Source organism: Hordeum vulgare, chromosome 4H (genome assembly GCF_904849725.1).
Source record: "Hordeum vulgare subsp. vulgare chromosome 4H, MorexV3_pseudomolecules_assembly, whole genome shotgun sequence".
Taxonomy (NCBI): domain Eukaryota; kingdom Viridiplantae; phylum Streptophyta; class Magnoliopsida; order Poales; family Poaceae; genus Hordeum; species Hordeum vulgare.
In genome coordinates, this window is record NC_058521.1 from 21,912,693 (window position 1) to 21,984,781 (window position 72,089).

The window sequence follows — 72,089 nt, forward strand, 5'->3', positions numbered from 1 at the left end:
TGTTAGAGCGTATTGAGCAGAATACGACTCGTCAACCTAGGAATGCTGCAGTGTCCCTCAACGACTTTGTGAAGCTGAATCCTCCAAAGTTTCATCACTCTGTCGATCCCCTCGACGCTGATGACTGGCTATGCAGCATCTCACGCAAGATTCGCTCTGCGAATGTTTCTGAGGCCGACAAGGTGACCTTTGCGGCGTATTTCCTAGAAGGACCCGCCAATCTGTGGTGGGAGAACTTTGAAGCTATGCGTCCTGCTGAACCAGCAGCCACATGGGCAGACTTCAGTGCAGCCTTTCGTCTGCACCATATTCCAGAGGGCCTGATGGACAGAAAGAGAGAGGAGTTTTGTGCCTTCACTCAGGGCAAGTTGACCGTGGATGCCTATAGCCGCGAGTTCGGTAACCTCGCCCGCTATGCAACAGAGGAGGTGTCTACTGACGCCAAGAAGCAAGCAAGATTCCGTAAGGGTCTGAGCCTTGAGCTTCGTCGTGATCTGCGCCTCCACGAGTGTGCAAGTTTTCAAGCCCTGGTCAACAAGGCGATCAGTGCCGAGACTGGTCATACTGACTTTGAAGCCACAAGGAAGCACTCCCGTGACTTTGGCTCGTCTTCTGGTTCCGCATTTCCAAAACGCAGGCTGTGGGTTCCGAACAGTTCTCTGCCGCCAAGATACACTCCGAGGCCATCCTACGTGGCGCCTCAGACGAATCAGACCAACCCTCCAGCAAAAACTTATGGTGGTCCAGCTAACAATGTTGCACTACATGCCAACCAAGTTATATGCTACAAGTGTGGAGAACCAGGGCACTATTCCCGTGAGTGTCCTCAAAATGTGGGTGCCAAGCAACCCGGAAAGTCCGTCGGGCAAGGCAAGTCAGGCAAAGCTTACTATGTGAAGCCAACTCCTGCACGTGGCCGTGTGAACTATGTCTCAGCAGAAGAAGCTGCAGAGGATCCCGACGTCATACTCGGTACGCTTCTTGTCAATCATCACCCAGCGTCTGTTCTCTTTGACACTGGGTCTTCTCATTCCTTCATTTCAGAAAGTTATGCACAGTTGCATAACATGTCTTTTTGTGATATGCCAATTCCATTGGTTGTCCAAACTCCTGGTAGTAAATGGCAAAACTCTAGGATAACCTATGACAATGAAATTCTAGTAGACAGGCTAGTTTTTCTAGCCTCACTGATAGCATTGAAATCTTCGGATATTAATATCATCTTGGGCATGGACTGGATGTCAGCTCACTATGCCAAGATTGATACTCATTCTAGAAATGTCCAGCTTACCCATCCCTCGGGTGAGATAGTAAATGTCTCTACTCGAGTTGCCAAATGCCAACTCTATTCCTTAAATGCCAACCCTCTTCCGGAACTTGAAGACATTCGGGTAGTCCGTGACTTCCCGAATGTTTTTCCAGAGGAACTGCCGGGAATTCCACCTGACAGAGATGTAGAGTTTGTGATAGATCTTGTTCCGGGAACTGTTCCAATAGCCAGAAGACCATATAAGATGGCACCCCTGGAGCTAGCCGAACTTTAGAAGCAACTAGATGAGGCCTTGAATAAAGGTTTCATTCGTCCTAGATCTTCTCCTTGGGCTTGCCCCGTCCTCTTCGTCAAGAAGAAAGACGGAACGGATCAAATGGTTGTAGATTACCGACCAGTTAATCTGTTGTAGATTACCGACCAGTTAATCTGGTCACCATAAAGAACTCCCCAGGATCAACGATCTGTACGATCAGCTCGCTGGGTCCTCAGTCTTCTCCAAAATGGATTTGAGGTTGGGATACCATCAAATCAAGATCAAGAACGGGGACATTCCAAAAACGGCTTTTGTTACTCGTTATGGCCAATACGAGTACATTGTCATGTCCTTCGGTTTAACCAATGCCCCAGCCACCTTCTCTCGTCTGATGAATTCAATCTTCATGGAGTATTTGGATAAATTCGTCGTGGTATACCTCGATGATATTCTCATCTACTCGAAGAACGAACAAGAACATGCCGAGCATCTAAGGCTGGTATTGATGAAACTTCGAGAGCATCGCCTTTATGCCAAGTTTTCAAAATGTGAATTTTGGTTACCAGAAGTGACCTATCTAGGTCACGTACTCTCTGGTAAGGGTATTGTTGTCAATCCCGAGAGGGTTCAAGCTGTCCTTGATTGGACTCAACCTGAATCGGTTAAGCAAGTTAGGAGTTTTCTTGGTCTAGCGAGCTATTGTCGCCACTTTGTCGAGAATTTCTCCAAGGTTGCAAAGCCTCTAACTGAACTCCTCAAGAAGGATAAAAAGTTCGAGTGGACACCACAGTGTGAGCATAGTTTTTAGGAACTGAAAAGACGCCTGACTTCCGCACCTGTGTTGCTACCACCAGATTTTTCTAAGGACTTTGTTATCTATTGCGACGCCTCGCGACAAGGATTAGGTTGCATTCTCATGCAAGATCGTCATGCGATTGCATACGCATCTCGACAGTTGCGTCCACATGGGGATAATTATCCCACACATGACCTTGAGCTTGTAGCTGTGGTCCATGCACTAAAAACCTGGTGACATTACCTTCTGGGTAATCGTTGTGAAATATTCACTGATCACCAAAGTCTGAAATATATCTTCACCCAGCCGGATTTGAATCTCAGGCAAAGACGGTGGGTTGAGTTGATCTCGGATTACGACTTAGGGATAACTTACACCCCGGGGAAGGCCAATGTTATGACCGATGCACTAAGTCGTAAATCTTATTGTAACAATTTGATGCTACAACAAGGTCAACCACATCTCTATGAGGACTTTCGGAAGTTGAATCTTCATATTGTTCCTCAAGGATTCCTTTCTACCCTGGTGGCGAAGCCTACCCTTAAGGATCAAATTATAGCTGGCCAAAAGCGTGACAAGGGTATATCACGGATCAAGGAGAATATTTTTAGCGGAAACGCTAAAGAGTTTTCCATGAACGATCAAGGTGTTGTGTTCTTCCAGAATCGTCTAGTGGTTCCTAAGAACCCACATCTAAGGCAGTTAATCCTTAAGGAGGCCCATGATTCTCCTCTCACCATTCATCCCAGTAGTACTAAGATGTATCAGGACCTACGCCAGAGGTTCTGGTGGACTAGGATGAAGAGAGAAATTGCTGAGTTCGTTGCTAACTGCGACGTTTGTCGTCGAGTTAAGGCAGAACATCAAAGGCCTGCTGGCACACTCCAACCTCTAGCTATTCCTGAATGGAAATGGGATAAAGTTAGCATGGATTTCATTACCGGATTTCCCAAGACCAAGAAAGGAAATAGTGCTACCTTTGTGGTCATTGACCGTCTTTCCAAAGTGGCTCATTTTCTTCCCGTTCGTGAGAGTATAACACCTAGCCAGCTAGCAGAGTTATATATCTCTCGAATAGTGTCTCTTCATGGTGTTCCCCTGGAGATTAACTCGGACCGTGGGAGTATCTTTACTTCTCGCTTTTGGGAAAGTTTTCAGAATGCCATGGGGACTCACTTATCTTTTAGCACTGCTTTCCATCCCCAATCAAGTGGTCAAGTAGAAAGAGTGAATCAAATCCTAGAAGATATGCTCTTAGCTTGTGTTATATCGTTCGGTATGAATTGGGAGAAGTGCCTTCCATTCGCCGAATTCGCTTATAACAATAGTTATCAATCAAGCTTGAGCAAAGCTCCTTTTGAAGTTCTCTATGGACGAAGATGTCGAACACCTCTTAATTGGTCAGAAACCGGAGAGAGGAAACTCTTTGGCCCGGATATGATCCAGGATGCACAAGAGCAGGTTCGCATTATTCGTGAAAAGTTGAAAACAGCCCAGTCTCGTCAAAAGAGCCAATATGATCGTCATCATAAGGCTGTGACCTTTGAAGTTGATGAGAAGGCTTACCTTCGGGTTACCCCTTTGAAGGGTACCCATCGATTCGGTATCAAGGGCAAGTTGGCTCCTCGTTACATTGGTCCTTTTCGCATTCTTGCCAAACGAGGAGAAGTTGCCTACCAGTTGGAACTTCCTCCGCATCTTTCCAAGGTTCATGATGTCTTTCACGTCTCGCAACTCAGGCGTTGCTTTTCGGATCCTATCCGTGAAGTGGACCACGAAACGCTTGATCTCCAAGATAACCTTTCATACCGAGAATACCCCGTGCGTATTCTTGATCAAGCTGAACGTACCACTCGACGTCGAAACCTCAAGTTTCTTAAAGTTCAATGGTCAAATCATTCTGAAAAGGAGGCAACTTGGGAAAGAGAGGATCGTCTCCGACTTGAGTATCCTGCGTTATTTCCGACGACTTCTAAATCTCGGGACGAGATTCTTTTGAGTGGGACATCACTGTCACATCCCTGACACCTTAATCAAGTTAGCCTTGTGCTCATGTTTTCTTTGCATTGCATCTAGGAAATTTTCAACAAGAATAAAGTAAGTGGTGAAGGAAAACTCAAAACCCTAGCCACTTCTCAAATTAAAGGAAATTTCAAACTAGTTAAAATCAATGAACCCAAAATGGCCTCAAGAAAAGTTCAACTTTTGTGATAAGTCATGGAAGTAAATAAGCAATGAAGAAAACCATTTTCTTGATACTTTAAGCATTTTAAATAAATACCAAAAGCTACTGGTTTCAAGTTTAAAATTTGAAATCAGAAACTTTAAGTTTTCAAAAATGTTGAAAACTTTAGGAAGGGTTGGATACATTCCAACTAATATTTTGGTGTGTTCAAAATAAGTTTTTACAAACTATTTTGGGAGCTGAAATAAATAGCAAATAAATAGTTATCAAAACAAAAACAAAACAGAAAAGAAATAAGAGAAAGAAGAGCATACCTCTATCTGTCGCCTGGCCCAGCCCACCACGGGCTTAGGCGTCTTCTTCCTCCTGCCAGAAGGCAGAGGAGAAGCTCGCCACGGCACATGGCCAGGGGCGCCACGCCTCCTGCCTGGCCTCCCCGCCGACCTGATGGCTAGGATAAGCTCGGGAGAGCCGTCCCAATCCCCTCCTCCTCACTCCTTCCCCCGGATCTCTCTCTCTCGTCTGTCTCCCCACGCCAACACCACCGAAGGCCGCCAGAAGTCGACGTCGATCCGCCGGCCACAAGTCGTCCTCGAGCCAACCGCCTATCTCCCTGGATCCGCCGTGAGCTCTTCTTCCTTTCCCCCCTCTTTCCGTCGAGCCCACCCTTCCTCTAGCCTCCTCCCGCCATGGAGCCCGAGCTCCTGCCGCCGGCCATGGCGCCCCCGTGGCTAGCTCCCCCCCGAGCGTCGTTGCTGAGCACATCAGCATGCCCAGGGAGCTCCCAGGAACCCGTAGCCACCCCCAATTCTTCCCCCTCGCATCCCTGGCCTCGACCCCATCTTGCCGAGCACGGGCCGCCGCTCCGTCGCTGCTCCTGTCGTCTCCGACGACCCCCTCGCCCTCAAACCTGCGGGAATGGATGCGGCCCAACGCGAGCTACCTCCTGGTGGTCTCCGCGCGCCCAACCGTCGCCGTTTGCCGATTCCGGCGAGGTGCTGCCGTCGGATGTGGTCGTCGCCGGCAGCTCTCCGGCAGGATGACGTGGCCGTCATTAGCGCTAACCTCCCTGTCTAGCTAACCTAATGAGGCACTGACATGAGGCCCCACGCGTTTAATTAGGAAATTTTAAATCAGAAACAAAGTCAGTAACCCAGAGTCACTTACATGTGGGGCCCAGCCGCCAGGTTTGACCTGGGCTGGCGCCTTTGACCTGCTGAGGTCATGCTGACGTATGGCTGATGCAGTAAATGCATTTCTGGATTTAAAAGAATTCCAGAAAAATGCCAAAACTTCTAAAATTCATAGAAATTAATCTGTAACTCCAATGAAAATAATTTATATATGAAAAAGTATCAGAAAAATTCAAGGAATCTGAATATGTCATTTTCAAACATGTTTGAAAATGCTACAGAACCCAAACATGTAGATTAATGAATAAGTTAATTCTTATAAATACTTTGTAGATGGAATTTGGAAAATAATTAAATTTCACTATAAATGACATGATCAAACACTGTCCTAATTACAAACCAGCAACCTAACATGTCATCCCATGCATGTTAAAAGCAAGTTGATCTGAGCATCACGTCGAATCAATTAAAATGGTATCCGAGAATACCTCGTTTGAAGTGATATTTGAATGTGATTCAAATCAACTTCAAACCTAATACATGTTAGATATAATAGTATACCACCTTGCACCCTCATGCCATGCTCATGCATCATCTTGATTGCATATGTTTGTTATTGATTGTTGTCATTCCTTTCGGTAGGCTCCGCTCCCCTGGATTCCACCGAATATCCGTCTGACGGATATTGTCACTCCTCTGAGCAACAAGGCAAGCAACCATTTTGATCATCCCGATAAATCCCATGTTCTTGCTCCTGCACTTACTTATTGCATTAGGATCAAATGCTTCAAATGCTTTTGCCACGTTAGTTGAACCCACTTCCTTTGCATGACCTATCCTTGTCACAGTAAATAGCTGAACCTTGCAACCTAGCATACCTGGTAGTTGCTTGAGCCATGATGTGCCTTATCCTGCTATGCATGCTATGCTTAGAGTTGTGTATGGTCTATCATCTGGGAGATGAACAGAATTGTGAGAATGTGTTCGGTAAGCAAAGGTTGTGTGTTGAACCTGATTTGGTAAAGGTACCGGTGAAAGGCTGTGTAGGAGTACATGGCGGGTTGTTTCATTGGAACCGTCCTTAGGAACTGAGTTCCGTGTATGTAATCCAAGACGAGATACTACCACATGTTGGGCCCTGAAATATGACCCTGCTCGACCTATTAATTGCTTAGTACTCGGTCCAGGAGTTGCAAGTAGTTTCTGGTGTTTATAGTCATGCTGGAGGCCGTGCATAGCGCTGACCTGAGACGTGGGCTGTGATGCGGTAGGCAGTGGCACGGTGTACCAAGTGGCACCCGGATGGTAGGCTTGGGAACCCTGCGCACATCGTTTGAGGCCGTGGCGGAAACCTCGGCCCGACTTCCGTACGGGTTACTCTCAGATAGGCGATAAACCTGGACTAGGTACTAATGTGGTTAACGGTCGTGGCCGACTCCCTCGCTGGGCTTCCGCTTGAAGGTTGCCGAGGTGCATGACGTGCACATGGCGATAAGTGGCAAGAGCGTGTGTGACGAAGTACACCCCTGCAGGGTTATGATCTATTCGAATAGCCGCGTCCGCGGATATGGACTACTTGGAGACATATGTTGTTCATAGATAACTTAAATGGCTACTCATAAAATTGTCAATATAAGCGTGAGTGTCGTGGACGACATTTCCGTATGGAGACAGAATGATTCCACGATGGTGTATTGTTGTGGTGTCAGTGGACTCGTGTGCGAGAAATCAAGTTGTCAAAATTATTTAAAAATGCAAGTTGTCTAGCCACGAGTCAAATGATGGCTTTCCGCATGAAACCCCACCATACCTTATTGATACATTGCATGAGTAGTTAGTTATCCTAAAGTCTTGTTGAGTACCTCCGTACTCATGTTTGCTTAATAAATGTTGCAGAGGTTGCTAATGACCCTAATGGTGGGTTCTTCATAGACATCGACAACGATGAGTAGCTGGTGTCCCAGCTACGATCTGGCCCTAGGTTGGGTCTGTAGTATAGTCAGGCCATGTGCCTTCTAGTTGCACCTCTCTATACTCAGACAGTTTTAAACACTTCCGCTGGCTTGTAACTGAATGACTGCTATGATGGGTCATGAGACCCTTATTGTGTAATATTATATGTGTGGCTCTTCCGAGCCTCTTAAATAAAGCTTGTATGTTTATGGTTATGTTGTGATGCCATCGATGTATCTATACATATCGATATGCCATGCGTACGTGTGTCGTACTTGATATGTATGGGGTTCGATTACCTAGCCGTGAACTTTAGTAGCACTCCTTACAGGTGAAAAGACCTCGATGACGCCTAGAGGGGGGTGAATAGGATATTTAAAAACTTCTTCGGATTTGGCTTGAACCTAATGCGGAAATAAACTAAGAGGGTACTTGTCAAGCACAAATTCTAAATGTACTAGGCACTGCAACGTGTATCAACAACACGATCTACCAAGATGGACACAATATAGTTACTAACAAGCACAAGTAAGTTACACAAACTTACTTGAGCTATATCACACGACAAGTAGGTGAACAACACAAGATACTAGATCACACTATATCAACACGATATATCAAGGGCTGTAAGTATGAACGTGTGGATATAGAGGGTATGCTTGAATGATTAATCTTGTACAAAAAATAGCCAACACAATATAATGAGCACAACCAATATGCAATGTATGTATGCTCAAATAACACAAGTAAACTACAAGTAAGGAGTTAGGGTTAAGGATAACCAAGGTCACTGAGACGAAGATGTATCCCGATGTTCACTTCCTTGGAGGGAAGTTAGTCACCGTTAGAGAGGTGGATGTTACCACGAAGGCACACCAACGCCACGAAGGCTCACCCTATTCTCCCTTTGAGATAACACCACGAAGGCGTTTCTCAACCACTAGTGGTAAGCCTTTGAGGTGGCTTCCAAACCCTCACAAACTTTTCCGGGGGAAATCACACGGATTGATTCCTCTCCGAAGAACTCCTACCGCCTAGGAGTCTCCAACCTCCAAGAGTAACAAGATCACGGGGAATGCTCAAAACTTGCTCAAATCACAAATAGCTTGGGTTGAGAGAAGGAGAGGGAGACGATCTATCTTTTGATTGGAACAACTCTCAAAGGGGCTCACAAATGCTCTTGGGATCTAAGATTTGGAGTGAGCAAATGTGTGTGAGGTGGAAATGTGTTCTTATGAGGATAAGGCTGTGTTGGGCAACCCTCTCACGAAGTGCGAGGGGGTTATTTATAGTGGGGATAGAAAAAGAGCCGTTGGGGACACTTTAAGTCACACAGGGTCCGGACGTCCGAGAGTTGTCGGAAGTCCGGGCGTCCGCGAGGGGTCGGACGTCCGACAGGGGTCGGTCGTCCGAGGCCTGTAGATACGACTGAAACTATATTGAACTAAACAGTGACCGGACGTCCGACAGGGGTCGGTCGTCCGAGGCCTGTAGATACGACTGAACCTATGTTGAATTTATCAGCCACCGGACGTCCGGAGACGACCGGAAATCCGAGTTATACAGCTCAACTTCTACTGGTGGTAGGTTCCGGATTTCCGACGGGCGTCGGACGTCCGGCGCTCGGACGTCCGGAGGGAGCCGGATTTCCGAGATATAGAACTCAACTTCTACTGGTGCAGGCTTCCGGATTTCCGGGTCTTGGCCGGACATCTGGGCCTCGGACGTCCGGAGGGAGCCGGAAGTCCGAGTTATATGGCACTGATTTCTCTGGTATAGGATTCCGGATTTCCGAACTAGTCGGTCGTCCGGTCCTCGGACGTCCGGAGAAAGCCGGATGCCCGAGGCACTGGTTCTGTTTTCGGATAACAACAAAGCAGTGGAGATGTGGTCTGAGCAGAAAGTGATGATGTAGTTTGAGCAAGTTCATCGCAAAACCTGTGATCCCCTCTTAATAGCGCGGGACCCCTAAGGACTCAAGAATCATAAAAGAGTACTGATGATCCATACTTGAGTGTATACTTTTGTTCGCTGATCATCACTCCGCACAACTAACGTCAAAGGAACTGATACCTTTGAGTTAGCCCTTTCACCTGAGCTTGATGTTGTTTTTCCTTCTTGGCTCAAGTTGAAAGCAAGACATGATGAAGTCTTCAAGTAGCTTTCCCATACACAATGCGGAAAGCCTAGCTTATGTATTCATCTTCATTTGTCCACCATGTGAACATCCACAAGAAACAAGCATGTAGTGCTCAGGAATGCTTATCTTGGTATTGTCCTTGTTAGCACATGAGGTTGTCCTTATCAACACATGATCATTGACAATAGTTTCAATGATATATTCGTGCTGATCCACTTGAACTTGCACACCACAATCTTGATGACGATCACCACTTGACGTCATCCTTCATGGGTTGTATGAGATCTTCCTTTTGACGCAAGCCCAATGGAAACACACCTAACCCCCACACAGGAGTCTCACAAAGACCATGGGTTAGTACACAAACACGTAATGGACAATGCTTACCATACCATGGGATCACTTGATCCCTCTCGGTACATCTTATACGCTTTGTGTGTTGATCATCTTGATTTACTCTTTGTCTGAGATCTTGATCAACCTAGTGTTTCTATGACCATTCTTTGGATAATACCTTGAATAACATCTTGGTCAACATATAAACTCCTTGAACCCAAAAGATGGACTTCAAGAAGTGCCTATGGACAAATTCTATAAATATAACTTAAGGCAACCATTAGTCCATAGGAATTGTCATCAATTACCAAAACCACATATGGAGATATATGCTCTAACAACAGGGAAATGCCCCTTTGTGATCCAACGAGCCATGGTAGCTCGCTACTGCTCTGGACACATTGGTTGACCGGCATGTGTCCTTCTTAGCTGTTGTGTTTGTCCCCTTTGGGGTAATGTCACGCGATGTAATGGAGTCCTTGTAGCTTGCTACGACTCGTCTACACTCGCTGGTGACCGACACCTGCTTTGTTGGGTCATGTATGCCTGTCCTTGTGCGGTACTGCCACTTTGGTTTATGACTAGACTTGTCGATCCGGGGTTCTTTGACATTGGAATGCTAGCGACACAATTGCATACGTGAGTCAGAAGGCGCAAACGGTCCCGGCTAAGGTAAGGCAACCATTAGTCCATAGGAATTGTCATCAATTACCAAAACCACATATGGAGATATATGCTCTAACAATCTCCTCCATTTTGGTAATTGAAGACAACCACTTCAAGAGAGTTTATATAAGGAAATAAGCATAACCAAGCGCACACATACAAGGTAATAATGCATGTGTGCAAGATGTAAATGCTTACGCGATAAATGCAAAACCCTCTAAACATATCCAAAGTAAACTCTCTAAACTTCTCCCCCATTGGCATCGATTGCCAAAATGGACGAAAAGTTTAGAGATCCAAAATAGTAGGTGGTCCTTCAAAAAGTGTGTACTTCTTGTCAAATGAGTGCAGAAAACTACACAAATAAAATGATAGGTAGTTGGAGGAAAACAAACTATATTGAGGACCCAAAGATTGCAAATAAAAGGATCGTATGCCACAAAGACATACAATGATAGAGGCAAGCAATCAAAGAATTCCAGATGGAACAAACAATCATATGGTCCTTCGAACCACATGAATAAAAGATATTATGATAGAGGCAACATAGTGCTTTATCAAAAACTAGAGAAGCTCCCCATGATTTGTGTACTAATATGAGATTTTTGTATTTGACACAGGTGCACAAAATAGGATCGTTGCTCCCCCAGAATTAATAGAAACACACAACGAGTGCAAGAAGATAGATTAGATAATAAGCATATCAATTGCACAAAACTAATGGTTGAGCAACATGTAAAGGAAGCAACTTAAGAATATGCTCAACCAAAGTAATGTGTGTGAGTCATGGCAAAGCACTTGAGAAGACTTAAGATAAGGATGAGCATTACTCATCAACATAGTCTTGATGAAATGAGATACAAAGTGCAAGACATATCATTCCCACACACACATACTAGAAAATGGGTTCACAAGCTTACTAATAAACAAAATAAGAACCAACGCTTGTGACAACCCATTGTGAAGATAGGAAGTAAGAACCTTGTCAAGAGGAGGGATACTAATTGAAAATGGCAAAACCCTCATCAAGACAAGCATGAGGAAAAATAATCTTCACGGCCAAAGAGTGCATCAAGATGTAGGAAAATAAGATACGCACTCAAAACAAATCCTTTCACGTTGCCACCAAAAACTGAAAAAGGAAAGATTCTAAGTAGAAGACACGTGCAACGATGGACGTGAAAGAAAAGAGGATATCAATTAGAGATGTAACTTCTCTCATGTGTGAAAGATTCTAAGTAGAAGACAATCATGATGATATATATATATCCACAAAGAAGGATGTACACACGAAATGGTTACAATAAGGAAGAAAACTAGATATCCAAAAGGGGAGTCATAAATATATCAATGAGATCTTTTGCTTGGAAGCATAGCACATGGCCTAATGTTTTCTTATTGTATAATATGAACTTCCAACATACGAACATCAAAGACATCCCAACTAGTAGTAAGACATCTCGTTCGGATGCTTTGAGAAAGCAAACAAGTACTACAAGAACGAATCAAGAGATTCATGCCATGATGCAACCTGGAAAAGAAAAGACAGGTTGGGTCCTTTGCAAGAAAAGAATGCATGAAGTGGATACTTGTTACCGAGACAACATTGGATTGATGTAGTAGATAGTTGTTCTTTGATCATCCCAACTTGGCTCCAATAATCACATGATCTCAACATCTTCCTTATAGGTGAGCCGAGCATCCAATGCATCTCCAGTTGTTCCTGGAACAACAAAAACAAACAAAATGGTGCCCAAACTCATTGGGACCAAAGAGTTAGAAAACCAGCAATACATAGGACAAACTCCACATACATATGTGCATATAGATATGAATTTGAATTTCATGCACACTTTTAGCCAATTCATGACAAGGTGGAGTTTCCCCTATATATTGGGTCAAAGAAGGAAAGCAAGCAAAAGAAGTTGTATATAGTAGCTAGATACGCATGCTCAAGACTCTTAAGAATCAACTCAACACAAAGTTGATAAGTCACCAAAAGACAAGATATCAAGTGATAATAAGATCCTAAAACAAAAGAGCTATCACTTGAAGGATATCAATTAAAAGATACGTCAAGGAATGAGATATCCATTGACACATGCCAAATAGAAGGCAACAAGAAACCAATTTAAGGAAAACAAACACGAGGTTTCTAGTTTCCAAAAGAGAGCTAGGTTCCAACAAACCAAGCCCTCGACAAATTTTCATGATGGCACAAAGCATCATAAAGAGAAAAACTTGCCTCCCATCAACACACACTTGATGGGGATCAAAAGATTTTATGATGGGTGAATAAAGAGAGTGTTCTAAAGAAAATAGGATAGCTCCCCCAAGGGACGTGCATTATATAGAATTTGCATTTAAATACCAAACGCACACGATGGGATCATCACTTTCTCTATATCTATAAAAGCACTAGACAAGTTAGAATAGATCCATAAGAGGCAAGGAAGACAAACGAAACACAAAATCCAATGTAAAGATGATTAGCAATTCCAATCACATGATGGGAATACCAATTGTCAAGGACAAGAAGTATTTTCGAAATGATACTCATTGATAGATCACAAATATATCCAAGATCATCTTTACCCATAAAACGCAAGCAAATTACACTTGTAGAGATAACATGCCACCTAGGAACAGGATAATTTACAATATCAACACTAAGTGGCAACACCTCAAATGTACACATTTTCTAGGTTTGTAATATGCACATAGCATATTACTCCCCCATAATGTGATAAACCAACAATATTAACAAGTGGCAAATTGAAACCAACAAGAGATAATTAATGGACCATATAGAATTTGAATTTCTCATGAGTAAGACATACCACATAGAAACTAGATAATCTTGAAATATCAAAACTAAGTGGTATTCCCCATGTATACACATTTATAGGATTGAGAGGTGTGCAAAGCACATCACTCCCCCACAATGGGATAATCCATTAATCTCTCACAAGAGCCAACAAAAATACAAACAAGACACAAAAGGCTCAATACAAGACTCACATGTACATGATATGCAAACCAACATACCCCTACTCGATTACTCAAGATAAGCAAGTTGGAAGCACCACATATACAAACACATGCAAGGTACAAAACCACAACATGCAAAGGGGCAAGCACCTAACAATGTAAATAGTTTAAGTATAAGTTACCGTAAGGAGGCACATTGGATATAAGATAGAAACTCGATAATCCAAATGACTTGGCTTGAGATAATATGAATGATGAAGACCCCTTAATTCTTCATTATGTATCCAAGTCTCTAATGTCCTCCATAGTCACCTATTGATCAAGTTTGAGCTTGTTGGTCCCCAACTACGTTGGGTCCTAAGAGGTTAATCACAATAGGCTTGGCAACCCAAATGGTTCTTTTCTTTACACCATTTTGAGTACCAACAAACTTGGCAAACACATTGCCAACCTTATCCTTCCCAAGGGAATAGGTATCATCAATAGTGATTGGGTTGGATAAGTTACCTCCCGTGCAAGACTAAGCGACGTGACCCTTCTCACGACATAAGTAGCAACATCTACCCTTTGTTTTCTTCCCAGTTGATTTCTCACCTTGGGGAGTGTTGGTTTGGGTCTTATTGGGAAGAGGCCTTCCTTCAACTTGTAGTTGAATATGTGATTGAGTTTGTGGCCGCTTCCCTTGTTGCTTGTGACTTTGAGACTTCGTCTTTAGAGGGCAAGATCTAACATGGTGCCCTTTAACTTTGCACTTGAAGCAAATGATTTTGGCCGAATTCTTGACTTGTTCTAGACCCCTCTTGTTCTTGTTTGAGTTTACTCCAAACTCATTTTTGTCATTCGGAGAAGTTTGCTCACACAGGACATTGTTGAGTGCGGGCATCACTTCATGACACTGTTCCAAGTCTTTCTTCAAAGAAGTGACTTGGGCCTTGAGCTCTTTGATTTCCTCTGCATGGTTAGTATCAATGCAAGTACTGGAGGAAGTGTAAGCTTCAATGTTAGAGCAACAAGGCAAGGAAAGTAATTCATCACACGAGGTAGCAACATTATGAGTAGACGAATTACGAGGACTAGCACATGGAAATATAGTACTTTGACTAGAAGTAGTGCCATTGTCCACATGAGGCTCGCTTGATGTTACCTTGGTGATGATAGCCTCATGAGCTAACTTTTGCACATTATGGGATGTTAGAAGATCGGCATGAGAGCTTGTGAGCATTACATGGTTTTCTTCCAACTTCCCATAATTGCTAGTTAGTAAATCAAGTTGAGCACGTAGCTCAACATTCTCCTTCAATGTTGATACTTCAAATGAGGTAGAGTTAGATGTACAAGTATCATCAACAATATGAGAGGAGTAAGTAGCAAATAGAGACTTCTCATGAGTAGATTGAAGCTCCTCATAGATCTTAGAGGTTTTGATGAGCTCTCCCTTGACATTATTGCATTCAAGGAGAAGGACCTCAAAATCCTTTTTAAGTTTATCATGAGCAACTTCAATCTCTCCTTTTAAAGATCTTAAGTCTCTACATGCTTGATGACTCTTCTCAAGTTCAAGTTCAAGTTGTTCACTTTTAGCTTGTTCATGATTAAGTGAATCATTAAAATTTTCAAAGTAAGCAAGAACATCTTGGAATCTTTGAAGAGAGTTATTTTTAGCTTTATGAAGAATTTTACTGATCACATAGATATTTCCAGTCAAGTCATCATCATCATCCTCATCGCAAATATCATCGTTATTGCACAGGGAAGATGATACCTCATTATTACCTCTTGCCATGAGGCACATGTGAACTGGAGGAGTTGATGATGATTCTTTTGGTGAATCAGATTCTTCATTAGTCAAAAGTACTTCATATTTCTTGATATCCCCTAAATGATTAGTCATAGAGCAACTAGGGAGAAACAAGATATTTTGATCAAGAGGACACGAGGAAGCAGGCATATCACCGCAGACATTTGTCGAGGAATCTTTAGGTGAAATGCATGACCTATCAGCACAATAATTTACACTATGTGTGGTGCTAGATATGCTCGTGTCCATAGAGGCTATGACATTTTCATCAACATATATTTCTTCACTCACCATGTCATTACCTTGTGAGATTGAAGATGTTGAGGTGTGCAAGCAATCGGATATGGAAGTAGTGGTGGACTCTTTAAGATCGAAAAGAGTGAAGAGCTCATGCACCAACTCCTTCATCATGATACCGTCTTCATCAAGATTGGACCCACAATATATATCTTCAAGTTTAGTCCAAACTTCATGAGCTGACTTGCAAGTCGAGATAGACTTAAACACTTCAGGACTTATGGTTCGATGAATGGCAAGAAAGGCCTCACAATCAAGATACATTTCATTAGTAGATGAAGATGCATCATCCTTTTTGTCGGCAATCCCTACAAGAACAATTCGTAAAGTATTTGGGCCCATGGCCCGAAAGTGATGAAGCATACGAATTCTCCATAGGATATAATTTTTGCCATCAAAGTCAAAGATGCCATTATGCACTAATCCAATAGTCGACATCGATACTCTCTAGGTCGTGAAACCTAATTAAAGAGAGACCTAGCTCTGATACCAATTGAAAAGACCTCGATGACGCCTAGAGGGGGGTGAATAGGATATTTAAAAACTTCTTCGGATTTGGCTTGAACCTAATGCGGAAATAAACTAAGAGGGTACTTGTCAAGCACAAATTCTAAATGTACTAGGCACTGCAACGTGTATCAACAACACGATCTACCAAGATGGACACAATATAGTTACTAACAAGCACAAGTAAGTTACACAAACTTACTTGAGCTATATCACACGACAAGTAGGTGAACAACACAAGATACTAGATCACACTATATCAACACGATATATCAAGGGCTGTAAGTATGAACGTGTGGATATAGAGGGTATGCTTGAATGATTAATCTTGTACAAAAAATAGCCAACACAATATAATGAGCACAACCAATATGCAATGTATGTATGCTCAAATAACACAAGTAAACTACAAGTAAGGAGTTAGGGTTAAGGATAACCAAGGTCACTGAGACGAAGATGTATCCCGATGTTCACTTCCTTGGAGGGAAGTTAGTCACCGTTAGAGAGGTGGATGTTACCACGAAGGCACACCAACGCCACGAAGGCTCACCCTATTCTCCCTTTGAGATAACACCACGAAGGCGTTTCTCAACCACTAGTGGTAAGCCTTTGAGGTGGCTTCCAAACCCTCACAAACTTTTCCGGGGGAAATCACACGGATTGATTCCTCTCCGAAGAACTCCTACCGCCTAGGAGTCTCCAACCTCCAAGAGTAACAAGATCACGGGGAATGCTCAAAACTTGCTCAAATCACAAATAGCTTGGGTTGAGAGAAGGAGAGGGAGACGATCTATCTTTTGATTGGAACAACTCTCAAAGGGGCTCACAAATGCTCTTGGGATCTAAGATTTGGAGTGAGCAAATGTGTGTGAGGTGGAAATGTGTTCTTATGAGGATAAGGCTGTGTTGGGCAACCCTCTCACGAAGTGCGAGGGGGTTATTTATAGTGGGGATAGAAAAAGAGCCGTTGGGGACACTTTAAGTCACACAGGGTCCGGACGTCCGAGAGTTGTCGGAAGTCCGGGCGTCCGCGAGGGGTCGGACGTCCGACAGGGGTCGGTCGTCCGAGGCCTGTAGATACGACTGAAACTATATTGAACTAAACAGTGACCGGACGTCCGACAGGGGTCGGTCGTCCGAGGCCTGTAGATACGACTGAACCTATGTTGAATTTATCAGCCACCGGACGTCCGGAGACGACCGGAAATCCGAGTTATACAGCTCAACTTCTACTGGTGGTAGGTTCCGGATTTCCGACGGGCGTCGGACGTCCGGCGCTCGGACGTCCGGAGGGAGCCGGATTTCCGAGATATAGAACTCAACTTCTACTGGTGCAGGCTTCCGGATTTCCGGGTCTTGGCCGGACATCTGGGCCTCGGACGTCCGGAGGGAGCCGGAAGTCCGAGTTATATGGCACTGATTTCTCTGGTATAGGATTCCGGATTTCCGAACTAGTCGGTCGTCCGGTCCTCGGACGTCCGGAGAAAGCCGGATGCCCGAGGCACTGGTTCTGTTTTCGGATAACAACAAAGCAGTGGAGATGTGGTCTGAGCAGAAAGTGATGATGTAGTTTGAGCAAGTTCATCGCAAAACCTGTGATCCCCTCTTAATAGCGCGGGACCCCTAAGGACTCAAGAATCATAAAAGAGTACTGATGATCCATACTTGAGTGTATACTTTTGTTCGCTGATCATCACTCCGCACAACTAACGTCAAAGGAACTGATACCTTTGAGTTAGCCCTTTCACCTGAGCTTGATGTTGTTTTTCCTTCTTGGCTCAAGTTGAAAGCAAGACATGATGAAGTCTTCAAGTAGCTTTCCCATACACAATGCGGAAAGCCTAGCTTATGTATTCATCTTCATTTGTCCACCATGTGAACATCCACAAGAAACAAGCATGTAGTGCTCAGGAATGCTTATCTTGGTATTGTCCTTGTTAGCACATGAGGTTGTCCTTATCAACACATGATCATTGACAATAGTTTCAATGATATATTCGTGCTGATCCACTTGAACTTGCACACCACAATCTTGATGACGATCACCACTTGACGTCATCCTTCATGGGTTGTATGAGATCTTCCTTTTGACGCAAGCCCAATGGAAACACACCTAACCCCCACACAGGAGTCTCACAAAGACCATGGGTTAGTACACAAACACGTAATGGACAATGCTTACCATACCATGGGATCACTTGATCCCTCTCGGTACATCTTATACGCTTTGTGTGTTGATCATCTTGATTTACTCTTTGTCTGAGATCTTGATCAACCTAGTGTTTCTATGACCATTCTTTGGATAATACCTTGAATAACATCTTGGTCAACATATAAACTCCTTGAACCCAAAAGATGGACTTCAAGAAGTGCCTATGGACAAATCCTATAAATATAACTTAAGGCAACCATTAGTCCATAGGAATTGTCATCAATTACCAAAACCACATATGGAGATATATGCTCTAACAACAGGGAAATGCCCCTTTGTGATCCAACGAGCCATGGTAGCTCGCTACTGCTCTGGACACATTGGTTGACCGGCATGTGTCCTTCTTAGCTGTTGTGTTTGTCCCCTTTGGGGAAATGTCACGCGATGTAATGGAGTCCTTGTAGCTTGCTACGACTCGTCTACACTCGCTGGTGACCGACACCTGCTTTGTTGGGTCATGTATGCCTGTCCTTGTGCGGTACTGCCACTTTGGTTTATGACTAGACTTGTCGATCCGGGGTTCTTTGACATTGGAATGCTAGCGACACAATTGCATACGTGAGTCAGAAGGCGCAAACGGTCCCGGCTAAGGTAAGGCTGCAGCCGTGGAGTTAACCGTGCGTGAGACCGCAAAGGGATGCGATGTGTTACAGGCTGGATTCCTATGGCTTAGGATCGGGGTCCCGACAATCACCATGATAGGTCTTCCTGTGCGTAGGAATTTTTTTGTTTCCCATGCAACGTTCCCCAACATACACCATGTCCCTAGTGAGGCTCTAGCTGACTAGCTCGTTGATCAACATATGGTGATGGTTTCCTGACCATGGACATTGGATGTCGTTGATAACAGGGTCACATCATTAGAAGAATGATGTGATGGACAAGACCCAATCCTAAGCATAGCACAAGATCGTGTAGTTCGTCTGCTAGAGCTTTTCTAATGTCAAGTATCATTTCCTTAGACCATGAGATTTTGAAACTCCCGAATACCGTAGGAATGCTTGGCGTGTATCAAGCGTCACAACGTAACTGGGTGACTATAAAGGTACACTACAGGTATCTCCGGAAGTGTCTGTTGGGTTGGTACGAATCGAGACTGGGATTTGTCACGCCGTGTGATGGAGAGGTATCTCTGGGCCCACTCGGTAATACATCATCATAATGAGCTCAATGTGACTAAGGAGTTAGTCACGGGATCAAATGTTACTGAGCGAGTAAAGAGACTTGCCGGTAACGAGATTGAACAAGGTATAGGGTTGCCGACTATCGAATCTCGGGCAAGTAACATACCAATAGACAAAGGGAATTGTATACATGATTAATTGAATCCCCGACATCGTGGTTCATCCGATGAGATCATCGTGGAACATGTGGGAGCCAATATGGGTATCCAGATCCCGCTATTGGTTATTGGCCGGAGAGGTGTCTCGGTCACGTCTGCATGGTTCCCGAACCCGTAGGGTCTACACACTTAAGGTTCGGTGACACTAGAGTTGTAATGGGAATTGTATGTGGTTACCAAAGGTTGTTCGTGTAGGGGAACATAGTAATAATTCAAACTTTTCCTACGTGTCGCCAAGATCAATCTAGGAGATGCTAGCAGCGAGAGAGAGTGAGAGCATCTTCATACTGTTGAAGATCGCTAAGCGGAAACACTACTACGAACGCGATCGATGGAGTTGTACTCGCGGCGATTCAAATCGCGGAAGATCCGATCCAAGCACCGAATGAAGGAGCCTCCGTGTTCAACACACCTACAGCCCGGGGATGTCTCCTCCTTCTTGATCCAGCAAGGAGGGAGGAGAAGTTGAGGGAGAGCTCCGGCAGCACGACGACGTGGTGGCGGTGTCTGACAGCCCGAGACCGACGCTCCAGAAGATTCCCCGTTTATTTCCATTCTCGTCTTATGATTCTTTTGGGTGTCGCATTCATCATCGCATCATCCGCATCATTTGCATAGCATCATCACTCGTTTTTGAAAAACTACCACCCGTTCGTAGCTGCCGGTTCTCTCTGTTCATGTTGTCGACTGTTTTGAGACCAACCACACATGCACGCGCCCGCGGCATCGGCAAAATATTGTTTTAAAGTGCGTACAAAATATTCTCGGGTTGGGTTGAAACTTGGCGTGCAGTCTTAATATAGTGTAGGCAGGCCGCCTGCCAATTTTCGCCGCAATCAGAGCTCGTTTGATGCATGTTCCGTTTATTATATAGCGGCATTATAGTCGGTTTAATTGTCGAACGATCGACGTTTTAAAAACAATGTCACGGGCGCACCGTTTCCCTCTCGTCCCTACATAGCCCAACTACACAGCCCATTAGACCCACTTACCACTCCCTCCGTCCGTGATCGTCGGATCACGATCAGACGGACGAGGTCCAACCCACCATAGCCTATCCCTATATAAGAACCACCCCATGGTGGAGCTCTCTCATTCCACTAGGGTTTCCACATACCCAAATTTGCAGCCACCCCCTAGAAAATCCCACCTGCAAGCCCACACCCTCCAAATCCCGCAACCCTAGCCTCTCCAGCCATTTCCAGTCATTAGATTCTGATCTGAAGGCTCCGATCCGCCCAATTCCCCCACCTACCGGACATGTACGCGGCCAACTCGGAGTACTCTTCAGCAACCGCCACAACACCGGATGACTGCGACGCCCGTGCTGGTCACCGGCTAGCCGCCGCCCTCGCTACCTCGTCGGCCCGAAGCCGTCGAGCGGCATCTCCTCACATGGCCGCCGAGCTACTGTTGCAGCCCGCCACCACCGCCTTGGGTCGTCGCTGCCGTCCAGCTCCGCCGGGTCCAGCCGCCCCGATCGCGCTACCCCCGAGTCCGATCGGTTCCTCGCCGGAATGCGCCCGCCCCTCGGCCGCCCGTCGCCCCGCTCCGCCACTGGAGTAGCAGCCACCGCCGCACTGCCTCCCGATCCAGGCGGGATTGGGAATGAGCAGCACAACCCCCGCTCCTGGGTCGCCACCTCCCCGTGGGACGAGCCGGCCTGCACCGCTTCGCCCGGTGGCCCAAACCCCCCAGCGGCCGAGCGCCCCTGAAGCCAGACCAGCCCAGCTCCAGCGCCCAACCTGGGCGAGGCCCACTAGGTGAGCATCGATGGCCCTATTCCCCACACCGGGCGCAGTTTAGCTATCCCACGCCATGCCTCTCTTTAGGCCCAGTTCAGCGAAATTCGGCTCGTAGTTTTTTTATTATTTCGGCGAATTTATTAATTTCAGAAAAAACATTGATTTTTAAAACGCCCGCAGTTTTTAAACCGTGCGTCGGATCGCGACAAGTTAGATATGTGAAACATGTAGAATTTTGCGTAGATTAATATTTTCCAAATCATGCATATTTAAAGCTGTTTAGCATGCTGTTTGCATTGGTTTGCGTGTCGACGTGATAGAAATGGTTTAGGTTGTAGTTAATTAATCGTAGCTCCGTTGAAGATGAGCCATATATGTAAATGGACTAGAACGACGAGTAGAATTACGTGAACCACTTTATTTTGCCGTTAACAAACATAAAATGTGATTAGGACAAATCTGGACAGAATTAGAATGTAACGCGTGGGGTCGTTTCGGAGATGTTATATGTCATTTCTGACCTTATTTAAAATGCCTAGATATGTAGTTTAATTTGTGCTTTACCTCGTGCCATGTTCAACAACATTTAATATTGCCTTGGAATTTAACGAGAGTGAACTAAATAATTAAACGTGGAGTTTCGTCAATATGCAACTCGTTGCATATTGAGTTTCACTTAATGTTTAGTGTTTGATTGTGTGAATTGACATGCCATGTCTTACATATTTGAAACTGATCATGCATCATATGTGAATTGCATTATGTTGTGCATGTGCCGTGGTGGATATCGTGTGTTAATTCTGTTTCCGGTTTGCTTCGTCTCGATAGAGTTCCGCAAGCATGTCAGAATGTGAGGACCCGTTCGACTACGTCAGTTCGTCTGCTTCACAGAGTCATTCTTCTTTCAAGCGGGACCTCAAGTAAGATGATCATTTCCCCAGATATCATTACTATCATTGTCATGCTAGTTGTTTCATTTCTATCGTTATGTCTCGCTGCCTACCACCTGTTAAATATCAGCCCCACAACATTGCCATGAAAACCTTCAACCTGATCACAACCTAGCAAACCACTGATTGACTATGTTACCGCTTGCTTAACCACGTGTTAGCATTGCTAGTTGCAGGTGCAGTTGCTTCCATGTGATAATATGGGTTCCTTGTTATATCACCATATTATTGCTAATTAATTTAATGCACCTATATACTTGGTAAAAGGTGGAAGGCTTGGCTTTCTAGCCTGGTGTTTTGTTCCACCTTTGTCGCCTTAGTTTCGGCTACCGGTGTTATGTTCCATAAATGAGCGCTCCTAACATTCTTGGGATTGTTATGGGGACCCCCTTGACTTTTGTTTTGGGATAAAGCTCATTTGGCAAGGCCCACCATTGGTACTATATTTGCCCAACATAATAATTCTGTTAATACTGAAAAACGTAGGGAGTTAGTGCTACCCAAGGAGTAAATCAACATAATACAGGGAGGGCCGATGCTGCTGGTGCTGGCCCAAAACAGAGCACCGTGCGGGGCCAACTCGAGGCAACTCGGGTGATGTCCATCAGGCCACCGTACGTTTCTCTTATCCGCTGTGTCTTGACAACGAGACATGCGGCTCCTACCGGGATCGTCGACACGTCGTGCGGCCTTGATGGGCTTGTTTTACCTTTCTCGAGTGTCTTGTGTGAGGGATTCCCAGGACGCTTTGGGTTATCTCGAGGTTGTGGTTTTCCAATAGGAACCCGAGGAGATCACGTGTTTCCCTAATCGAGGTCATTCCGTCGCAGCGTGTGGTAGTTTGTGATAGACTAGTTGGAGCACCCCTGCAGGGTTTAATCTTTCGGAAAGCCGTGCCCGCGGTTAATGATGCATATTGAGCACACAATAAGTCTGGAGTTGAAATAAGTTTTAAAAAATGAAATGTCTTTGTAAGAGATGAGTATTCGTCCCAAACCCTCATACTTCAAAAGAGATTGTCTAGTTTGTACACGAAGTGCATCCAGTTTTTAAAAATGAAATGGCTTTGTAAGATATGAGTATTCGTGTGAAACCCTCACACTTCAAAAACGATTGTCGAGTTTGTACACGAAGTACATCCAATTTTTGTCGTAACCCTCTCAACTCTTTAGCACATGCTATGTGGGTGAAACGATAATACCATGTCAAGTTTTAGCCTTTTTAGAGTTCATTTGGAGTGCTTTATAATTTTTGGGTCATTTAGCTAAAAAAATCATTATATGGATGAAAAATAGCAAATGAAGTGATAAAGGGTTGAACATTGATGACGTGGCTTTGAATGGTGCATCTTGGGCGCACAAAAAGTGTGGCGTTGAAATAAGTTTTGAAAAATGAAATGTATTTGTAAGAGATGAGTATTCGTGCGAAACCCTCACACTTCAAAAGAGATTGTCCCATTTGTGCATGAAGTGCATCCAATTTTTGTCGTAACCCTCCCAACTTTTTAGCACAAACTATGTGATTGAAATGATGATACCATGCCAAGTTTTAGCCTTTTCAGAGTTCGTTTATAGTGCTTTTCAATTTTAGGGTCATTTAGCTCAGAAAATCATTAAGTGCATGAAAAATAGCAAATGAAGTGACAAAGGGTTGAAAATTGATGAAGTGGCTTTGAATGATGCATATTGAGTGCACAAAAAATCTGGAGTTTAAATAAGTTTAAAAAAATGAAATGCCTTTGTAGGAGATGAGTATTCGTCCAAAACTCTCATACTTCGAAATAGATTGTCGAGTTTGTACACGAAACTGCATTTAGGTTTTGTCGTAACCCTATGAACTTTTTAGCACATGCTATGTGGGTGAAATGATGATACCATGCCAAGTTTGAGCCTTTCTCAGAGTTCATTTGTAGTGCTTTTTAATTTCAGGGTCATTTAGCTCAAAAAAATATTAAATGCATGAAAAATAGGAAATGAAGTGATAAATTATTGAAAATTGATGACGTGGCTTTGAATGGTTCATATTAAGCGCACAAAAAGTCTGGAGTTGAAATAAGTTTTAAAAATTAAAATGCCTTTGCAAGAGATTAGTATTCGTGTGAAACCGCCATACTTCGAAAGAGATTGTCTAGTTTGTACACGAAGTGCATCCAGTTTTTCCGTAACACTCAGAACTTTTTAGCACATGCTATGTGGGTGAAATAATGATACCATGCCAAGTTTCAGCCTTTTCAGAGTTCATTTGCAGTGCTATTCAATTTCAAGGTCATTTAAATAAAAAAAATCATTAAGTGCATGAAAAATAGCAAATGAAGTGAGAAAGGGTTGAAAATTGATGAAGTGGCTCTGAATGATGCATATTGGTTGCAGAAAAAGTCTGGGGTTCAAATAAGTTTTAAAAATGAAATGTCTTTGTAAGAGATGAGTATTCGTGTGAAACCCTCATACTTCGACAGAGATTGTCGAGTTTGTACACGACGTGTATCCAGGTTTTGTCATAACCATCTAAACTTTTAGCACATGCTATGTGGGTGAAATGATGATACCATGCCAAGTTTGAGCCTTTTTAGAGTTCATTTGCAATGCTTTTTAATTTCAGGGTCATTTATAAAAAAAATCATAAAATGCATGAAAAATAGCAAATGAAGTGAGAAAGAGTTGAAAATTGATGACGTGGCTTTGAATGGTGCATATTGAGCGCACAAAAAGTTTGGAGTTGAAATAAGTTTAAAAAATGAAATGCCTTTTTAAGAGATGAGTGTTTTTTGTGTGTTTTTTGTTTCGAAGAAAATCCATAACAAACGGACTCCAAACACGATAAAAAATTACGGATATTTTTTTGGAACATATGTGAATTTTGGGACTCATAATCAAAGCAACAGAGTGCCCGAGGGAGGCACAATCCAACAAAGCGTGGCCTCGGGGCGGGGTCGTGCCCTAATGGCTTGTGGCCAGCCCTTAAGCCGGTTGATGCTCTCCTTCTCCCGCAAGAATATATTTTCATGATAAAAATCCCCTCAAAATTTAAGCCCGATCGGAGTTATGGTTCTCCAAATATTTAAGAAACGGTGAAGGGACAGAAAACAGGTCGCGAAAACAAGAGAGAAAGAGAGAGAGAGAGATCCATTCCCGGAGGGGCTGCTGCGCTCCGGGTGCCATGGCGGCCATGGAACGGAGGAAAAACCCTCCTCCCACCAAGGGAGGAGGCCAAGGAAGAAGAAGAAGGAGGGGGCTCTCTCCCCCTCGCTCGCGGTGGCGCCAGAGCGCCACCGGGGCAACCATCGTGATGGCGATCTACACCAACAACTTCTCCGCCGCCACCACCAACTCTCTCCTCCTCTATGCAGCAGTGTAAAGCCGCTCTTCCCTGTTGTAATCTCTATTTGAACATGGTGCTTAATTCTATATATTATTACCCAATGATGTGTGTCTATCCTATAATGTTTGAGTATATTACTTTTGTCCTACGGGTTAATTGTGGTATGATGTTATTCATATGAGTTGTATGATGATATGGTGTTTTCCTGAAGTGCTTTCCGTGAGGTGCAGACGTGAAGGAATCACGCTGGAGGGTTTGCAATATATTCATGATTCTCTTATAGTGGGTGGCTAGAGTGACAGAAGCTTACACTCGAGTAAGGGAGTTATGTGCGTATGGGAATAAAGAGGACTTGATGTTTACTACTCTGATTGGGTTTACCTTAATGATTTCTAATAGTTGCAGATGCTTGATAGAGGTCCAATCATAAATGCATATGATCCAAGTATGGAAAGTGTGTTAGCGTATGCCTCTCCATCATTACATACGATAAGTATCTATCATGTTATATTCAATTGTCTATGGACAATCTTTCTCTTGCGTTACACAAAAGCTTTCTACTAAACAACCCCTAAATTTTATTTCCACTCTCTTTGTTTTCTTGCAAAACAGCACCTAGATTTTATTTACTTGTTCTTTATTATCTTGCAAACATATCTATTACACCTACTAAGTACTTCTAGTTTCTTTCCCGCAAAATAGTTTCATACTTGTTCTAGGTAAAGTAAGCGTTAGCATGCGTAAGTTGTATTGGTGGTTGATAGAACTTGAGAGAATATTAATTCTACCTTTAGCTCCTCATTGGGTTCGACACTCTTACTTATCGAAAAAGGCTAGAAACGATCCCCTACACTTGTGGGTTATCAGAGGTACACCTTGATGCCCAAATCAGGTGATGATAAGATGATCCGGGGGTATTCCATCAATATGCTACACCATGTAGACACCCACACCAGATTCAGAGTGATGGACTTGATTGTTGAGACAGTCAACAGGATAATTCCTAATCAGAAGAGATCATGTGGATATGCTCCATACATTGAGGTGCTCATTAACTCCAAGATTGGAAAGAGCATATACTCACTTGATCGTCCACACATGCCACTCTAGCCAGACTTCGAGGATAATATCGTGGTAATGAATCCTAGTCATCCCACTTCACCTACAACATAGGTTGAGCCAGAGGCAGCCACATCCACTAGTGCTCGAGTGCCCAAAACCAAGAGTGATCACATGGCACTTATCATGAGCACCATCCAAGGGATGGAGAAGAACATTTGTGAGATTCTTCATAACCAGAGGAGCTTAGAGAGGATTGTGGAAACCGAGTTCCATGACCTGAATGTGAAGGTGACTGAGTTGACCACCACTGTCAACCAGTTGAAGCACAAGGTTGATGTAGTGCCCCTTCCCAGCTCTAGTGACAATGAAGACAATCCTCCTCTCCAGTCTCACACACAGTTCAGGACGCATGGTAGAGCTGTTGTGCCAGACACTGAGATGAGACCCTTGATACGTCCATTTTGCATCATGTTTTGTTACTAATTTTTATAGGGTTTTTATGCATTTTGCCATTCGATGGAGTAATTCCAATGCCTTTTCTCTCATAATATGCAAGGTTTACACCAATTGGGAGAATGCCGACAGATGGAATTCTGGACCTAAAAAGCTACGTCAGAGATACCTATTCTACACACGTCCAATTGGGCTAAAAGTTTACGAAGATTTATTTTATAATAAATAAAAAATATCAAAATGAAGAAGTGTCGGAGGGGGCCACCACGTGGCCACTAGACACCAGGGCGCGCGAGGCACCCCTGGCGCAACCTGATGTCTAGTGGGCCACCTGGCCCACCTCTAGTGCCCATCTTCTCGTATAAATTCTCCTTCGACCTAAAAAAATTAAAGAGAGGACTTTCATACGAAGCGTCGCTGTCTCGAGGCGGAACCGGAACAGGAGCACTTTTGCCCTCCGGCAGAGCGATTCCGCTGGAGGAACTTCCCTTCATGAGGGGGGAATCGAGGCCATCGTCATCACCAAGAGCCCTCACATCTTCAGGAGGCCCATCTCCATCAACATATGCACCAACACCATCTCCTATGAAAACCCTTGTTCATCTCTTGTACTCAATCTTGTACCGAAACCTCGGATTGGTACCTGGGTGTGTCTAGTAGTGTTAATTACATTTTGTAGTTGATGCTTTATGGTTTATTTGGTGGAACATCGTATGTTCATATCCATTATGCTATTTAATACCTCTGTGATCATGCACATGTCTATCACTTGTGAGTAGTTACTTTTGTTCTTGAGGTCACATGAGAAATCATGTTGCAAGTAGTCATGTGAAGTTGATATTCGTTCGATATTTTGATGATATGAATGTTGTGATCCCCTTAGTGGTGTTATGTGAACGTCGACTACATAACACTTCACTACATTGTGGAGTAGTAATTAGAGGGTGGGTTGCGAGAGTGACAGAAACTTAAACCCCAATCTATGCACTACTTCGTAAGGGATTGATTTGGATCCCTAAGTTTAATGCTATGGTTAAAATTTATTCTTAATACTTTTATCATAGTTGCACATGCTTGCAGGAGGGTTAATTATAAGTGAGAGGTTTGTTCAAGTTAGAACAACATCCAAGCATCGGTCCACCCACATACCAAATTACCAAATTATCAAACACGAATTAATCCAACATGACGAAAGTGACTAGATGAAATCCCCGTGTGCCCTCAAGAACGCTTTGCCTATTAATATCTTTCTTGCAGTGAAAGAAGGGCCCCAACCGACTTAAGAGGGAGCCACAAGGCATCAGGGCGCAACCACCCCCTCGTCGCGCCCCGTTGCCTTGTGGGAGCCTCGGGCATCGTGTGGTGTTGATTCTTCTTACCAAATTTCACATATATTCCAAAAAAAATCTTCATAAATTTTTATCGCGTTTGGACTCCGTTTGATATGGAATTTCTATGAAACAAAAAAACACAAAAACAAGAACTTGCACTGGGCACTGGATAAGTAAGTTAGTCCCAAAAAATAATATAAAATTTTGCCAAAAGTATGAAAGTTGTAGAATATTGACATGGATACTTCATAAATTATCGATACATTGAAGACGTACCACACCAATAGGCAATATCCCAAGAGAGCCAACAAATCTAGCAACACCTACCATCACATGCCCTTTGTCGGTGTGGGATCAAACGTTGCCGAGGTAGGGAGAGGTCGAAGAGACTTTATTCCAACATGCCATCGCCGCCATCACCTCGACGCCGCCGCCATAGCAACAAAAGATAAAGAAACAAGTACCTACTAGAACTAAGAACAATGAAAGGGGTGAGCATCCCACTCCTGTGGCCACCGACGAGACCGTGGGACAATATAGAGGAGGGGCCAGAAGCAACGGTGTAGAGAAGAGACTTGATGGTGGCTATGTTTACGAAGTGAGCGGTAGGTGAGATTTTGACGGGGTGGTTGCTTTAGCACAATTACGTCAAAGATCTTCCATTGTTAATATATATCAGTACATCAATATTGTTGCTTTAGCACAATTACATCAAAGATAAAGCAATAATTACATCAAAGATGTGCCATCATCGACGTATATATGAACATCAATGCTAATAACTTTTTTACTTTGGAATTCTAATTCCTTTTCAATAGCTGTACCGGATTATCGGGTATTTAATATATGGAATTTTAATTCCTTTTCACAAGTTGTACCTGATTATCATTTTTAGGTATACCCCATCATTATGCTTTACCGTTGTAAGAATCTTTTTGCTTCGGTCCTAAGTAAAGCTGTAAGAATTGTTTTGCTTCGATCTTAATCGTAAGGCTGAGGATATATCGTCGGAGGAGGATACCAACAAGGAGGAACCCTAGATAGCTTGTGGGTGGGTTGGTTTGCTATTGGGTTGTTCGTCCTTTGATAAAAAAATAACCTGTAGAGTAACTTTTGCCAATACTCCAGTAGTTTTTTCTTTTCTTAGAACGATAGTACTTCAGTGATTCAGTTACTCGTAATCCCAAGTTATAATCTGGAATTTACACTTTTTCTTCTCTCGGCGTTCCTCTGGAATGAAGCCCAGCAAGCGCAAGCCGTCCCGGCGTTAGCCACCGGCAGCGCGGGCCCCAATAGCCAGTGAGACAGCGCTGTGCCGCATCCGCATTGCCGCTAAGGGAACACAACGGCGGATCCCCAAGGTTTCAACCCGGAGCAGAGGAAGAGAGAGCCGACAGAGAGAGCAGCGCAGGCGGCGCGCCCTCACTCGCCTCCCCATCTCGGAGCAGGTCGCCGGCGCCGGAGCCGGAGCGGCGAGGGAATCGGAGAGCTCCCGCGGCGCCCCCCATGGAGCCCAAGCCCGCGCCCGCGGCCCACGGCGACGGGGCGCCGGCCGAGGCCCCCCGCCGCCGCGGCGGCGGCGGCAAGCGGAAGGCGTCGGGGTCGTCCTTCACGCCGTCCAAGCGGCACGCCAAGGAGCGCAACGCCGCCTTCCACGCGCCGTCGCACATGCTGCACAGCGGGCCGCTCACGCGCGCCGCGCGCCAGTCGCCGCACAAGCTGTCGACCGCCCCGGCGGATGCGGCCCCCGCGGCGGCCGTGCCCGGGGGATCGGGCCCGGGCGAGGGCGCCGCGATTCGGGCCGACGAGGTGCAGACGCCCGCCGAGGAAACGCCGCTGGTGGACGAGGGGTTCGAGGCCGTTCGATCCCGCGGCACCGGCGTCCACGTGGTCCCCACCTTCGCCGGTGAGCCCTCTCCCCTGTACAGCCTCTCGATCTCTCGCTTGGGGTGGTGAATTGCTAGAACGAGGGTGGTTGTGAGGGGTCTGCGTTTTGCTAGGGCTTTCCGAGTAGAAGCGTTCGGTAAATTATCACTGGTTCACTCACTGCATTCTTCCTGCTGTTTAAATGCTTTACCGGAATGAACCATTAGCATGTAGCAGGGGAGTGTAATTCGATGGTTAGTGTTGTTGCTGCAGTTAAGTAACCTGAATTAATACTTGTAAGTTGCACAATTATGTGTTAATCTCAGTTTAAACTTGGTAGATTTTGCTAAATTTGAGTGCATGCTCCTTCAGTTGATTTCAGATTTGACTGCTTGATATAAGAATTTACTACAAATCATTGCCTTCATTACTTCTGGTGTGTGCTGGCAAACAGTTATTAATGTCTATTTGCCTTTTGTTTCTCTTGCCTGCTGCAAATGAAGAGTCGAGTGCTCATCATTTTGCTTTCTTCCATTTGCCTGGAGCATGATTTGTTTCCGTTGAGAGATATCTTCTCCTTGTAAGTATTGTGAGCATATAGAACAGTCTTCTGACATTGCCATATATAAGAGCAATAGTAACCTTGGTAAATCTTGATAACACAGTAAACAGCTACCTCACCATATAAGAGAAAGCACCATGGCAAATCTTAATAATTGCAGTAAGCTAATAACCATGTGCAACCATGACTGATACTTGCATAACCACTTCATTTCTCTAATATGCTAATATTGCTTTTGTCTGTTCAAGGCCATACAAGCAACCGCATAACCACTTCATTTCTCTAATATGCTAATATTGCTTTTGTCTGTTCAAGGCCATACAAGCAACCACTTTATGATTTTATGTCATTGATATTTGCGTAGTCTCTTATTTTCTTGTAATGTGTGGCTTTTATCTGTGAGTCTGTTCAAACTTCAAAGGATGCCCGCACCATTTTCCTGAACTAAAATATTGTAAATACTATTTAGCAGAAGACATATTTTATTGTTTGATGCTGCCTTTCAAGTTTTCCACCTAATTGTCTCAAATCATTTTCTTCTACAGGATGGTTCTCATGGAAGGAAATCCACCAAGTTGAGAAGCAAACCCTGCCTTCGTTTTTTAATGGCAAATCCGAGCAGCGGACACCGGAGATATACTCGGGGATTAGAAATTCTATCTTGATGAAATTTCATGCCAATCCTCAGCTGCAGCTGGAGCCCAAAGATTTGGCTGAGCTGTCAGTTGGGGAGGTCGATGCTCGACAGGAAGTGTTTGATTTCTTGGATCACTGGGGCCTGATCAATTTCCACCCTTTTCCACCTGCTGACCTAGAAGAGAGTAAGCCAGAGGAGAGCCAAAGTGATTCTCTTAATGAGGAGAAAGCTTCTCTCATTGAGAAGCTGTTTAAATTTGAACCGATTCAGTCATACATGATTCCCTTACCAAATAAAGGGGATGTGGAAATTCCAGTGCCTCTGCCTAGCTTGCTTCCTGATCCTGTTCTAGTGGAAGATGTAATTGCAGCAGCTGAGCCTTCCGTTGAGTACCACTGTAACTCCTGTTCAGTTGATTGCTCGGGCAAGCGCTATCACTGCCGGACCCAGGTTAGCATTTTTCTAGTGCCGCTTTCCTGCTCTGATTGTTGCTATATCACTCATTACAATCATACTGATATAGTGTACCTTCTGATTCAATTTGTGAGTGGTAGCATTGAATTTTGTTTTGTTTCTGCAGGCAGATTTTGACCTGTGTTCTAACTGCTACAACGAAGAAAAATTCGATCCAGGCATGTCCAAAACAGACTTCATCCTCATGGATTCCACAGAAGTTTCTGGTGCTCGTGGTACTAGCTGGACTGATGAGGAGACATTGCTTCTCTTAGAAGCTCTGGAAATTTTTGGTGGAAAATGGACTGAGATTGCAGAACATGTTGCTACAAAAACAAAAACACAGTGTATGTTACACTTTCTTCAAATGCAAATTGAGGATCACTTCCATGATGGTGATGATATTCACCAAAATATCCAGGAAAACACAGAGCAAGCCTTGGCAGAAAAAGGCACCCCTGAAGTACCCGAGAAAATGGAAATTGAAGAGAAAGTTGAAGGAAAAGATACCGAGGATGAGAAGCCTTCAGAGAAAACGGAAGGCAACCACACAGAAGAAAAAACAGAAGAAGGAAGTGTTGTTGAAAATAAAGATGCCAAAAATTCAGGTGGTGCAGATTCGGTTACAACACCAAACGTTGATGATCCAAAACCATCTTCTGATACTGACCTGGCAAAGGAAAATTCTGTTAATCTTGATACTTCTGACAAAAATGCGTCAGATGTTGCTATTGATATTTCTGGTGAAAATGCACCAAACAATGCTATTGATATCCTGAAATCTGCATTCGAGGCCGTTGGTCACTTCCCCGGACATGAAGGTTCATTTGCTGATGCAGGAAATCCTGTTATGGCACTGGTAAGAACTGGCATAGTGTCATATAGCCTTGGACATCTTTACTTATTATACAGTATTTTCTACACTGAGGTCTGTCAAATGTCTTGTGCAGGCAGCATTTTTGGCTGGTCTTGTGGAAGATGATAATGCTACCACTTCTTGCCGTAGTTCACTAAAAGCTATCTCTGAGGATTCTCCTGCACTACAATTGGCAAGTAGGCACTGTTATATTCTTGAAGATCCACCGAGCGATCTGAAAGACATTTTTGTCAGTGTAAGGTAAGCAGTGCTTGCACCTGTGTAAAATTCCATTGCAATTTATTGTGCTGATGGGGTCAATGGAATTTTCAGTAATACAATTAAAGATGACGATCAGGCAAAAGATGACGATATGGTTATAGATTCAACTGGTACTGAGAAAAAGGACATCAATGAGAAGGAAGAGAATGTTGTGTCTGTGGAAAAGCAAAACAGTCCATCCATTTCACCAAAGGACAACCAAGAATCAGATAATAAAAATGTATCTTGTGATAATGAAGCACCCACAGTGGAGCCTAAATCCATTAAAGCTAAGGAGTCTGATGATCCAATTCCTATGGTGGATAAGAGTGCGTCCAACGACACAAAAATTCCATCAAGTTCTACCAAAGATTCAGTTGCTCCAGAAAATAGTGCAAATGGATGTGGTTTGACAGCTTCTCAAGAGGTTGTTGCAGGAAGTACTACAAGTGCAACTAATCCTGAGCTGTTAAAGGACAAACAAAATCCTGAGCTGTTAAAGGACAAACCAAGTTCTAAAGTGGAGCCAGATGATGATTCACCTTCACAAGGCAAGATCGAGCTTAACAAGACTGAAGATGCAGTTGCTACCCCAACTGCCGTACAAGAAGACGAGAAGACCCATACATTGGGGAATGGCAAGCTGGAAGGTACTTCATCTACATTTAGCTTATACGTAAAGTCCGAAACTGTCTCTAATGAAACAAGAGAAGATTAAGCGTGCAAATTTCAGTCCGAAACTATCTACACTTAACAATTATTCACTAGTGCGGAAGACTTTGTTGCAACATTGATTTGCATCAACTGCACATGTAAGCAGTTATGCTGGTCTGGTCATGTTGGGTAAGGTTATTCCCATTCCCATATGCTCATCATAATTTCTTACCACGCCATCAGATTGAGCTGTTTGCAGGACCTGCTAAATCCAGAAGTTTAAATCCGACTTACAAACATAGTATTGTAGCCATGGAAATATGCGGTTTTCTTTTCCTCTGCCGCCATAGGAGATCAACGTGTGGCAAGATAGATGTGGAAGTGGGAAGGAAAATTCTAAATGCTTGAGTTGCTTGAACTGTTCTATTCGTGCACTTCAACAACTTTAATTAAACATACATGTAGTTAGTTTTGTTCCCTTTTCATTCTTCAGTTTGGATGATGAGTGCAGTTACTTCTAATTTCTCATTTCCCCTCTTCATCTTTCAGTTCCCAAACATAATCATTCTCTGACATACCTGTATCCCCCGAATATTGGAGAACATATACCTGCTGTCTCCTGTAAGGAAGGTCCCATGAGAGAATTGTGATGTCTGACCACAGTGGAGTAAATGGAGTCGTATGAATTAGAAAAATCAGTCATTAAAGAGGGGTAGAATTTATAATACAGATGTACCTTCATAGATCAATCCTCTTGGTGGTTCAGTTTTTCATCAGCTAATTTCCTCCCCTGTGGTATCTCTATCATGCAGAACCTAACATTGCTGAAAACGCTCCTGCCGATGGAGAGACGGGCTCAAGGGTGACCGCTGAGCATAGTGATTCCTTAACTAGGCTAAAACGAGCAGCAGCGACTGCTGTTTCAGCAGCTGCTGCGAAGGCTAAGCTCCTTGCTGCGCAGGAGGAAGATCAAATTCGACGACTAGCTGCACTGGTGGTTGAGAAGCTGGTATCGTCAATGCTTTGCTCTCCTAATGACCCCTCCTGTGTTCTGTGCCAGTGATAACTGCAAGTTATATATTTTTTTCATTCATGCAGCTGCAGAAGACGGAGGCGAAGATGTCGTTATTTGCAGATGTCGAGCATGTGGCCCTGCGCACAAGAGAATACACTGAAAAGACCAGAAAGAAGCTGCTGATGGAGCGGAACGCGATAATCGCTGCTCGCATGGGTGCACTGCCATCCAGGCCAAACCAGCAGGGTGCTCCTGGGAACAGATTGCCGCCTGGATATGGCGCCCCTGCAGTAAGACCGCCGAACGCAATGCCCCGGCCGAGCAGCTGAGTCGATGAGGTAAAACCTCTCGCCTCAGTGATCGACCTGTATACCACATTCTTTTAGAAGCACACCTCAGACCTATCAGGCATAAGCTATGTTGTTGTTGTAGCATTCTTGTAGAAGCGTACCGTTTGTGATCTGTATAAGGAAAACCCCCCGCCATTTTGGCTTTGGATGTGATGCTCTCTCCGTGCACTCTGCTTGTGACTGAGCCATGTTAAGATCTTCCGTGTAGACTGAAGTTACCAAAAGAGTTTTCATGCGGAGTGATGTGCTCGTAAGGATGCGATGGTTCGATGGTTCGGTTTTCTTGTTCATCTTTGATTGAAGTTTGTGTGAAGATGCTCAGAGTCTTGTCTGCCTTTCATCCATGTATGTATTGTTTTTGGGTCTTTGGTGGCAAAGTCTGGATGGTGGCGGGGGTGTTAGTCCCAAGGAACTATCCCCGTCTGATGTGGCCGTCGTGGAGCATGTGCTCTTTGGTCCTGCAGATGAACATCTACAGTTCCTGCAGATTGTTTCCCGTGCTTTGTCCTTGGCAGTGGTGCCGGCGAGTCTTGTCAAGAATGCCCTTGTCACTAGTTATGTTGATGTGCTCTTTTGTGCTCCCAATCTTATTCCCTGGTAGTAGGGCAGTGAAGCAGGACGCAGAGTTTTGAGCCCGAGCTCAAATCAGCTTGGATGAACAGTAAAAATGAAACAAATTCAAAGTAAATTAAAAAAATCTGAATTTTTTATGATAAACATTGGCAAAAGTTTTAAGTGTTTGCAAAAATTCGTTATATAATCATATTCGTATATGGCGTGACGAATAAAAAATTGATACTCTGAAAATGCTACTTTCAAAAGCATTTTGGAGCATTAAATTTGTTTTTTTTCCACACTTTACAGGAATTTGATTTCATGATGAATTTTTGCAAACACTTAAAACTTTAGTCAATGTTTATCCGAGCTCATTTGAGTTTGGGAGCAGAAGAACACTTCGAGTAAAGTAGCCCTTGCAAGTGGTGTGCCCCCGACCATAGTGTGTTCATCCCGGCTCTTTGAAACTTTGAGATTAGTTAGGTGTGTGCAAGTTTAGTCCTCTACGGTTTCTTCATTAACAGTATGGAGAAAAGTCAAGCCCGGTCCTGTTTGGGACTACTCTATTCTAAAAAAATTTAGCTCCGTTCTAAAAAACATAAGCTAAACAGGGTAGCTCCACGATATACAGCTCCACAAAAACACTAGAATCTGAGGTCCAACTTCTTTTTTTATGAAGCTTTCTAGGAGGTGCTCCATCAAATTGTAGAAGCTGGAGTTGGAGCAAAATTACCCACTACTGTCACATGGATACCCCTTCGTTTCTCCCCTTTCATCCAATCAAATAGACCCTTTCCACCAAATTTTCCATTCGTGAAGCTGGAGCTGGATAAAAGCCAAACATTCTCTTTGAAAGAGCTACAGCTCTTGTATGAAACTGCTTCAAAGTGGATTTGGTGGAACGGAACTGCTTTTGATGGAGGAGAGCGGTCCAAAACAGGGCCTAAAAATCCAAACCCGCGATTGATTCAGCCCAAACATGTAAACAATGCTGGATTTGACCAATTTCATGGTATTTAAATATAGGATATGGACTTTCTATCTTCGTGTACCTCAGTTGCTTAGTCATTCTCAGTTTTGCCCACGCTCTTTGATAGTCCTCACTTTTCCCCTCCATCACGCGACCCATCCTAACAGAAACCCAAACGGGGGTTGCCATTGGGTCAAAGCCTTTGACTGTTACTTGGCGCAGTTACTAACGCGTGGGACATCCCTCCCCCGGCAGCGGCAGCAGAGTCGTTAGTGGTGGGCATATGTATTGACTTGTGGGACACATTTGTCAACAAGATGTGCTCGTATGTGGTTCGTGGTGTCAGTGACGCGTGCGATACCCCTCGCAACGGGAGCGGTTTGTCTATGGTGGGCGCATGTACTGACTTGTGGGACACGTTTGTCAACATGGCACACACATAGATGATGGGCGGTTTCACCAACGCGTGGGGCACCCCTCCCCTGGCAGCGCCAGCATGGTCGTCATAGGTGGGCGTATGTACTGACTTATGGGAAACCTCTATCAATGTGGCCCGCTCGTAGGTGGTTGGCGGTGTCACTGACACATGGGACATCCCTGGCAACGGTAGAGCAGTCGTCGATGTTGGGCTCATATACTGACTTGTGGGACACCTCTCTCTGCGGGGCACGCTTATAGGTGGTTTGCGGTGTCACTGACGTGTAGATTTTTCTACTCTTGTAGTTAGCTCCTATATCTGATGCATAGCCTGTTTTTGATGAACTCATACTTTCGTGTACCACACTCTAAACTGTTTAATATTGGTGGAGCAGTCATCCCCTTTGACCCCTTAGTCCAGTTGCCCCCGCTTTACCGTGAAGTCTCGATCAACTGATCGACGAGCCAAGAACCGTCACATTACTCGTAACCCACTTAGTAGTACGACATTGTAGAGCAACTATCGAGTACCAACAGTGACACCTCGATACGTACTCCTGATGTTAGCGTTGTGGTGTGTTGGAAATATGCCCTAGAGGCAATAATAAAATGGTTATTATCATATTTCCTTGTTCATGATAATCGTCTATTGTTCATGCTATAATTGTATTAACATGAAACAGTAATACATGTGTGAATAAATAGATCACAATGTGTCCCTAGCAAGCCTCTAGTTGGCTAGCTCGTTGATCAATAGATGATCATGGTTTCCTGATCATGGACATTAGATGTCATTGATAACGGGATCACATCATTGGAAGAATGATGCGATGGACAAGACCCATTCCTAAGCATAGCACTAGATCGTATTGCTCGTATGCTAAAACTTTTCTAATGTCAAGTGTCTTTTCCTTCGACCGTGAGATTGTGCAGCTCCTGGATACCGTAGGAGTGCTTTGGGTGTATCAAACGTCACAACGTAACCGAGTGACTATAAAGGTGCACTAAGGGTACCTCCAAAAGTGTCTGTTGGGTTGGTACGAATCGAGATCGGGATTTGTCACTCCGTGTGACGGAGAGGTATCTCTGGGCCCACTCGGTAGAACATCATCATGAGCTCAATGTGACTAAGGACTTAGTCATAGGATGACGTGCTACGGAACGAGTAAAGAGACTTACCGGTAACGGGATTGAACAAGGTATAGATATACCGACGATCGAATCTCGGGCAAGTTCTATACCGACAGACAAAGGGAATTATATACGGTATTGATTGAATCCTTGACATCGTGGTTCATCCGATGAGATCATCGTGGAACATGTGGGAGCCACCATGGGTATCCAGATCCCGCTGATGGTTATTGGCCGGAGAGTGTCTCGGTCATGTCTGCATGATTCCCGAACCCGTAGGGTCTACACACTTAAGGTTCGATGACGATAGCGTTATAGGGAATTGTTATACGAGGTTACCTAAGGATGTCCGGAGTCTCGGATGAGATCCCGGACGTCACGAGGAGCTCCGGAATGGTCCGGAGGTAAAGATTGATATATAGGATGGATGGGTTTGGACGCCGGAAATATTTCGGGCACCACCGGCAAGGTGCCGGGACCACCGGAAGGGTTCCGGAGGCCCACTGGGAGGGGCCACAAGCCACGAAAGGCTACAAGGGCCAAGTGCGGGAGGAAACCAGCCCCAAGGTGGGCTGGTGCGCCCCCCACACTCAGCCCAGGCGCACCAGAGAGGGAGGGAGGGAAAACCCTAGGCGCTGGTGGGCCTAAGGCCCACCTAGGGGTGCGCCACTCCCTCTCCTCCGTGGCCGCCGCCCCCCTCAAAGGGGAAACCCTAAAGGGGGCGCCACCCCTCCCTTCCCCCTATATATAGTGGGTTTTTTGGCCTTTGGAGATACGGTTTTCCATCTCTCTCTCGGCGCAGCCCTGCTCTTCTTCCTCCTCTCCCACGGTGCGCTGCGAAGCCCTGCCGGGAGACCTCGTCTCTCCATCGACACCACGCCGTCGTGCTGCCAGAGATCTTTCGCAACCTCTCCCTCCTCCTTGCTGGATCAAGGTGCGGGAGACGTCACCGGGCTGCACGTGTGTTGAACGCGGAGGTGCCGTGGTTCGACACTAGATCGGAATCACACCGCGATCTGAATCGCCGCGAGTACGACTCCATCAACCGCGTTCTAGCAACGCTTCCGCTTAGCGATCTTCATAGGTATGAAGATGCACTCACCCCTCTCTCGTTGCTGGTCTCTCCATTGGAAGATCTGAATATGGCATAGGAAAATTTTGAATTTATGCTACGTTATCCAACAGTGGCATCCGAGCCAGGTTTTCTATGCGTAGATTCTATGCCCGAGTAGAACACAAAAGATTGTGGGCGCTGATTTGTCAATTGCTTGCCGCTACTAGTCTTATTCTTTTCTGGCGGTATTGTGGGATGAAGCGGCTCGAACCGACCTTACACGTACGCTTACGTGAGACAGGTTCCACCGGCAGACATGCACACCGTGCATAAAGGTGGCTAGCGGGTGTCTGTCTCTCCCACTCTAGTCGGATTGGATTTGATGAAAAGGGTCCTTATGAAGGGTAAATAGCTTTGGCATATCATCGTTGTGGCTGTCATGTAGGTAAGAAGGCGTTCTTGCTAGAAACCAAAATCAGCCACGTAAAACTTGCAACAACAATTAGAGGACGTCTAACTTGTTTTTGGAGGGTTTGACATGTGATGTGATATGGCCAAAGTTGTGATGTTACATGTGTGATGTATGATATGATCATGTTATTGTAATAGGATTCACAACTTGCATGTCGATGAGTATGACAACCGGCAGGAGCCATAGGAGTTGTCTTAATTTATTGTATGAGATGCAGCGCCATGTGTTTACCACTTTTACTTCATTGCTAACGGTTAGCTATAGTAGTAGTGGTAGTAGTAGTTGGCGTGACGTCTTCACGGAGATCATGATGATGGGGATCATGGTGTCACGCCGGTGACAATGATGATCATGCGATGCCTGAAGATGGAGATCGAAGGAGCAAAGATGATAATGGCCATATCATGTCACTATATGATTGCATGTGATGTTTATCATGTTTTTCATCTTATTGCTTAGAACGACGGTAGCATAATAAGACAATCCCTCTTAAAAATTTCGAGAACGTATTCCCCTAAGTGTGCACCGTTGCGAAGGATCGTTGTCTCGAAGCACCACGTGATGATCGGGTGTGATAGATTCTAACGTTCGCATACAACGGGTGTAAGCCAGATATACACACGCGAAACACTTAGGTTGACTCGACGAGCTTACCATGTACAGACATGACCTCGAATACAAGATACCGAAAGGTCGAACATGAGTCATATGGTTGAATACGATCAACATGAAGTTGCTCACCATGACGACTAGTCCGTCTCACGTGATGATCGGACACGAGTTAGTCAACATGGATCATGTATCACTTAGATGACTAGAGGGATGTCGATTTAAGTGGGAGTTCATACTTAATTTGATTAAATGAACTTAATTATCATGAACTTAGTCTAAAAGTTGTCTTTATAAATATTGTAGATGGCCAATGCCAACCTCAATTTCAACGCATTCCTAGAGAAAAACAAGCTGAAAGATGATGGTAGCAACTATGCGGACTGGGTCCGCAACTTGAAGCTCATCCCCGAAGCAGCTAAAAAGGCTTATGTCCTTGATGCACCGCTAGGTGACCCTCCTGCTCCTGCAGCAGCCCAGGACATTCTGAACGTTTGGCAAACGCGGAGTGATGACTACTCTCTGGTCAGGTGTGGCATGTTATACAGTTTGGAAACGGGGCTCCAAAGGCGTTTTGAGCAACATGATGCATATGAGATGTTCCAAGAGCTGAAACTAGTTTTTCAAGCTCATGCCCGTGTCGAGAGATATGAAGGCTCCGACAAGTTCTTTAGCTGTAAGATGGAGGAGAACAGTTCTGTCAGTGAGCACATACTCAAAATGTCTGGGTTACACGGTCGTTTGACTTCACTTGGAGTCAAACTTCCGGATGACACTATAATTGACAGAATCCTCTAGTCTCTCCCACCAAGCTACAAGGGTTTTGTGCTGAACTACAACATGCAAGGGATGGAAAAGACCATTCCCGAGTTGTACTCGATGCTAAAATCTGCAGAAGTAGAAATCAAGAAAGAGCATCAAGTGTTGATGGTCAATAAGACCACCAGTTTTAAGAAGGGCAAGGGTAAGAAGAACTTCAAGAAAGACGGCAAAGCCGTTGCCGCGCCCGGTAAGTCAGATACCGGGAAGAAGAAAAAGAATGGACCCAAGCCTTAGACTGAGTGCTTCTATTGCAAGGGAAAAGGTCACTGGAAGCGGAACTGCCCCAAGTACTTAGCGGACAAGAAGGCCGGCAACGTTAAAGGTATATATGATATACATGTTATTGATGTGTACCTTACCAGCGCTCGTAGTAGTTCCTGGGTATTTGACACCGGTGTTGTTGCTCACATTTGCAACTCCAAGCAGGAACTGCGGAATAAGCGGAGACTGGCCAAGGACGAGGTGACGATGCGCGTCGGGAATGGCTCCAAGGTCGATGTGATCGCCGTCGCCACGCTGCCTCTATATCTACCGTCAGGATTAGTTTTAAACCTTAATAATTGTTATTTAGTACCAGCTTTGAGCATGAATATTGTATCAGGGTCTTGCTTAATTCGAGACGGCTACTCATTTAAGTCAGAGAATAATGGTTGTTCTATTTATATGAGTGATATGTTTTATGGTCATGCTCCGCTGGTGAATCGTTTATTCTTGATGAATCTCGATCGTGATGTTACACATATTCATAGTGTGAGTACCAAAAGATGTAAAGTTGATAATGATAGTCCCACATACTTGTGTCACTGCCGCCTTGGTCATATCGGTGTTAAGCGCATGAAGAAGCTCCATACTGATGGACTATTAGAGTCTCTTGACTTTGAATCATTTGACACATGCGAACCATGCCTCATGGTCAAGATGACTAAGACTCCATTCTCAGGAATAATGGAGAGTGCGACCGACTTATTGGACATAATACATACTAATGTGTGGTCCAATGAACGTTGAAGCTCGCGGTGGCTACCGTTATGTTCTCACTCTCACCGATGATTTGAGTAGGTATGGGTATCTACTTGATGAAGCACAAATCTGAGACGTTTGAAAAGTTCAAGGAATTTCAGAGTGAGGTTGAGAATCAACGTGACAGAAAAATTAAGTGTCTACGATCTGACTGTGGAGGAGAATATTTGAGTCACAAGTTTGGCACACACCTAAGGAAGTGTGGAATTGTTTCACAATTGACGCCGCCTGGCACACCGCAACGCAACGGAGTGTCTGAACGTCATAATCACACTTTATTAGATATGGTACGATCTATGATGTCTCTTACCGACTTACCGCTATCATTTTGGGGATACGCATTAGAAACTGCAGCATTCACTTTAAATAGGGCACCGTCTAAATCCGTTGAGACGACACCGTATGAACTATGGTTTGGCAAGAAACCTAAGCTGTTGTTTCTTAAAGTTTGGGGCTGCGATGCTTATGTGAAGAAACTTCAACCAGAGAAGCTCGAACCCAAAGCGGAGAAATGCGTATTCATAGGATACCCTAAGGAAACTATTGGGTATACCTTCTATCTTAGATCCGAAGGTAAAACCTTTGTTGCCAAGAACGGATCCTTTCTAGAGAAAGAGTTTCTCTCGAAAGAAGTAAGTGGGAGGAAAGTAGAGCTTGATGAGGTAATTACACCCCCTCTCGAACCGGAGAGTAGCGCAGCGCGGGAAATTGTTCCTGTGGCGCCTACGCCAATTGAAGAGGAAGTTAATGATGATGATCATGAAGCTTCGGATCAAGTTGCTACGGAACCGCGAAGGTCCACAAGGGTACGCTCTGCACCGGAGTGGTTCGGCAACCCTGTGATGGAAATCATGTTGTTAGACAACGGTGAACCTTCGAACTATGAAGAAGCAATGGCGGGCCCGGATTCCAACAAATGGCTTGAGGCTATGAAATCCGAGATAGGATCCATGTATCGGAACAAAGTATGGGCTTTGGTGGACTTGCTCGATGATCGGCGAGCCATAGAAAATAAATGGATCTTCAAGAGGAAGACTGACGCAAACGGTAATGTGACCGTTTACAAAGCTCGACTTGTCGCAAAGGGTTTTCGACAAATTCAAGGAGTTGACTACGACGAGACTTCCTCTCCCGTAGCGAAGCTAAAGTCATTCCAAATCATGTTAGCAATTGCCGCTTTTCATGATTATGAAATTTGGCAAGTGGACGTCAAACCAACATTCCTTAACGGGTATCTTAAGGAAGAGTTGTATATGATGCAACCAGAAGGTTTTGTCGATCCTAAGAGTGCTAACAAGGTATGCAAGCTCCAGCGCTCCATATATGGGTTGGTGCAAGCATCTCGGAGTTGGAACATTCGCTTTAATGAGGTGATTAAAGCATTTGGGTTCATACAGGTTTATGGAGAAGCCTGTCTGTACAAGAAAGTGAGTGGGAGCTCTGTAGCTTTCCTTATACTATATATGGATGACATATTATTGATGGGGAATAATATAGAGTTGTTGGAGAGCATAAAGGCCTATTTGAACAAGAGTTTTTCAATGAAGGTCCTTGGAGAAGCTGCATACATATTAGGCATCAAGATCTATAGAGATAGATCGAGACGCCTCATAGGTCTTTTGCAAAGTACATACCTTGACAAGATATTGAAGAAGTTCAATATGGAAAACTCAAAGAAGGGGTTCTTGCCAGTTTTGCAAGGTATGAGATTGAGTAGGACTCAGTCACCGACCACGACAACAGATAGAGAGAAGATGAGTACTATCCCCTACGCTTCAGCCGTAGGCTCTCTAATGTATGCCATGCTGTGTAGCACACCTGATATAAACCTTGCCATAAGTTTGGTAGGGAGGTACCAAAGTGATCCCGGTATGGAACACTGGACAACGGTCAAGAATATCCTTAAGTACCTAAAGAGGACTAAGGAGATGTTTCTCGTTTATGGAGGTGACGAAGAGCTCGTCGTAAAGGGTTACGTCGATGCTAGCTTCAACACATATCCGGATGACTCTAAGTCACAGACCGGATACGTGTATGTTTTGAATGGCGAGGCAGTGAGCTGGTGCAGCAGCAAGCAAGAAGTCGTGGCAGCATCTACATGTGAAGCGGAGTACATAGCTGCTTCAGAAGCGGCTCACGAAGGGATTTGGATGAAGGAGCTCATCACCGACCTTGGAGTGGTCCCAAGTGCGTCGGGTCCGATGACACTCTTTTGTGATAACACTGGGGCCATTGCCATAGCCAAGGAGCCCAGGTTTGACCGAAAGACCAAGCACATCAAACGCGCTACAACTCCATCCAGGACCATGTCCAGAGTGGAGTAATAGATATTTGTAAAGTGCAAACGGATCTGAATATTGCAGACCCGCTGACTAAACCTTTTGCTTGAGCAAAACATGATCAACACCATAATGCTATGGGTGTTCGATACATCACAATGTAACTAGATTATTGACTCTAGTGCAAGTGGGAGACTGTTGGAAATATGCCCTAGAGGCAATAATAAAATGGTTATTATCATATTTCCTTGTTCATGATAATCGTTTATTGTTCATGCTATAATTGTATTAACATGAAACAGTAATACATGTGTGAATAAATAGATCACAATGTGTCCCTAGCAAGCCTCTAGTTGGCTAGCTCGTTGATCAATAGATGATCATGGTTTCCTGATCATGGACATTAGATGTCATTGATAACGGGATCACATCATTGGAAGAATGATGTGATGGAGAAGACCCATTCCTAAGCATAACACTAGATCGTATTGTTCGTATGCTAAAGCTTTTCTAATGTCAAGTGTCTTTTCCTTCGACCATGAGATTGTGCAACTCCCGGATACCGTAGGAGTGCTTTGGGTGTATCAAACGTCACAACGTAACTGGGTGACTATAAAGGTGCACTACGGGTACCTCCAAAAGTGTCCGTTGGGTTGGTACGAATCGAGATCGGGATTTGTCACTCCGTGTGATGGAGAGGTATCTCTGGGCCCACTCGGTAGAACATCATCATGAGCTCAATATGACTAAGGAGTTAGTCACAGGATGCCGTGCTACGGAACGAGTAAAGAGACTTACCGGTAATGAGATTGAACAAGGTATAGGTATACCGAGGATCGAATCTCGGGCAAGTTCTATACCGACAGACAAAGGGAATTGTATACGGGATTGATTGAATCCTTGACATCGTGGTTCATCCGATGAGATCATCGTGGAACATGTGGGAGCCACCATGGGTATCCAGATCCCGCTGATGGTTATTGGCCGGAGAGTGTCTCGGTCATGTCTGCATGATTCCTGAACCCGTAGGGTCTACACACTTAAGGTTCGATGACACTAGGGTTGTAGGGAATTGTTATACGAGGTTACCGAAGGATGTTTGGAGTCCCGGATGAGATCCCGGAAATCACGAGGAGCTCCGAAATGGTCCGGAGGTAAAGATTGATATATAGGATAGATGGGTTTGGACGCCGGAAATGTTTCGGGCACTACCGTCAAGGTGCCGGGACCACCGGGAGGGGCCACAAGACTCGGAGGGCTACATGGGCCAAGTGCGGGAGGGAACCAACCCCTAGGTGGGCTGGTGCACCCCCCACACTCGGCCCACGCGCACCAAAGAGGGAGGGAGGGGAAACCCTAAGCGCTGGCGGGCCTAAGGCCCACCTAGGGGTGTGCCACCCCCTCTCCTCCCTGGCCGCCGCCCCCCTCTCCCATCTAGGGCTGCCCCCCCCCTCAAGGGGGAAACCCTAAAGGGGGCGCCACCCGTCCCTTCCCATATATATAGTGGGTTTTTTGGCCTTTGGAGATACGATTTTCCATCTCTCTTCTCTTCTTCCTCCTCTGCCACGGTGCTTGGCGAAGCCCTACCGGGAGACCTCGTCTCTCCATCAACACCACGTCGTCGTGCTGCCGGAGATCTTCCCCAACCTCTCCCTCCTCCTTGTTGGATCAAGGTGCGGGAGACGTCACCGGGCTGCACATGTGTTGAACGCGGAGGTGCCTTGGTTCGGCACTAGATAGGAATCACACCGCGATCTGAATCGCCGCGAGTACGACTCCATCAACCGCGTTCTAGCAATGCTTCCACTTAGTGATCTTCAAAGGTATGAAGATACACTCACCCCTCTCTCGTTGCTGGTCTCTCCATAGGAATATCTGAATATGGCGTAGGAAAATTTTGAATTTATGCTACGTTCACTACTCGAATTGAGAAATTTGCCGTCTGCCAAGGCGGACGGCAAAGGGTGCAACCACGGACGGCAAAGGCTTTGCCGTCGGTCAGCTGACGGCAAAGTAGATGGCAAAAAAAATCCGGTGAAGAGGTTCTTTGCCGTCTGCTTTCCCAAAGCGGACGACAAAGAATCTTTGCCATGAGGGGGCAGACGGCAAAATAAATGGGACGACACATATTTGCAACGTCCCGTTAAGTGTTAACGGCAGGCCTCCTCTCTTTGCCGTCTGCCTTCCCCCCTTTGCCATGTGGGGGCAGACGGCAAAGAGGGGAGAAAGAGGGGGCAGATTCCCCCCTTTGCCGTCTGCCTTCCCCCCTTTGCCATGTGGGGGCAGACGGCAAAGAGGGGAGAAAGAGGGGGCAGATTCTCCCCTTTGCCGTCTGCCTTCCCCCCTTTGCCATGTGGGGGCAGACGACAAAGAGGGGAGAGAGAGGGGGAAGATTACCCCCTTTGCCGTCCGCCTTCCCCCCTTTGCCATGCGGGGGCAGACGGCAAAGAGGGGAGAGAGAGGGGGCAGATTCCCCCCTTTGCCGTCTGCCTTCCCCCCTTTGCCATGTGGGGGCAGACGGCAAAGAGGGGAACCAACCCCTTTTTTATTTATTTTTTGTTATATCCAGCATTTTTAACAATAATCAGGATATATATATATATATATTTGACATAAATAAATTTCTTTCCGTACTCATAACCATATTAAAATAACCTCTTATATCCAGCTTTCAAGTTGCATCCGTACCAAACCATATATTACACCAGTTTCATCCACGTGCATACAAAGTTTCGTATATTCATATACTACAATAGTTTCAATACAAACCATGGTACAAGAAATCATCTTCAAGCATTCCATCAATATTTTCCAAGCTTCCCGTGAAGTGAAGGTAATCTGCAAAATGACAAATAAGAAAGTTAGAAGAATAATACTAGATGAAGTAGTGTATATATAGGTTGTTTCGGAGAGAAATTAGCTAAGTATAGACCATTTAGGAGCTAACTAAGCTAATTATGTCATTTAGGTGGAACCCTAGCTAACTATAGGTCGTTTCGGAGCTAACTTGGGTAAAATAGGTCATTCCGGAGCAAACTATGCTTATTAAGCCATTTTTGATCTAGCTAGGCTAATTATAGGTCATTTAATACCTAAGTTAGGTGGAATAGGTCATGTTGCAGCTATGTAAGCCTTATTATGTCATTTAGGAGAGAACTTAGCTAACTATAGGTCATGTTTTATTAAATAGACCATTTAGGAGCTAACTAAGCTAATTATGTCATTTCGTAGGATAATTAGCCAATTTAGCCTTTCTTGGATGAGTCTAAGCTACGTAGAAGAATAGAAAGAGAAGAAGAAGTAAAAGAAGGAGGGGGAGGAGGAGGAGGAGGAGAAGGAGAAGGAAGAGGAGAAGAAGAAGAAAATAAGAAGGAGAAGGAGAAGGAGGAAGAAGGAGGAAGAAGAAGGAGAAGGAGGAGCTCCTTCTCCTCTTCTCCTCCTTTTTCTCCTTCTTCTTATCCTCCTCCCTCTCCTTCTTCTTCTTCTCCTCTTCTTCTTCTTCCTTCCTTTCATTTTTTCTCTTTCTTCTCGTCTTGTCCCCTTCTTCGGGCTAAATTGGCAAAGAATGCCTTTTTGGAGCTAATTATGTCATTTCGAGGATAATTAGCTAAGTATAGGTCATGTTTTATTAAATAGGTCATTTTGGAGCTAACTAAGATAATTATGTCATTTAGATGGATAATTAGCCAATTTAGCCTTTCTTGTATGAGTCTAAGCTACGTAGAAGAAGAGAAAGAGAAGAAGAAGTAAAAGAAGGAGGAGGAGGAGGAGGAGAAGGATAAGGAAGAGGAGAAGAAGAAGATAAGAAGAAGATAAGAAGGAGAAGGAGAAGGAGGAAGAAGGAGGAAGAAGAAGGAGAAGGAGGAGCTCCTTCTCCTTCTTCTCCTCCTTCTTCTCCTTCTTTTATCCTCCCCCCTCTCCTTCTTCTTCTTCTCCTCTTCTTCTTCTTCCTTCCTTTCATTTTTCCTCTTTCTTCTTGTCTTGTCCCCTTCTTCGGGCTAAATTGGTTAAGAATGCCTTTTTGGAGCTAATTATGTCATTTCAAGGATAATTATCTAAGTATAGGTCATTTTTATTAAATATGTCATTTTGGAGCTAACTAAGCTAATTATGTCATTTAGATGGATAATTAGCCAATTTAGCCTTTCTTGTATGAGTCTAAGCTACGTAGAAGAAGAGAAAGCGAAGAAGAAGTAAAAGATGGAGGAGGAGGAGGAGGAGGAGGAGAAGGAGAAGGAAGAGGAGAAGAAGAAGAAAAGAAGAAGGAGAAGGAGAAGGAGGAAGAAGGAGGAAGAAGAAGGAGAAGGAGGAGCTCCTTCTCCTTCTTCTCCTCCTTCTTCTTATCCTCCTCCCTCTCCTTCTTCTTGTTCTCCTCTTCTTCTTCTTCCTTCCTTTCATTTTTCCTCTTTCTTCTCCTCTTGTCCCCTTCTTCGGGCTAAATTGGCTAAGAATGCCTTTTTGGAGCTAATTATGTCATTTCGAGGATAATTAGCTAAGTATAGGTCATTTTTTATTAAATAGGTCATTTTGGAGCTAACTAAGCTAATTATGTCATTTAGATGGATAATTAGCCAATTTAGCCTTTCTTGGATGAGTCTAAGCTACGTAGAAGAAGAGAAAGAGAAGAAGAAGTAAAAGAAGGAGGAGGAGGAGGAGGAGGAGAAGGAGAAGGAGAAGGAAGAGGAGAAGAAGAAGAAAAGAAGAAGGAGAAGGAGAAGGAGGAAGAAGGAGAAGGAGGAGCTCCTTCTCCTTCTTCTCCTCCTTCTTCTCCTTCTTCTTATCCTCCTCCCTCTCCTTCTTCTTCTTCTCTTCTTCTTCTTCATTCCTTTCATTTTTCCTATTTCTTCTCCTCTTGTCCCCTTCTTCGGGTTAAATTGGCTAAGAATGCCTTTTTGGAGCTAATTATGTCATTTCGAGGATAATTAGCTAAGTATAGGTCATTTTTTATTAAATAGGTCATTTTGGAGCTCACTAAGCTAATTATGTCATTTAGATGGATAATTAGCCAATTTAGCCTTTCTTGGATGAGTCTAAGCTACGTAGAAGAAGAGAAAGAGAAGAAGAAGTAAAAGAAGGAGGAGGAGGAGGAGGAGGAGAAGGAGAAGGAAGAGGAGATGAAGAAGAAAATAAGAAGGAGAAGGAGAAGGAGGAAGAAGGAGGAAGAAGAAGGAGAAGGAGGAGCTCCTTCTCCTTCTTCTCCTCCTTCTCCTTCTTCTTATCCTCCTCCCTCTCCTTCTTCTTCTTCTCCTCTTCTTCTTATTCCTTCCTTTCATTTTTCCTCTTTCTTCTCCTCTTGTCCCCTTCTTCGGGCTAAATTGGCTAAGAATGCCTTTTTGGAGCTAATTATGTCATTTCGAGGATAATTAGCTAAGTATAGGTCATTTTTTATTAAATAGGTCATTTTGGAGCTAACTAAGCTAATTATGTCTTCTAGCTATCTTTTATTAAAACATTAGAAATAACATACCTAAGTTAGGCTCAAGCACGGTGGCTCTGGCTTGTTTCACCTGGAGAAGGCTGCCCTGGAGAAGGCTCGACTGTAGAAGGGTCGTGCGATGCGTTTCGGGAGATATTCTGCACCAAACATCGTTTGCAATGTGTAGTTAGCATGAGGACACTCTTAAGATCACTCCACTCAAATGAAACTCACCGTCCCCGCCACGTTAATGACTGGCATCGGCGGAGGGACTTGGCCGTTCTTCTCGCACATAGACTGTACATTTGGTTTCGACAAGTCAAACTTTTTATTTATTAATGAAACGGACATTCAAATGCAAGATTTGAAATAACATGAAGAAGAAACTTACCACGAAGAGCTCGTATATGGCCCTGGTAGACGCATCATTCCGTGCCCTCTCCGCCTCCACCAATGCAGTCGTCCTCTCCTCCAGCTCCCTAATTTCCTTATCCTTCTCCGCCATAGCTGCATGCATTGCCTCTCTCTCTCTTTCTGAATAGAAGCCTACAACACAACGCATTGTTAGCAATGTAATCATATTGGTTCCAACGCACAACATAATGCGGAAAGATAGTTGAGTCCATTAAACTAACCTCGATGGCGAGCTCGACTGGCCATGGATGACGTGTTATCTCCGGACAAGAGCTCGTTTGGCATGCCTTTATCTGCCGGAGAGTGCTAGGACAACGTATAAGGCCGTCTCCAATGGCGATCGAGCCATGGGGCCTCCCATTGCCATCTATCATCACCAGCTCTGGATCAATAGGCCCCTCGCTCGGGTTAAAGTCCTCCCCTTTCCTCGCCTTCCCGTGATCTCTGTACTTCACGAGCTTGTCGTGGGAGGAGATGTTGGTGAAGTTTTCTGGATGCTCGAGGTCAGACTCAGAGAATGCCTTGACCTTCTTGTACGAGGCAGTATGGGCCATCGCATACAGGTCGTACATCTGTGGCGCCTCCGTCTTATTGTGACGCGCCTAAAAGAGAGAGAGAGAGAGGAAAATTGTATTGGTAAAGGGCTCAAGATAGCATTAAGAATGAATTGCATGAGGCATGAAGCAAACCACATACCCAGTTCTCGCCAAATTGGATTAAGTTGACGCTCCCTTGATGGTGTGGCACACCAACCATTTTGCCACGCCTCTCCTTGGCGTTGTTGTGGCTGGCCTCCCATGTTTCGGAGCACCACTGATCCACCAAGGCCTCCCAACAGTCCATCTTATCCACACACCATCTCGGGGTCACCTAAGTTAATAAAGAGAAATTTGAGCGCGTAAGAACCAAATCAAGGAAACTAACTACAAAGCCTTAATAATATGTAAGTACCTTCATGTAATGCTCCTTCTCCATCTTAGCATCACGGCACTTCGCCTTGTCAAGCCTAATACGCCGCGTGGCATAGTAGTCTCGAACAACCTGCACCCGAGCCTCGTGCCGAAAGTTTTGAAGTAGGCGGCGACATTCGGTTTCGATAACCTTTGCTGCGTCCTCCTCGTATCCCTCCTCACACCTGTAGTAGGTCTGCAAACGAGACAACACCAATTAGTACAATAAATAGCTATGGTTGATTCATAATTGTGTGAAAGAGAAATTACCCAGAACTTTCAGATCACCATGTCCGCCCTCGTGTCACACAAAACACCGTCGATCTCCACCTCCGGCGGGGCCGGGGCACCCAAGTAGTGCTCCCATGTCATTCCTACCTCTCGCTCCCGACCGGGAAACGTAACAAACCCTGGGAAGTTTTGACGGCAAAGAACACCAAGGACGCTGTTGGGCTTGCGGACACCCTTGGCAACAATCCAACCCCTACAGTATGACAAATTAAAGCCAAAACATTAGATATTTGAGAAAACGCGACGGCAAAAGGTTAAATAAGATTAAATTAACTTACTTGTCCCCATTTGGCCTAATCGACCACCTCTGCTCGGGGGTCGCTGGCACGAGCGGGAGCCACGAACTACCACGCTGGTAGACGGTAGCCCCCTCAGCCAGCTCCTCGTCGCTACCAGCATGGCCACTTGGCTCAGGCCAGGTATCCCACTGGGTCTCTTGGGACGTACCCTCATCCCTTCTTTGCTCCAGAGTCGGCTGGAAGGAAGCCTCTGGGACACGAGTCTCGTGGGTCGAAGGCTCGTCGACCCGAGGCTCGTGAACCGGAGACCGTGTAGCCTCCACCTCAGACGAATCCACCCTAGAAGTTCTGTGCTCAGGTGAATCAGCTTGGGGTGGTGGCGGAGACCGTGTAGCCCTACCTCTCCCGCGGCCACGTGTACCTTTAGTACAACATAAATACCAACATGAGTAATAAAATGTATATAAATACCAATATGCATACAACATGAGTACAATATAAATACCAACATGAATACAACGTGTACCTTTAGTGCCTCTCGGCTTCGCGGGGGGTCGACCTCCTCTCACGGGGGGCGCTCCTTGCAAAGTAGAGAGAAACACTCTCCGAAGAGGCGAGGCAGGAATGGAAGTACCCATGCCATCACCCGCCGACGAAGAAGCAGCCGCGGAGTGCTTTCGACCCTTTCCCACCATCTTTCAACACCTGTCATGACAAAGAGTAAATGAAATTAGTACAACATAAATACCAACAGGAGTAATAAAATGTATATAATTTAAGTGTATCATCGTCATAAATACCAACATGACTAATAAAAATTGAATACCTAACATGAACTCAAAATTTATATATAGTATAATAGTTGAATACCTGACATGAACTAATAACAATCGTCCTCGTCTATATATGCTTCGGGGTCAATAAATGCATCATGATCATCACTATCATCAATAAATGCATCATCATCATCACTATCACGAAGAACATGTGGAAGGCCACCATTATGTAATCGGTCAAGAAGTGACAGGTCATCCGCAACAGTAACCTCTTCTTCTTCCAGCTCTTCCTGTTCGGGCTTAGGGGTTAAGACGGATTCACTGTCGCTATCTACTTCAATGTACTGGGGTGAAGTAGAGCGGTTCTTGAAACGTTTCTTGGACATACGTGTTTCTTGGAAGAATTCTCCTTCATATGTGTGTGGGTTAATGTGAGGTTCGTAATCCTCTTCATTGAGGGTAGGTGGTCTAAAATGTGGTGGCACTTCATAAACGACATCCCAACCTTTGAGATTTGGATCAGTTTGGCAGGCCCACGGTAGATAGAAAACTTGTGTCGCCTGTTGAGCCGTAATATAGACATCGGGAACATCTAAGTGGGTGTTTTGGTTGATTTCGACTAGTCCTATATGTTCATGAGTCCTTCTAGTCTCCCTCGGCTCAAACCAATAACATTTGAAGACTACGACGGTCGGTGGGTTTTCACCATAGAATAGAAGTTCATAAATTGCTTCAACTCTTCCATAATACTCGGTGTCTCCTTCGCCGATAGCAGAGACAGAACAATTTGTAGTCTTTAGGTCGGGCATAGATAGCTCTTTGCCAAAGGTACGAAAGTGATACCCGTTGATGTTGTATTTGTCAAATGAACGGACCTTATAGTCATAACCATTAGCGACTTGTCTCAACTCGGCGTCCATAGACTCTGCATCATCCTACAAGTTTAATACGAAAGAATGGATGCATTAGCCGCAAATTAGACCAATAAATCAAATGGGCCCTTAATGGTAATTAATTACCCTTTGTTTGAACCAAGAGATGAAACCGGGATAGTCGCCTCCATGCTTTGCGAGAAGCTCATACTCTTCGACGGAATCCTTTTCGATGACCGCTCCATCCGAGAATTCGGCGACGTATCGACTATATCAAATATCCGGGAATAAGAGTAGTTCAAACAAATTAGAAGTTGCGGAACAATAAATTACCGAGAACTTACTCGATGTATGGCCGCACTTTTGTTAGGTTGGTGAAGATATACAATGAAATGGTCCGCCATTCTTCGACATCCAACGATTTCCCTTTCGAAGCACCGGATGGTGCGAGCTTACCTTTGAATAGGCTGAGGTTGGATCGAACTTTTTCTTGATCGCCATCATTGTACCGAGGCTTCGGGTTATGCAAATGATGATTTTTGGCTTCGTAGTGTGCTATCACGAAGTTTGCCGCCTCCTCAGTAATGAATTCCTCGGCCATCGATGCTTCAATTCTACGTTTATTTTTACACTTAGCTCGAAGCGTCTTCTGCATCCTCTCAGTTGAGTAGCACCATCGATTTTGAACGCCCCCCCATTCTTGCCTCGGTCGGGAGATGCAAAATCAAATGTTGCATTGGATTAAAGAAGCCCGGTGGAAAGATCTTTTCTAATTTGCAGATCAACTCCGGCGCCAACTCTTCCATTTCATCTAGCACGCCAGGCGATAGTTCTTTCGCACAAAGAGAACGGAAGAAATAACTCAGCTCTGCTAGTACTAGCCATTCATCCTCAGGGATAAAGCCACGCAACATCACCGGCATTACCCGCTCAATCCATATGTGCCAATCATGACTCTTGAGCCCAAATATTTTCAATTTCTCAAGACTCGCTCCCCTCTTTAGATTCGCAGCATACCCGTCGGGGAACATCAACCGCATTTTCACCCACAATAGCATTTCCCTCATAGCTGTCCTTTCAAGATTGAACCATGCCTTTGGCTTCTCTATGCTTTGCTTTCCTTTCCGTTGTCGCAAGTTTTGCAACGGTCTATCATATAGAGCCTCCAGGTCGATTCTAGCCTTAGGATTATCTTTTGACTTCCCCTCTATGCCAAACAATGTACCAAAAATGGCCTACGCAATATTCTTTTCAGTGTGCATCACGTCAATGTTGTGTGGGCAAAGGAGGTCTTTGAAGTAAGGGAGATCCCATAAGTGTTAGAGCATATATCTCCATATGTGGTTTTGGTAATTGATGACAATTCCTATGGACTAATGGTTGCCTTAAGTTACATTTATAGGATTTGTCCATAGGCACTTCTTGAAGTCCATCTGTTGGGTTCAAGGAGTTTATATGATGACCAAGATGGTACTCAAGGTATTATCCAAAGAATGGTCATAGAGACACATGGTTGATCAAGATCTCAGACGAAGAGCAAATCAAGATGATGAACACACAAAGCGTACAAGATGTACCGAGAGGGATCAAGTGATCCCATGGTATGGTAAGCATTGTCCATTACGTGTTTGTGTACTAACCCATGGTCTTCGTGAGAGTTCTATGTGGGGGTTAGGTGTGTTTCCATGGGCTTGCGTCAAAGGGAAGATCTCATACAACCCATGAAGTATGACGTCAAGTTGTGATCGTCATCAAGATTGCGATGTGCAAGTTCAAGTGGATCAGCATGAAGCTATCATGCTTGAAGCTTGCCGTCCATTGTGGTGGCAATGGACTTGTGAAGATATGCTGAAGAGTGGCTCACCCATAGTGAGTATGGGGGAGCAATCAACTAGTCTTCATCAAGCCAACACAATCAAGAAAGGTGGTCCATCTTGAGGAAGCCAAGATCATCATCATCTAGCTCAAGAGAACGAGGTGCAAGGTATAGGTTTGCCCTTGATAGGTTTTCTGTTTAGGATAGATTGTTGTACTATCAAGGGGGGCTCTCAAGTGAGTAGCTTGATCGTATCGTTCGTTGAGAGCTCAAACCATTTGCATCCTTGCATCATACTTCTTGGTTCTTGTTTGGTGTTTCTCTTTGTGAGTTTTAGAGCTTATGGTCATCTTCGTGACAAGCTCGAGTTCATCGAAAACGGAGTCCCTATGCATCTACTATGATGTTTTCGATGTTGGAGTTTTTGCCCGTTCTTCATTCATAGAGGACTCACATCTCTATATCATTGGCATTTTCATATCTGCATGGTCTTAAGATTTCCTGAATCCAACAAGCTTGGGTTTGCTCGATTCGGAGCTCGTATGCGAAAGTTATGGCTGTTTCAGTGGCGAGCGGTAGTACCGCTGGACCTAGCGGTAGTACCGCTAGAGTTGGCGGTAGTACCGCTGGCCCTAGCGGTAGTACCGCCCCTGGCCAGCGGTAGTACCGCTCCAAGATTTTAGTACCGCCTGCCTAGCGGTTGTTCGTAGACGGACCTTTTTGCGAAGACTTTCTTGGCGGTGGTATTGCCTTTGCACTACCAGGGGCCCAGCGATAGTACCGCTGGGGCCAGCGGTAGTACCGCTAGCTGGCGGTAGTACCGCTGCAGTGCCAGCGGTAGTACCGCTGCAGCCAGCGGTAGTACTGCTGGAGCTCGGGCAGAGAGTGGGGGTAACGGTCTGATTCCTTCCCCCACTATATAAAGGGGGTCTTCTTCCCCCTTGGTCTTATCCATCTGTTGAGCTCTTGTTCTACCTCCATTGTTGACATTCTTAGAGCTTGCTTACTCTCAATACCTCCAATGATTCTTGCTTGTTCTTGAGGGAAAGGAGAGAGGAGATCTAGATCCACATATCCACCAATCACTTTCTCCTCTATGTGAGGGGAACCCCTTGGATCTTGATCTTGGAGTTCTTTGTGAGCTCCTTGTTCTTCCTCTCATATTTCTCCATAGCTTTCGTTGTTGTGGAGGGATTTGAGTGTGAGGGACTTGACCACTTCGTGTGTTCTTGCCATTGCATTAGTTGCATCGGTTTGAGTTCTCCACGGTGATACGTGTAAGTGAAGTTTGAGAAGCTTATTACCTTTGGTACTTAGTACCCTAGATATTGTTCTTCGTGGATGCTTTGGCGTCCTAGAAACTTGGTGGTGTCTCGGAGCTCAATCATTGTGGTGTGAAGCTCCGGGCAAGCGTCGGGGCCTCCAATTAGGTTGTGGAGATTGCCCCGAGCAATTTGTACGGGTACCGGTAACCGCCTCCAAGGGTTGCCATGTGTACGGGTTCGGTGACCGCCCCCAAGGTTTTCCATTTGTACGGGTTCGGTGACTGCCCTCAAGGGTCCCTTAGTGGAATCACGACATCTTGCATTGTGCGAGGGCGTGAGGAGATTACGGTGGCCTTAGTGGCATCTTGGGGAGCATTGTGCCTCCACACCGCTCTAACGGAGATTAGCATCCGCAAGGGTGTGAACTTCGGGATACATCATCGTCTCCCCGTGCCTCGGTTATCTCTTACCCGGACCCTTTACTTATGCACTTTACTTTGTGATAGACATATTGTTTATTGTAATATATCTTGCTATCACTTAGTTGTTTATATTGCTTAGCATAAGTTGTTGGTGCACATAGGTGAGCCTGGTTGTTTGTAGGTTTTGTGCTTGACATATTAAACGTTAGTTTTATTCTGCATTTGTTCAAGCCTAAACCTTAATTATTTTAAAGCGCCTATTCACCCCCCCTCTAGGCGACATCCACGTCCTTTCAATAAGCATGACTTGTGAGTCCAGGCGTGTTCCGTATTATACCCTTTGAAGTATCCTGGACGCAAAGGATCAGGCTCGAGAGCGTTTAACTGATCAAGGGTCTGTTGGCCTGTCAACGCAGCTGGTGCAGTGTTTTTGACAACTCTACCTTTGATGAAATTCTTCTTTTCTTTTCTGAACTTATGGTCAGGATCTAGGAATTGTCTCTGCATGTCGAAGCAAGAATACTTGCGACCAGCCTGCAGCCAACGGAACTGAAGAGCTGCCTTGCATGTGGTGCACGGGAACCTTCCATGCACACACCAGCCAACGAACAACGCAAATGCCAGATAATCATGCGTCGAGTACATGTACCACACATGCATTTTGAAATTTGTTTTGGTAGCCGTGTCGTAGGTCTTGATCCCATTATCCCAGGCTTCTTGCAACTCATCCTTAAGCGGCTGCATGTACACATTCATATTCTTCCCCGGATAGTTGGGCCCTGGAATTATCAATGCCAGGAAAATGTTCTTTCTTTTCATAATCTCTCCGGTGGCAAATTTAGTGGAATGACAAATACAGGCCAACAACTGTATTGTGCTGCCGTCATACCATACACATTGAACCCATCCGTGCTGATGGCAACTCTAGGTTGCCTTGGATCTTCCGATTTATCCTTATGTAATGCATCGAAGTGCCTCCACGCAAAACCATCTGAAGTGTGTACCAGCATCTTGTTCCCATCCGCATCTAGTTCGGTTCTTTTGCCCAATTTGTGCCATGTCATCTGTCTGGCCGTCTCTTCGACCATGAAAAGACGCTGAAGTCTTGGTACGATTGGCAGATATTGAAGAACACTAATGGGGATTTTGGTCTGATTCTTCTCACCCATGCTATTGTCTACCACAGTATACCTGGAAGAATTGCAAATGGGGCAATAGTTCAAGGCCGCATACTCAAGCCTAAATAAGGCACATCCATTCTCACAGGCATATATCTTCTCATAGGGCATCTTAAGTACACGGAGGATTTTCTCTGACTGGTACAGGTTTGCAGGCAGTACATGGCCTTTGGGTAGAAAGCATCCAAATATCGTCATCATCGCGTCGTAGCACTCTCTGCCTAGGTTGAATTGAGCCTTCAGAGCCATTACTTGCGCGATGGCATCCAGCTGACAAAGCTCAGTCTGCTCGTGGAGAGGACAATTTGAAGACTCCAGCATTTCATAGAAGGCCTTTGCAGATTCCTCCATCTCATCGTCCGAATCACGAGCATCATCAAAGTCTTGCACCATGTCTTCAATCCCGGTACCATGCACGTCGGTGCGACGACGAATCACCTCAGCTCTGGCACGTTGGTCAGACTCACCATGAAAAGTTCACACCGTATAATTAGGCATAAAACCCCACTTCTGCAGGTGTTTACCCATTTCAAACTCTGTCTGCTTTTTCCAGTTGTCGCAGTTGGGACAGGGGAACCATGTTTTATGCTGGCCATTTGCAAATGCGGCTCTCACAAACCCCCTGGTTTTTGTTAACCATTCATGGGTCATGTCTTTCTGACTAGGGTGACCAGTGTTCATCCAAGCACGATCACTCATGTTGCCTAGCTACCTATGGGGGCACAAGAAATAAATATATAATTCATCATCTATTCATACGCTAATCAAGTTTGTCAGTTTTATTACGTCCATGCAACCTACACGCTAATAGGTAAACATAGGTCCTAATCCCACCCTAGTATCTGTAGACTGGGTTCGTTTTCCCATGCTCTGCTCCAGATGCGACGCAGAATTTCGGCAGCACCTCCCCGCTGTTCTCCTGATACACGTCTCGGCAATAAGCAGAGAGGATATGTACCCGGAGAACAACAGGGGAGGCACTGACAAAATTCCGCATCGGATCCGGAGCACAACATACGGGAAAACAAACCCAATCTACACATACTCGGGCTGTCCATGGATAATGTTGGACAATTCAAAAGGATGGCGGTTATAAATATGCAAAGAAATGCATATTTATAGATGTCGCCCTTTCGAACGGGAGACGCATACTGGTCACGCATACTCATGATTGAAGGAACCTATAGCTAGCAAGTTTCATCGGCACGAAGACTGGGACAGAGCAAATTAAGGGGGTAGGAGGAGAAGTCATTTGTGCTCACCAACAAACGCAAGGGCGGAGCTCGTCCAACGCACGCGGAGGTCGTCGAACAACTGCACATTGAAATTCACACGATCAACACAAATACGATGTTTTTATAATCAACATAATCGGAAAATATGTGACCTAACTCATAATTTACAAAATTATGACCCCGTGGGCCTCTAGAAGGCCGAAAAGCACCTTCTCGTTCAACAGAAGGCAGAAGAGGTGTCGGGGGTCGGGGCTTAGTGGCGTCGGGAGTCAGTGCCGTCGAGGGTCGGTGATGTCGGGTGTCGGTGGTTGGGAGTCGGGTTAAATGCGTCGATGGTCGGGGGTCAGTGTCATCGGGGGTCGAGGGTCACTAGCGTCGGGGGTTGGGGTCTTTTCGATCAACAAGAGGCCAAAGAGGTCTCGGGGGCCCAGGGTTGGGGGTTAGTGGCGTCGGGGGTCGGCGGTAGGGGGTCGGGGGTCGAGGGTCAGTGGCGTCGGGGTCGGGGGTCGGGAGTCGGGGGTTGGAGGTCGGGGGTCGGGGGTCAGTGGTGTCGGCCGTCGGGAGTTGGGGGTCGGGGGTCAGTGGTGTCGGGCGTCGGGGGTCGGGGGTCGGGAGTCGGGTGTCAGTGGCGTCGGGGGTCGGGGGTCGAGGGTCGGGGGTTGGTGGCGTCGGGCGTCGAGGGTTGGTGGCGTCGGGCGTCGGGGGTCGAGAGTCGGGTGTCGGGGGTCAGTGGTGTCGGGTGTCGAGGGTCAGGAGTCGGGTGTCAGTGGCGTCGGAGGTAGGGGGTCGAGGGTCGGGGGTTGGTGGCGTCGGGCGCCGGTGGTCGGGGGCCGCGGGTCGGGGGTCAGGGTCCTCTTCTTTCTTCTTCTCCTCTCTCCTCTTTTTCTTCTTCTTCTTCTTGATCATCTTATTATTATTATTATTCGTCTTTTTTCTCCTCCTCCTCCTCCTCTTCTTCTTCTTCATCTTCTTCTTCTTCTTCTTCTTTCTTTTATCTTTCTCCTCTTCTCCTCTTTCTTCTTCTTCTTCTTCTTTTTTTTTTCTTCTAGTTTATTATTCTCTTATTTTCTTCTAAGTTTTTTGTATCTATTTTTTTTATTTTGTATCTACTTTTTCTACCTAATAAACTAACTATATAATTTAACATAAAAAACAGAAAAAAAAACTAAACCTAGCACTAAACTACATATTCTTCTTCTACTTTTTCTACTTTTTCTATCTAATAAACTAACTATCTAATTTAACATAAAAAACAGAAAAAAACTAAACCTAGCACTAAACTAACTATCTAAGTTTCTTTCTATTTAGAGCAAATTATTCGGATAAAACCTAAGAACACTAACCTAATATTATCTACACTACATACATAATTTAATCTATCAATTAAACAACAAAAAAAGAAGAAGAAACAGGGACAAAAACAAAAAAATAGAAAAACACTAACTGAAGATCCGGGCGCTGGTGTCGCCGGCACACGGGAGGTTTGGCTGGGGCGGCGACCGAGAGGGAGGTGGGAGGGGGCGGCGGCCGGGAGGGTGGTGGGAGGGGGCCAGGAGGGAGGTGGGGGGGAGGCGGCTGGGAGGGAGGTGGTAGGGGGCGGCGGCGGACGAGAGGGAGGTGGGATGGGGCGGCGGTCGGGAGGGAGGTGGGATGAGGGTCGGCCGGGAGGGAAGGTGGGAGGCGGCGGCGGCGGACGGGAGGGAGGTGGTGGGGGGGGGGCGGCGGCTGGGAGGGAGGTTAGAGGGGGGCGGCGGTCGGAAGGGAGGTGGGAGAGCGCGGCGGCCGGGAGGGCGGCGGCGCGGGTGGCTGGGGAAGGGAGCTACGGCGGCGGCGGGTCGCTGGGGAGGGCGGCGACGCGCGCGCGAGAGAGAGAGGTTAGTGGAGGCTGTCGGTGGGAGCCGTTAGGGAGGGTCGTGGGGTGGGGGTGAGCCGTTAGGGGCATGTCCCCTTTGCCGTCTGCAAGGGGAGGGTGGCGGACGGCAAAGGGGCGGGGTGGGTGGGGGTGGGGTATCGGCCGTGTGTGGGGATGCTTTGCCGTCCGGCCGTCCTTTGCCGTCCGCATAGGGCTTCTTTGCCGTCCGCCAGCAGACGGCAAAGAGGTGGCCGACGACAAATAAAACCTTTGCCATCAGCCACCTCTTTGTCGTCAGCACTGTGCCAACTGACGGCAAAGAGTACCTTTGCCATGCGTCAGTAGACGGCAAAGGCAAGGCAGACGGCAAAATTCTCAATTCCAGTAGTGGTTACCCAACATGGTGTAGTTAACCGACGGTGGTTCACGGAGGGTGATTCCTCCTTCACTACTTCCGATAACGACTCTGTCGTACAACCCATCAAGCTGGCCCAGCGAGGGTGATTCCTCCCTGGCCACCTTGGCGGTTACAATGTTCGGAATCCATCAAGGGTGGTACCTCTGATCCCTCAGATGTTATAGCCACACGGTTACTTGACCTTGTTACTGGGAACCTTGATGAAAGATTTGTTGCGGGTAGATTCCCGCATGGATGTGTCGATGAGTTAATTAAAATGCTAAGGATTTGGGTATTTGATCTCGGTTGGTTGTAGACCTTTTCGCACTAACCGTCGACGTGGGAGAAGTTATGGGTACTCGACTTGTGGTATCAGCTAAATCTCTTCAGACGTCAGCAATGGAGTGGCGCGTGCCCGAGTGATCTGGATTATCACCGTTCTTGTATAAGAGGTGCCAGGACTGACATCGTCCCCACATGCAATGTAGGAGCGTAATGGGTGATAGGCCCATGAACCCTGTGTGTTTAGCATTTAGATCGGCGGGCTGGCCTCTTTGTTGAGCCTACGTGCGGCTGTGACGTGTTGATGTTCCAAGGCCGGGCATGACCCAGAAAAGTGTGTCCCGCCAGAGTTTATCAAGCCTGACGGGAAACTTGGTGTACCCTTGGAGGGAAGAAAATTAGCTATTCGGATAGCCATGTCCACGGTTAAAGGACGGCTTGGAATTGTGCCCCGATCTTATACAACTTGAACTGTTACTTAACTGGAATGTTTGCTCCGGGATTGCTTCCTCGCAGGGAGTCGAGGGAGAATCTCTAGGCGTGACCTTAATTAATATTGCTGCAACAATATGACTATTTAATTGTGTTGCTTGCTCTACTCTCGTCTATTGCTGCAAGATGCTGAAGATGCTAGTCTTCAATAGGACTAGTCCCCTCTCTCTATTTTCGCATTGCTGCAGTCACTCCACATATAACCCCCCTTCCCTTTGATACTGGTACATACTTAGTATAGTTCTGATGTCAGTCTTGCGAGTACTTTGGATGAGTACTCACCGTTACTTTGCTATCCCCTTTTCCCCTTGATATGATTGCTGCGACCAGATGGTGGATCCCAGGAGATGGCGTATCCTGCCGATGACCTCCCCCGATGGTGCCTACTTTTACGTGGAGGCCGCTGACGACCAGGAGTAGTTAGGAGGTTCCCACGCAGGAGGCCTCACCTCGTTCGATCGATGTATCTTTTGTGCTAGCCTTCTCTAAGGCATTATCATGTTTCATGTTTGTACTCAGATATTTGTTGCTTCCGTTGACTCATGTGTTTATCGAGCTTGTGTATTCTAGCCCTCGAGGCCCCTGGCTTGTAATATGAAGCTTGTATGTTTTTATTTGTGTCTAGAGTTGTGTTGTGATATCTTGCCATGAGTCCTTGAGCTTGGTCATATGCATTTGCGTGTATGATTAGCGTATGATCAAATCGAGGGCGTCACACTTGCATACCATGTTCTCGTTTGAAAGGATGAATGGAACTGTGAAGGGTTACGTTCGTAATAGGGCCGTCGGGAGGCAAGCATCGTCCAGTCCTATCTGACCGAAGAGTGCATATCATTATGCAATAATTGTATAGATGATGATAAATCTCTTGCTTTATCCACAAGGAAGCATGCCGATAGGCTATAAGGAGTAGGACACTCACAGTTGAAGTGTGATTTAAATGTGCATATACAAAACCACCGAGACAGCTTCGATAGAGCGCACACAATGGTGTTACAACAAACATATATAATCACTCCTTGGGAGAAGACTCACAAGGACACCTTAAAGAGAGAGCATGCAACGGCAGGGAGGCAGAGGACTGAAGCCCAGATCATTAGAGAGCGCAAATCCAAATTTGCAGCTTGGTTAAAAGACCAAATTCGAGAGAAACCATTGCCAACGGGTATTGCCAATGCAAATCTCATCTATGCATTACCAGTAGGCCCTGCATGCACTGTCGCTAACTACAAATCATATGATACCAATGGATACACATTCTATACCAAGTCAAAAGACAAAATACTTTGATTACCAGAACTCAGACGTCACAATAATTTCCTACTATAATTACATATAACGAGAATGAAAATAACACATACTACAAAAGGATCAAAGAGATATGGGAACTTCAGTACGCCGAAGATCACACGGTGCCACTGTTCCTGGTCAGATGGGCGAAGAATGTCGAGAAGGAAGAACATGGTGTCATTACCATGTCCCTGCCCGAAGCACAAAATGCTGCTTCAAAGGGTGTCAAAAGAATTACTACCAAATATGAGCCTTGAGTATTCTCTAAGGATGTGTCATAATGCTTCTACATAACTAACCTGGCAAAGCCGAGTCATGTTGTCATTAGGATATCCAAGATATGCATCACCGGGATGGACGGAGTGGCCAATGAGGATGACTATGATTAGTTTGGTGTGGACCCAAAAGAAGAGGAGAACTATGATGATTATGAAAATTACACTGATGACCCACAAGTATAGGGGATCAATCGTAGTCCTTTCAATAAGTAAGAGTGTCGAACCCAACGAGGAGCAGAAGGATCTGACAAGTGGTTTTCAGCAAGGTAATATCTGCAAGCACTGAAATTATCGGTAACAAGTGATTGTATGGTGAGATGATTCGTAGCAAGCAACAAGTAACAAAAGTAGCAACGGTGCAGCAAAGTGGCCCAATCCCTTTTGTAGCAAGGGACAAGCATGGACAAAGTCTTATAGGAGGAAAAACGCTCCTGAGGACACACGGGAATTTATGTCATGCTAGTTTTCATCATGTTCATATGATTCGTGCTCGTTACTTTGATAGTTTGATATGTGGGTGGACCGGCGCTTGGGTACTGCCCTTACTTGGACAAGCATCCCAGTTGTGATTAACCCCTCTCGCAAGCATCCACAACTACGAAAGAAGAATTAAGATAAAGTCTAACCATAACATTAAACTAGTGGATCCAAATCAGCCCCTTGCGAAGCAACACATAAACTAGGGTTTAAGCTTCTGTCACTCTAGCAACCCATCATCTACTTACTACTTCCCAATGCATTCCTATAGGCCCAATAATGGTGAAGTGTTATGTAGTCGACGTTCACATAACACCACTAGAGGAAAAACAACATACAACACATCAAAATATCGAACGAATACCAAATTCACATGACTACTATTAGCATGACTTATCCCATGTCCTCAGGAACAAAAGTAACTACTCACAAAGCATAATCATATTCATGACCAGAGAGGTAACGAGTAGCATCAAGGATCTGAACATAAACTCTTCCACCAAATAATCCAACTAGCATCAACTACAAGGAGTAATTAACACTACTAGCAACCTTACAAGTACCAATCGGAGTCGTGAGACGGAGATTGGTTACAAGTGATGAACTAGGGTTTGGAGACGAGATGGTGCTGATGAAGATGTTGATGGTGACGAGTCCCCTCCAATGAGAGGAGTATTGGTGATGACGATGGCGACGATTTCCCCCACCGGGAGGGAAGTTTCCCCGGTAGGATCGTCCTGCCAGAGCTCTAGATTACTTCTGCTCAAGTTCCGCCTCGTGGCGGCGGCGAATCCATGAAAAAGCTCTCTTCTGATTTTTTTCCGAACGAAACCCTTCATATAGAAAAAGATGAGCGCCGGAGGGGCAACAGGGGGCCCACAAGCCCTCCAGCCCCGGCCAGGGGGGTAGGCCGGGCCTGGCAGGCTTGTGGCCTCCAGGTGGCGCCCCTTTGGTACTTCTTCCGCCTAGTATTTTTTATATAATCCCAAAAAATTCCATGTTGATTTTCACGGCTTTTGGAGTTGCGCAGAATAGGCATCTCAAACTTGCTCCTTTTTAGGCCAGAATTTCAGCTGCCGACATTCTCCCTCTTCATGTAAACCTTGCAAAATAAGAGAGAAAAGGCATAATTATTGTACCTCGAAGTGTAATAACAGCCCAAAAAGCAATAAATATCAACATGAAAGCATGATGCAAAATGGACGTATCATACACCACCAGAAGAAGCATAACTATCTAACCTGAGACAGGATGACCCTTCTTACGAAAGAGTCATAACACGGGCCAAAAGTATTCAAGCAAGATTACAAAGACCCAAACTGTCATTGAGAGGATTTTCAATCGACATCGTACTACTTGATTTGTGTGCTTCATTATTCGTGTTGTACTTTTGTGTACTTTTCATTGTGTAACAATTCACATATTTATTTGTGTACTTCCTAAATTGCATTATGAGAGGTGATTTGCTATGCATGATGGTAGCTACACATCCTTTGGTATAAGTTCCTTTTTTGATATACAAGGGGTCAGTTTTCAATGGCATTGGCACAAGTGCATTTGTTTGTATATGAATGACCTTTTTCTCACTTCTATTTATATTTTTTGTTACCATTTTGACACAAGTGTTTTTTGTGTAGAAAGGGCGCTTCTCACTTTTCTCGGTTATTTTTCCTTTCCTTTTTAGCATAATTGCATGTTTTATTGACTGGTTGGTCCAAAACCACAATATTTTTGCAATAGAGTTGTTTTTCATATTTCAAAATAATTTATCAAATTAATTAGAGATAAAAATTGGGGCCATGTGTAGCTACCATCATGGGTAGCAAATTATTTCTAATTGCATTATTATATACTTTGATCAACACTTCTTATGTAATATTTGTTTTCACACACTATGTGTCAATTAGAGCGCCCCTAACAACACAACACCAATTATTGCTGGCGTTGGCCATGTCATTTGTTAGAGCATATTTCTCCATATGTAGTTTTGGTAATTGATGACAATCCCTATGGACTAATGGTTGCCTTTAAGTTATATTCATAGAATTTGTCCATAGGCACTTCTTGAAGTACATCTGCTGGTTTCAAGGAGTTTATATAATGACCAAGGTGGTATTCAAGGTACTATCCAAAGAATGGTCATAAAGACACAATGTTGATCAAGATCGTCAGACAAAGAGTAAATCAAGATGACCAACACACGAAGCGTACAAGATGTACTGAGAGGGATCAAGTGATCCCATGGTATGGTAAGCATTGTCCATTACGTGTTTGTGTACTAACCCATGGTCTTAGTGAGAGTTCTATGTGGGGTTAGGCGTGTTTCCATGGCCTTGCGTCAAGAGGAAGATCTCATACAACCCATGAAGGATGACGTCAAGTGGTGATCGTCATCAAGATTGCGGTGTGCAAGTTCAAGTGGATCATCATGAAGATATCATGCTTGAAGCTTGTCGTCCATTGTGGTGGCAATGGACTTGTGAAGATATGCTGAAAAGTGGCTAACCCATAGTGAGGATGGGGGAGCTATCAACTAGTCTTCATCAAGCCAACACAATCAAGAAAGGTGGTCCATTTTGAGGAAGCCAAGATCATTGTCATCTAGCTCAAGAGAACGAGGTGCAAGGTATAGGTTTGCCCTTGATAGGTTTTTTGTTTTAGGATAGATTGCCGTACTGTCAAGGGGGGCTCTCAAGTGAGTAGCTTGATCGTATCGTTCATTGAGAGCTCAAACCATTTGCATCCTTGCATCATACTTCTTGGTTCTTGTTTTGTGTTTCTCTTTGTGAGTTTTAGAGCTTATGGTCATCTTCATGACAAGCTCGAGTTCATCGAAAACGGAGTCCATATGCATCTTCTATGATGTTTTTGATGTTGGAGTTTTTTGCCGGTCCTTCATTCATAGAGGTTTCATATCTCTATATCATTGGCATTTTCATAACTGCATGTTCTTAAGATTTTTGCTGTTTGGATAGCTCTTGTCGTCCTGAATCCAACAAGCTTGGGTTTGCTCATTTCGGAGCTCGTATGCGAAAGTTATGGCAGTTTTAGTGGCGAGCGGTAGTAACGCTTGTGCCTAGCGGCAGTACCGCTTTCAGAGCGGTAGTACTATGCTACCTCTTGAGCTTGCGTTGGTTTTTCCCTTGAAGAGGAAAGGGTGATGCAGCACAGTAGCAGTAAGTATTTCCCTCAGTTTGAGAACCAAGTTATCAATCCAGTAGGAGTATCAAGCCAAGTCTCCAAAGTACCTGCGCAAAAACAACAAACTTGCACCAACGCTACAAAGGGGTTGTCAATCCTTTCACGGTTAACTGCAAGGAGAGATCTGAAGGCGGAAAGTGCAACAACCTAAAAGTGTAAGGCTGAAAATATGATGTGAAGTAGACCCGGGGGCCATAATGTTCACTAGAGGCTTCTCTCATGATAGCAAGTATTACGGTGGGTGAACGAATTACTGTCGAGCAATTGATAGAACCGCGCAAAGTCATGATGATATCTAAAGCAATGATCATACATATATGCATCACGTCCGAGACAAGTAGACCGATACTTTCTGCATCTACTACTATTACTCAACACATCGACCGCTATCCAGCATGCATCTAGTGTATTAAGTTCATGACAAACGGAATAACGCCTTAAGCAAGATGACATGATGTAGAGGGATAAATTCATGCAATAGATATAAACCCCATCTTTTTACCCTTGATGGCAACAACACGATACGTGCCTTGCTACCCCTTCTGTCACTGGGTAAGGTCACCACACGGTATGAAACCAAAACCAAGCACTTCTCCCATTGCAAGAATTATAGATCAAGTTGGCCAAACGAAACCCATAACTCGAAGAGAATTACAAGGATACGAAATCATGCATATAAGAGATCAGAGGAGACTCAAATAACATTCATAGATAATCTGATCATAAATCCACAATTCATCACATCTCGACAAACACACCGCAAAAGAAGATTACATCGGTTAGATCTCCATGAAGATCATGGAGAACTTTGTAGTGAAGATCCAAGAGAGAGAAGAAGCCATCTAGCTACTAGCTATGGACCCGAAGGTCTATGGTGAACTACTCACGCATCATCGGAGAGGCAATGATGTTGATGAAGAAGGGCCGGGCCTAGGGATGAAAATGGAGCGGAAACTTTCCGCTTTTCCGGTAGAAAAATGGAAATGGAGGGGAAAAATGAAAATGGAAACGGAATTTTGCAAAACGAAAACGAAAGTGGAATTTTTTATGCGGAAATGGAAACAAAAATGAAACAGTGTTTTCTGGCGGAACAAGTGTGGAAATGGAATTTTCCGTTTCCGCCAATATGGAACTTTCCGTTTTTAATATGATCAAATGTCTATTTATAGCCCAGCACATATAAGACCCTACCCAAGCACATATAGCAGAATAATGGCCCATGGCCCAACTTCAACATATCATGGCCCATGGCCTAACAATACCTACCCTAATCAAGCAGCGCAGGGGCAAGCAGAATCCCTAACCGAGCACATGAGACGAGCACGCCGTCGCCGCCGCTGCCTTTGCCCTCGCATCTTCGGCCGACCTGCCCACACTTGACATGCAGCCGTTGGACGCTCCCGTCTTCTGAACCCGCCGTCCAACACCGCCATCCTTTGAAGCCGCCGTGGGACAGTGCTGTCGTCTGAAACCGCCGTGGGTCACCGCCATCCTCTGAAAGTCTGAAGCCGTCGTCCGCCGTCGCCGTGGTCTGCCCCCTCTGAAGCCACCTTTCCGACCGAATCCCTCTGCAGTCTGCACTTGCACTCCTCTTCTCCATTGACGACGCCTTCAGGCTGCAACCACAGTCCTGCGCTACTGCACATACCTACAAAGTAATATCACGAGGCAAGACAGCTTATGAATGTTCATGCAGATCTTGTCGAATTGCTTATACATGCAGTAATTAATTAATAGGCTAGTGGTACATTTGTATGTTCATCCATGATCCAGACTATGTTCATCCATGATTCATAGGCTAGTGGTACACTTCACTTGTACTATACACTTGTATGTTCATCCATGATTCAGAGTTTCAGACTATGTTCATCCATGATTCAGAGTTTCAGACTATGTTGAATTGCTTATACATAAAGAAATTAATTAATAGGCTAGTGGTACACTTGTATTTAGCTTTTTAATACATAATTAAATAATGTTGTTACAGGTTTGGTCGTAAAGTCAGTGCACTGCCAACCTGCAATGGATGATTTTTTTACGGCAAGTAGCAGTGCAAGTGTAAGCGCAACATCTCCGATTGTGCTTGAATCATCATCCGAGCAGCCTCCCAATGCTACTAATACAAATGCAACAGCTGCAAGTTCGGATACGGCCAATGGAACTGAAGATGCAGCCCCTGATGTGAAGAGATGTAAGAAGCTCACCTCTGATGTTTGGGAACATTTCACCAAGTATGACATAACAAAGACGGATAAGGATGGTAACAAGATTGTAGAGAAATGGGCTAGTTGCAATAGCAAAGGGTGCACTTACAAGGGCCCTCGTACTAATGCTCGAGGCAATCGAGGCACAACAGTTTTCAAGAGTCATTTGCAGAACAAGCATCAAATCATTACTGGACAACAAAAAATTGTACTGAATAAAGTTGAAGGCAACGAGTCCATGGCAGCACCTGCGACCTTTAGGTATGACGAGGCTACCAGTTTGAATAAGTTTTATCTCTCAATTATAATGCATGAGTACCCCTTCAATATTGTTGAGCACGAGTACTTGGTGGACTTTATCCATTCTTTGCGTCCAACTTTTCCAATTAAAAGTCGCCCTACTGTGAAGAAAGACATAATCAACATATTTTTGGAGGAAAAGAAGAAATTGTACGAGTACTTCAAAACAGTGCAGTGCCGATTTAGTGCCACCATGGACATGTGGACATCTGGACAAACCAAAGGATACATGTGCATCACTGTTCATTGGATAGATGAAAATTGGTGCATGCAAAAGAGGATTATCAAGTTTAATCATGTACAGGGAAACCATTCAGGAAAAAATCTTGGCTTACATTTTTATGATTGCATAGTGGATTGGAATCTTGACAGGAAATTGCTTTCACTCAGTTTGGACAATGCTTCAGCCAATGATAAGTGTGTTGAGGGGCTAGTAACCAAATTCAGTAAGAATAGTCTAATCTGTGATGGCATATTTTTTCATGTAAGATGTTTCAATCACATCTTAAACCTGGTCGCTCAAGATGGTTTGAAGACAATTGCGGCATCTATTGCAAATATTAGAAATACAATATCTATTGTGAGGAATTCTCCACAGCAAAAGGAAGAGTTTCAGAAATGTGCTTCAGAATGTGACTTGAATCCAAAATCTGAACTGATCTTGGATGTTCCTACCCGGTGGAATTCCACGTATGATATGCTGCAGAAGGCACTTTACTTTAGATATGCTTTTGATAGGCTTTTTCTTCGGCATAAAAAGAAGTATAAGAAATGTGCTCCAACTTCGAAGAATTGGAATATGGCATTGAAGTTATGTGATCACTTGAAGATTTTCAAGGATGCTACTATGCTGTTCTCTGGAACTACATATCCAACTGCAAATAAGTTTTTTATCACCTTTTGCAAGTTTAAGATTGCAATTGACGGCTGGTGTGCTAGCTCTGATAAAGTAATTAAGTCTATGGCACGTTCCATGAAACTTAAATATGATAAGTATTGGGAGAAATCGAACATGGCACTTTCTGTGGCAGTCTTCTTTGATCCTAGATACAAGAGAAATGTGATAGAATACTATGCACCAACCATTTACCCCACCACCCATGACCAACAGATTCAGAAGTTTACAAAAGTTATTACCCAGATGTTTGAAGCTTATGTCTCTACATCAAAGAAGACAACATGTAACAATAGTGATACTAATGTGTGTGACACACCTTCTGTTGATCTTGATCTAGATGATGGTTTAGACTCATTTTTGAGTAGCAGAAGTCAAAAATCAGACCGTGTTCTCAAAACTGAGTTAGAAGTATACATGGATCAAGAGTTACAATCTAGGAAAGATTTGAATTTTGATATACTATCATGGTGGAAGGTCAATCAAGTTGAGTTCCCTATTCTGTCACGACTTGCTCGAGATATCTTATCTATTCAAGTGTCGACGGTTGCCTTAGAGTCGGCATTCAGTGCTGGTGGGCGGGTTGTTGACCCGTTTCGTGGTCGTCTTGAACCTGAAACCGTCGAAGCTTTAATTTGTACTAAAAATTGGATTGGAGCATCGAAAGGTAACCTTTTAGATTTATTGAAATTTCATGTGCATCCTATGACATAATAATAATAATCATTAATCATTCAGGTAGTGACATTGCATCTGTTGTCAAAGACATGGACATGCCAAGCTTGGAGGAACGTTTTACAACATTGGTGCACATGGTCTGCAT

General features: G+C 44.8%; 1 protein-coding gene across 1 annotated transcript; it reads left to right on the forward strand.

The window, feature by feature from the left end:
* Window positions 1-30,018: 30,018 nt before the first annotated feature.
* Window positions 30,019-35,671, forward strand: LOC123447589 (SWI/SNF complex subunit SWI3D). Its single transcript, XM_045124198.1, has 7 exons — window positions 30,019-30,647; window positions 31,715-32,256; window positions 32,387-33,118; window positions 33,210-33,376; window positions 33,449-34,026; window positions 34,843-35,039; window positions 35,129-35,671. Exons 1-7 carry the CDS (start codon window positions 30,248-30,250, stop codon window positions 35,372-35,374), a joined length of 2,862 nt encoding a protein of 953 aa, XP_044980133.1. The 5' UTR covers window positions 30,019-30,247; the 3' UTR covers window positions 35,375-35,671.
* Window positions 35,672-72,089: the final 36,418 nt, after the last annotated feature.

What these genes read in the sequence shown, in the direction of transcription:
- LOC123447589 (XM_045124198.1), top strand. Translation starts at nt 30,248, where the DNA reads ATGGAGCCCAAGCCCGCGCCCGCGGCCCACGGCGACGGGGCGCCGGCC. An exon ending in GAAATCCTGTTATGGCACTG is followed by an intron (nt 33,119 to 33,209) that starts GTAAGAACTGGC and finishes TGTCTTGTGCAG; the next exon opens with GCAGCATTTTTGGCTGGTCT. An exon ending in GGGGAATGGCAAGCTGGAAG is followed by an intron (nt 34,027 to 34,842) that starts GTACTTCATCTA and finishes TCTATCATGCAG; the next exon opens with AACCTAACATTGCTGAAAAC.